Here is a 72,089-nt window from a genome sequence, read left to right as displayed (position 1 = left end):
CAATAACAGGTCCTCATGGTAGTCCTTATGAAGGGGGAATCTTTCTCTTATATTTACAAATTCCACAAAGGTGAGTATATGAATTCTGAGTTAGTTTTTCATCTTAGGATATCAGAGTTATCTCCCTTTGTTTACACTGCTGTAGATTGCAGCTACTGAATGGATTTGACGCATGAAAAAACATATCAACACCATTATTTATAATCAAAGTCAGTGTCAACAAACTCAAGGATAGATTGAGAGTACACAAAATTAAGGACAGATTGTCAGTAAACGAACTCAAGGACAGATTTTTTTTTCTTTTTCAATCAAGCTTTATACAAATGATAATTACAGAAACCGTTGCTGAAAACTTTCTTCAAAATAATCAAAGATTTTGAATCTATCTTGAAGCAATCTTTCTTTCCATTTCAGTTATCCAATGAGACCACCAAAAGTTCGTTTTATAACTAAAATATTTCATCCAAATATTAGTCGTCATGGAGATGTAGGTCTTGATTCTATTCATCACAATTGGAGTTTAGCATTAACAATATCTAAAGTTTTGATAAGTATTCAATCATTACTTACTGACCCTTTTGTTAGTGTTTGTATGGAACCAACTATTGGTAGACTTTACTTGTCAAATACATTAGAATTTGATCGCATAGCTCGAAGATGGACCTGGAAATACGCTATGCACGATTTTATGATGCCATGTTTTGTGGATTTAGAAGGTGTTTGATCTTATATGTTCATGTTCCTTATTGATATTCGTGAAGACCAGACATGAATGTGTGAATAAACCTATTGTGGAAAACAGTAGAATGACAGTGGTCTTTACTGGATGCTGAAAGAATACTGCAATTTAAGAGGGTAAAGATGTAGTGACTAATTGAAGTCATCTTCACTATGTCAAGCTATTGTCACTTTGTCTTATACATTGACTGCAATTGCCACTTTTCTTGTATCACAGAATGCAGTGATTTGATTGGATTGTATGCCAGCAAATACAGTCAATAATAGCCATCGACAGACAGACTGTAAACATAATGGCTTAGTTTTTACAGACTTTCTGCCTAGGACTTTGTTTGGCTGTACAATATAACCAAAAAAGTGTATTGAAAAAGGAGGGTATTGCAGTCAAGGTATTAGACAAGTTTATCATAGCTTGACATTGTCAAGATGACTTGAAGCGGGAACTAAGTGAGTGAATATGAATGAAGTGATATATCAAATTAAATATTGATCTCTTAATGTGAAAGAATATCATGCATGAGCTCAATTACAAAGACGTGTGAGAAATATAAAGAAAGTGAAACATTATATTATATTAAATATTAATGTTCCTATCTATGATATCATGAGCTTCATTATGAATAATTGACAACCAATGTATTGTACTTAAAATAATGTGCTGTGAATCAATTTCATTTTGATTCAATTTCCTATTATTGTGGAAAGTGTTCTTTTATTACCTTAGCTTTTCTATGTCAATTGTTTGAGTATGTAGATGACACTTTTGAAGAATTTTCCAAATCTCAAAAGTTCTGCTTTTCCTTTTCTAATTTGCTACCATTCTCTAAAAATATGCAAATTTCTTACGCCCCAACCAATGCTTTTGATAGTAAATATGTTTCATTGAAAGCTCTTTCACTATATGTCAATTATCAGATTCTATATGGTGGACAATTTTTTGAGTAAAAACTTCATACTGATAGAATAAGAGTTATTAAGTATGAGTCAATTAAGAATAATAGTGATATTTGTAAGTAAATTGTATATACAATCTTATTGTTATTGTTAATGCTGAAATAAATCATGTATATAATTGGATGTATTGTTCTGTTTGCTTCTACTCAAAATAAAACAATTTACAGTACCAAGTCCTCCTCGAGATTACTGCAAATTCTGTCAAGTGGTCAAGATGGGATTAAAAACCCAGGTAAACCATATTCTGAACCTCTGTCTTCCATGGTAGGATATAACTGGACTATAACTGGACAGTTGGAAATGGATGAAGAGAAAGCTAATGTTGTGTTCAGACACAAGACCCCTCATTGCATACAGCATGGCATTGTCATTCTACATTAGTTTAAGGTGAATAGTGGAACCTGCTTTTCCATTTTCCATTAGTTTTCACACTGTCTAAACTTTGTTAACTTGCAAGGCACCATGTTTCCTACCATTAACAATGACTCTAAAGAATTATATTGGTAACTATAGCTACATGTATTTTAACATCAGACTACACCACCCACGCTTAGGTCCAACTAACATTGCATTATACCCATGGAAACTTAACTGGAGGTGTAATTAAAAAGCTATTGCTCGCCTGGATAAAGAGCTGGCAGACGACAAAGCCTGGTAATGGTTGTTGGCAAACCGGAAGTTTTATTAACAGATCTCAGCTCTGCACAATTAGTAATAGTCTACTAGACGACCGATTGTGTCTTAGAAATCTATATTTTAAATTAGTCTCTTTACTGAATGTTTCCTTTTATAACAAAACATTTGAATAGGTTATGGTCGAATATCATAGAAATAAATGTAAAAAAATACGAAAACCATCATTGATTTATTATGTAAGGATTTTTTTAAAGCGTTATTTAACAAAAGACTTGAACAATGCACTGAATACAGTTATTTGAAAATTGTAGGTCTATTGATCTTATCTTGAAATATCCACTGTTCAACCAAACACGGGGCGATTTCTGATTAGAACTCATTGACTGGTATTTGATAGTAAAATGCTGTCTGTCATCAGCTGTCTTGTAGAAACTTTGGTCTTTATTTATGCTGCTCGGAATCTGCATCTATCTGTCCAAATATCCAGGACTCTCCAACTTGAAAACCCGAAGACTCAATCCAATATTTTGGGTTATTAGCTTAATGATTTCGTATATTATATTTCTGATAAAATGTTCCTAAGATGTCAGATTTGGAGTCAACAATTTTTTGAAAAAACATTATAGCTGACACTTTTACAACTTCCACAAACAAGAGTGAGTTGAGAACATTTTGGCGATATTGTTCAAAGGATACTTAGAATGGATATATAATTTAAAGTTTAAAACTTGATCAACAAGTGTTTATATTCATCAGTTGGACTAACAACATCTCTATATAAGACAATGTATCCATTAAACTACGTTATTATTAAATCTTCTAAGTATGTTTAAAAATTACTTAGTTAAATGAATTATTACTTAGTTTTATAGATTTATTGTATTTTAGAGGGTTTATTTAACATAGTTATGACGCCAGGTATGTTCACTGATGAACAAATACTCATTTTAACCAAGTTTACCTTTAAGTTCTGTTTGGATCTGTTTGTTTTTTGGCATTTGACACTCACCAATGAATGAGTCGTTTGCATGATATATCGATATTGTCTTAATGATTCTTCGATTGTACTTCTTGATCGGTTATTCTCATGATTATTTATAAGAAATACAAAGGAATCATTGTCCTCCAAGCCCTTTCTATTTTTTCCTTTTTGTTTCTAATTTCAATAGCAGGCTAATGAACTTTCTATACAGAATTATAAAAATATAAAAAAAAGTTTCGTAAGGAAAAGCCATCAGCAAATAATAAAAAAAATGTCTAATTCTACAGCAGAATGTTAAGTGTCTCTAACAAAACACCTTTTGATTTCCTGCTTTTGATTAAATTGTAGAAATCTAAACTATGTTGAAAATACAATCGTTGTACGGCCTACGTCCCACTTTTTTTTATCCCCGATAGTGCTAATAATACTGCTAGAGCGTAAAACAATTTTGCATGACGTTGACACAATTCACCAGCCAACTCTATAGCAACTCTTCTCTGTCGCTTGTATACTTGTTTGCCCTATATGTCTTAGACAACCATGGACCGACACCCTTTCAAAACACCCCCCCCCCCCCCCCTTTTAAGATTTGAGATAGTAAAAGACAAATTTGTGTCTATAATTAAAAAGAGACTTGACACGTGCCTTATCAAAATGTTACGAAGCTCATTAGTGCGTTTTAATTCATATTTTATTTAAATTAAGATGTAGACGGTCTGACTATCAATATAGGGTTAAATCTTTTAATTACAATCTCTATCTTAAATTTCACCAATTTATCTTGCTTTCATGTACGCATATTTATCTCTACTAGGTTTCTTTGATATGTGTTGAAGTGCATCTTCTCAAAAATTCCCATTAAAATTCTGCTTACTGCACGAAAATGAGACTTAAAATCATTTTGGGAATATATATCATTTGCGCTACCGGTTCCTGCTATTCTGAGAAGATCACAGACAACAATGTTCCAGCAGTTGACACAAAGGTATTGTTTTCGTTTATCAATAACCCTATATAATAAATTTCATTTCAGAAAGCTGGAAATCCAAACTGAGCCGACTAATAATGCCACTGCATTCCTGGAAAATTTCCGTTCTTGCATGTTGCGTGACGTTGTACGTCTTCATTAGCCAATCACGTATAGGGCCTACAAAAAAAATTTTTTTCAGTATATCGTCTCCAGTCATGACACAAAGCCTTTGGTGGATTTATTTCAAGGTTAAAGGGATTATAAAGATGTTTTCTAAAGGGCACTGATTGCATCAATTTGCACCATTACAATTTTTAGTCAGACGTACCCCCGTATATTACCTGGCAAACACACAAGAACGCAATATTTACCCGATCCATCACTGTAACACTATTTCAATTTTCAGGATTATGATTACGGCGAAGAAGAACAAGGTCAAGAATCTTTTAAAGTCCCAATGGTTTTCTGGCCAGAAGACAATCCTAATGGTAAGCCTATATATATACTGTTTTAATAAAAACCAATTGCTTTTATTCTAAAAATCAATAAAGTTTTCATTATTAACTTATAAACTACACAATGCCTAATTAGTATTACCTAATAATAATAGTTCACACTACAAGATTATACAAAATCTAATACATCATACATTATACATAATCTAATACATTTACTATCACGAGTGTCAAGACGCGGTTATAATTCTTTATATATCAAACAACATATTGCTAAGATGACAACCCTTTCTACTACATATACAAGATAATAGAAGTTTTGAAGATAATGAAGAACACAATATATTATAGTTGATACTGTAGAAGATAATATAACAATTGAAGATAATGATGTAAATAATATATCACAATGTCAAGATAACAACCGTTTCTACTTTATATTATAGTTAATACTATAGAAGATAATAGAATTATTGAAGATAATGATATAAATAATATATCACAATGTCCAGATAACAACCCCTGTGAACATTATTGTAGTTATTATTATCAACAAAAACCGTTATGTTGGTGTTATCCTGGTTATAAGATAAAAACAGATAATATTTCGTGTGAAGGTATGATCCATTTTTCAATTTATGACCACTGAATTTTGTTTTGGAAGATACTAAATGACATGCGATGTCGAAGAGCGATCTGAAAATACCAGATCATTTGGTCTCAATTATCCCAATAATTTGGCATCATTAAGCCAAAAACATATATATGCACTTTCTTTGCCCACAAAAGACGATGTTATTTTTATAATTTTCAGATAGAAATGAATGTGAAGAAGGACTGTGTTTAAATGATGGAATTTGTACCAATACACTGGGGTCATTTGTCTGTAATTGTAAACCTGGATTCTACTTAGATCCGTCTGGTCGCTGTGTTGGTAAGTTATTACTATGCATACGAAAAATAATAACGAAACGAAATCGTAATCTAATTTTAATTAGATTGCGCATAGCATAGGTCTTTCATTTTGATTTTCTATAAGTCCACAGCCTATTCACTGGCTGTAAGGCTACTAATTTTGTAAGTCACCATAGGCCTACGGAGTGGCATAAACGTTGCTAAACGTCTTACTAGTCCGTGAATCAAATATATTTAGAGGTCAGCAAGTTTCGGACTACCATTTTTTCAAGTGAACATTGATAGTTTATGGTCGTCTGTATTAGTCCTTTTCTCAGCACCAATGTGCGTTTTGTTTCTATATAGATATACCGGACTGTTTAGATGAACATATTTGTGGAGATGAAGCAGCCCGATGTGAGGAGGTACCAGGATCTTATAAATGTATCTGTAATCCAGGATTCAAGTACCGGGACGGCGTTTGTCAAGGTATTGTATATCGTTATCGTTAGTGAACGTTTTCATCCGGGGTCGGATCACTATCCTATGCCCTTGGGTTTGTGCACTTGATGAATTTCAGGATGCATGATGATTTGATGAAATGCGCTCTGAAACGAAAGGTATAAGCAACTTATGTTCATGTTCATAAATTGTAGATTTAAACGAGTGTTCAGTGGTAAATTGTGAAGAAAAGAAAGTTTGTGTGAACACTAGAGGAAGTTATAAATGTCAGTGTGCTCCTGGTTATAAAGATGTTTATGGAACTTGTCAAGGTAAGCTACTCATAAATATTACTGGTATCAATCTTAAAGATACAGCATAGAAACTTCACTCTTGCAACGATAAACCTATATAAGTTGACAAATTTGACAAATTTATGATACCCGATTGATACTGATGGTGCTAAAAATAACAAATCTCGTAATGAAATATGAAATACGTGTCCAGCTATCTATACCCCATTTCGCTACAGCCACTCTTAATGTAAAACTCCAAGTAAATAAAATTGTTACTTTTGTTACAGATATCAATGAATGTAGAATGGGAGGTAAGGCCTGCCCTGATGAAATGTTGTGTAAAAATACAGATGGGTCATATATATGTACATGCCCTTTAGGATTCCGCAAACATGCAAACCAATGTACAGGTAACTATCTTTTATTGATCTTTTTCCCAATCGGTTCGGTTTTCTGAAGCGAATTCATTCTGGGACAACAGAGTACAAAACCTGAGGCTCAGTTGGTGGTGTGTTGCCCAGAAACCTGCTGCTGACAGCATAGACCTTAACCGCTTGTGAAATTAACAGTCTGGATGCCACTATATCACGTCTGAGGAACTGTTGTGGCTAAATTTCTCGAATAAGGCTGTATTCTTTTATGAAATGGGCATTGTAAATTTCGTGTGTTCTTAATTTCAGATATAGACGAGTGTGCCGAGAATATACATACATGTCATCATTATGCTTATTGTGGTAACGTTCCCGGATCCTTTTTCTGTCAGTGCGGAAAAGGATTCTCCGGTGATGGACGAAATTGTTTTGGTACTTATATATTGTTTTTTATTTCAGTTTATAAAATTTCGCATCATAAATAAAGTCAAAGGATACCAGTTGCAATCTTGCTCTACTATTTCTATTATGATGTACCATCTTTACCACGCAATTGTTTTATCGTTTCATTTTAATAATTTGACATTTCAGATGTCAATGAATGTGAAAGAAATAACGGCGAATGTTCACATATCTGTATAAATTATCCTGGACATTACAGATGTTTATGTGAACAAGGGTTCAGATTAGAAAATGATGGTATAACATGTACAGGTAATAATCACACAGCTCAACAATCACTGGTTGAGTTTATTGACGGGAGAAAAACCTCGAAACGTTCCATAAAATATTAACCAGTGATAGTTGTTTGCGCAGGTCGTAGGTCATCCAGATCCTCAAGTGATGATCATTACACCCCATTTCCGTAACACTGAGTTATTCTATATCCACATTTGATATTATTCTGGCGCTATGATATCCTAGATACAGTGTTTGAAGTTAAAGCCCTAGTCCTATCGCTAAGATCGTTTCATAAATACACCGCCAGTGTATCATCTCATTACTATGTTTTAGATATAGACGAATGTGAGAAGAATAACGGTAATTGTCACCAACTGTGTGAAAATACAGAAGGATCTTTTACATGTAGTTGTAGAGATGGTTATACTCTTCATATTGATGGCAAAACATGTGTAGGTATGTACAGTACCTTTTTGAAATTCAAACAGCATCAACAGACAATTCCGCGATCGAGTCCTTGGCAGATCAAAGTCCCATCGTTACTATCGACAGTTTGGAGCTACAATGTATACCGCTTGAAACGTTCTCACTAGAAGTCAGAAAACGGCTTATTTCTCCGCGGAAACATGATATTTTTCGATGATTCATCGTTGATCTTGTCCAAGTCAACTTCATTGCTTTGTCGATTTTCGGACATGTATACTGACATTTGGGAAGGTTATGCCTTTATATTTCCATTTTCCAGATATTAATGAATGTTTGATTGATAATGGTGGGTGTTCTCAAATCTGTACAAATACTAATGGAAGTTTTATTTGCTCGTGTCCTTCACATCAAGTTTTAGATGATCAATCCCAATGCAGACGTAAATATTACTTATTTATACGTCACTCACCTATCTGTATATCATGAGTTTACTGAAGCAATTTTCGTGCATTGCAGATGGAATATCTGCGTATGACTCGATGTAATCGTTAGTGACTTAATAATTCAGTAGACTTGCGTGATAATATCCATTATCATAATTATCATGCATGAAAATTTTCATTTTTCGGTTTGAAGTATATATATTTATCATTCATGGTTATTTTATAAGTCTTGATCTATTTTCAGTTCTTTTGCTTGCATGATAATTTCCATTCATTGTTATATCAAGGCATGATAAGGCATTGCGAACAATACCTTGACTACAATATCCACCTTTCTTTCATCACGAAACTTTGAAATGCAACAATGATGGTCAGATCATACGTAAGCTAATACAGCTAACCAGGGCCCTCGACAGAAACTCTGTAACTTATTTACCACTATGATTACAGTCGACTGACATACAAGAATGGTAAAGGTGGCTTTTGCATTCAAGGTATAAGACGAAATTCACAATAGCTTCACAATGTGAAGATGTCTTCTAATACACCTAATTTGATAATTACCAATTTTCTTCACGTGCTCAAAAACGTGATCTGGAAAATATTAACATGTCGTATGTTCACAAACTGATGAGAATAACTCTGTAAGTAACACGGATACAAATTGATTGTTGGTGAAAATGCATTTATCAGAGACACAACGGAAGGTTTAAGTAAAGAGAAATCATTTAACTAACTATTGTCATCTCATAGAAGCCTTTTATTGTATAAAATTAGAAGTTATTTCTTGATGTGTTTGAAGAAATTACCATGAAAATCGATGTTGAAATATGGTTTATGTATAAACTCCTTGACCCAAATTCTTGAAATTTATTTTTGTAGTTTCCTGTTTGCGTAGTAACCAAAACAATGTCAGTAAAGTTAAACTAACCTGCCCCTAAGGCAAATTCATTAAGACAGATAGTCAAATTCCTATTGTTTCCAGATAAATGCTGTTTTATATTTCAACCACTGGAAGTATAGTTACAACCTCTCTCTGTCTCTCTTCTGAATATGCCATTACAAGTACTATGACATTTTCATATAAAAAAAAACGAATTCTGTCGACTAACGTAATACAATACAATCATCTGGTATAATGCAAGAAAATTGTCAGTTTAGGTTAATGATGTTTCAAGCACAAGCATCATTTGGTATCAGAATTCCAACCACCAGATCAACGTCCACCACATCCAAATTCATAGTGCCTCAACCATCAAATTAAAGGTCATTTGTGTTTTAACTCCAAAGTCAAAACACATGGTGTTCATGCAGTATATAATGTATATTCCGCCATTGTTCAGAAACATAGCAATTATACATTTATTCTTGGCGTTTATCATACCCACGGTTAAAAGTATTGAATTTTTACAAATTTAAACGCCTGATGATGTCAACTTAAAGAAGCACTAGACCATGTATCTTGTATCATTTCAGCTATAATGAGTTGTGCGGATAAAAATGGAGGGTGTGGTCAGAAGTGTCAAGATTTATCTGATGGCAGTATGTTATGTAGTTGTATTGATGGATTTTATTTACATGATGACTACAAACAATGCATTGGTAATATTTTCTATAACACCAGTTCAATTTTTGCATCATTGGCATATTACTGTTCGCTTTGGTAAAGTTCCGTGGAGGTCATCGTATCGTATACTACGGGTTTTGAGACATTGTCTTATTGAATGGGGCGTGGTTTGGACACGATGCTTGGAGGTTTTCTTGTCCATTGCGCCATTAGTGATGCCAGCGAACGTGGACTCTTTCTAACAATTTAAACACGGCTTCATGATCTGTCTGATTTGACCACATAATTGAAATAGGCAATCGAAATTCGCAGAAAGTTATTTTACGGCAAATTTGGATGCGAAAGATTTTCAACCAGGCTAAGCTTCTGGACGTTGAAAATGCTCTTCAATTGATTACATTTCAGATTACCTTGGTTTGTGAACACGACTGCGACCACAGTCTCAGATTTTGATGATACATTCTATGCTTATTCTTCATAAAGTCTGAATCACTTCCTGTATACTTTCGTTCCTTGCAGCTGTGGTATCAGTTGTGGGCAACCGCTTTTTGCCTTTTACATTGCACGGCATTTGGTACAATGTCGAAATTTGTCCCGTTGGCATTAATTAATCGTGAACATTTGCTTCGGACCCTCAAATTCATGAAGACTATATCACGTTTATCCGACATTTAATCATTAACACAGTAATAATTTGATATTTGAAGCTGTGGTATCAGTTGTGGGCAACCGCTTATTGCCCTTTTACATTGCACGACATTTGGTCGCTATTTGTCCGAGTATCGTTTACATTTATCAATCGTGAACTTCACATCCGATATTTTACCTTCAACACTATTATAATTGGGTTCCATGCAGCTGTGGTATCAGTTGTGGGTAACCACATGTGCACCTTTTTGGTACAATATCGCTATTTATCGTTATCCATGTGTCTCTCAACATATAATTTTATTTTCTACCCTAATTATAAACAGATATAGATGAATGTAAAGTAATGAATGGTGGCTGTGAACAGCAATGTATCAATACACCTGGTAGTTTCCAATGTTCCTGTTATTCTGGTTACAAACTTCTTATTCATAGAGATAATGTCCACAAATGTGAAGGTTTGTTATTTATAATGAGTTCAAATCTGTCCATTTTATGCCCTGAGTTGCTATTTCCCCCAAAACAAATTTGGATATATGTCCACAATTTGCAATTTGTGGCGTGGAAAAGTCTCCCGATATGTCCAAAAGTCAAAACTTGACTTCACCAACTCGAAATTGTATTCATAATCATAACAAATGGACATAACTAATAGACTGTAATTCAGTCAGGACTTTCATGGAAATCGTACTTATGACGTCTCTCACACAACTGAGCGACCAAAAAGAGCATTTAGGCTATTATCTCATCACCTGAATAAAAAGAAACTCTGCGTAAAAATTATCCATTTTTGCCCATTTAGATACGAGTAATTCCGAACAAACAGTGACTCATAGGTTTAGAATGTGCCGACTGATTGGACTAATTATCACCAATCAGTGTCAATCAGGTTGAATATTTACTCAGCAGTTAAAAACTAAAAGGTGTTTGGTAATGCGTTTTACGTCTTCACACATCGACACGTCAGAATTTCTTGGGATGACACATGACCTGGTAAGTCCGGGTAAGTTTTGATGTAGACGATGTCACAATCACCGTTGATCATCGAGATCTTATTAACAACTGTGTTCATTGATCGAATTTCAAATAGGGTTATAATCTTACGTTTTTGAAATTTTCAGCCATCTGTGAACCTAAGTGCATGAATAACGGTAAATGTATTTCACCAAATCAGTGTCTCTGTCCCGTTGGCTATCCTGGTCCAAGATGTACAGGTATTTATTTCTTACTAAAAAAAGTTAACTTCAGCCTATTGGATAAAGTTTTTAGCCCTTTAAAACTACAAATATTATAAAAATGGATCTTGCCCTCCCAGTAATTATCGAACTCCATTCAAAGAAGCCCGATCTACCAAGACCGGTTGTTGCAATTGTAGGACCTTTAGATGTTGCAAGTTCTCATATACATTGATATATTTTATTATATTTTCAGCAAGATGTAATCCACCTTGTGCTCATGGTGGAGCCTGTCACCGACATAATCAATGTATATGTTCCCCTGGTTGGACAGGTCATGGCTGTATCACAGGTTTGTAACTCTGATGACTGATTGTGTACTCCATTCAATAGGGTCAAGATACAATTAGAGAGGCTACTGTTTTGATCGAATTGCCATTCGGAACAAATCCTAACTTCATGAGACCAATCTTTTTTCTACTTACATTGTCGTAACCCGTCGTTCTATGATTTACTTCCAGCTGTATGTAGTCCCGGATGTCAGAATGGAGGAAAATGTATTGCTCCAAACCAATGTCAATGTAAAACTGGATATTCTGGATCAAAGTGTCAAACCCGTACGTATAGCTTTGAGGGACAATCATCCTTGACGCTATTTTAATAAATCATTGAAAACTAATCAAGTTTAAACTTATAGTCATTGAACTGGTTCAAATCAATCTTTGCTGTACAATTTTCCATATTGGTCGACACAAATTCTTCTTTCAAAAATGCAATACATGTATCGTTGAAATTGTTTCCAAACTGTTGTCTATTCATCTCCAACTTCTTCAAAAGCTACTCTACAATGCCGTAAGCAAAACGAAGAACAAATTATTTCGATGAAAGCTTAACAGTTGATATAAGGAGCAAGTAAATATTGGCAATGTTGTCACAGATGACAATAGGCATACGATGATACACTATTTTCTGTGTTTGTTGATACCCTTATGGAATACTAGTAGTCCAGGTTAAGAACAAGGAAACCGCTAAGAAATGATAATTTACACCCTTAGCAACTGAAAACTATAAACTCTATTGTTTTACTTCATTGTCAATTGATTTTCACCATCTTTGTTAAATAGATTTAATAATGTGTTTAATAATAAACATACATTGTTGTTATTATGGCAAAGGATATTATTCTTTTCTAAGTAATTATTGTGTGGTTATTCACTTAATTCAATTAATTGATTGATTCTCTTACAGCTATTTGTATTCCATCGTGTAAAAATGGCGGACTTTGCCGTCAGCCAAACGTTTGTTCATGTCAACAAGGATTTAGCGGAGTAAGATGTACTCAATGTAATTATTATTTGAATATCTTAAAAAACTTCCTATCATTCAATTTAAAAACCATTAGTTTTAATTGTGGAAACTTAAAGAAACCCTAACATGCTCATAGTGTTAAGAGAAGAAATATCACCAGAAACATCACCAGAAACATTGCCTTTCATTCTATCACACACACCACTGTAAAATTGAATTGAAAGCCCGTCCGATTCGCCTGCAATGAAATAAAATTTAACGCAATTCAAACATGAAAGCTTTAACCGATCTGCGACTTCTTCCCTTCTTTCGATATCATTTTTTACATCATTATATTTTAGCTGCCCCAACCTGTTCACCTAAATGCCAAAATAATGGAAGATGTATTGGCATCAATAGATGTAGATGTCCAAGAGGTTTTAGTGGAAGTCGATGCCAAAATGGTAAGCATGAGTCATTTTAGATAGATCATTACTTCATTGGTTTGGGGGATTTTGGAATTTAATTCGTCGGCTTTTTGAAATTTGATGTGTGGGCTTTTGGAATTTGATTTGTCGGCTTTTGAAATTTGATTTGTGGATTGTAATTTTATATGGTAAATCACATTGGTTCTCAACTTATGTTCACGTATTACTAAATGACACCCAGTGGCAGTACGAAATCTACTATTTTCAGCATTTAGAAGAGGACCAAGCTGTCGACCAGTCTGTAAAAATGGTGGTAAATGTCTGCGTGGTAATCAATGTGAATGTCTTGAAGGTACTTCCGGTTTTAGATGCCAAACAAGGTACATGCTTCTGAAAGTATTTCATATCTATAAATGAAATTGGCAAATAATTGTGATGCTTTCTGTTCTAATTTAGCGAGTATGGTAAAATATAGCCACCTATTTCGACAGACATCCATCGATATAACAATGTTTAATGGCAACACTATTCTCAAAAAAACGCCGAATGTCCAAAATCAATTTCAACTTCATCAAATCTGTTTAAATCTGTATAATTGTTTTCTGTATATTTCAGCAACTGTAGGATCGTGACGTATAAGGAGTCCATCAAAAGAGGGATTAGAATTCCCGTACGGGAAAGTTTCACTGTAAAATGTGGACGATTTGGTTGGAAACAATGTACAGCTTATAGGTAAGTTGAATATGTCTCTGGTTTTATAACACGGACAATGCGTCTAGCCGGTTTGATGGAACAATAACCCGAAGCCCAATGAAAATCCAAAAAGAGATAGGCTTATGCCACAAACCTGTCCAAATCCCCATCTGGAACACAATGATTTCTTTTACCACCCTATTTCTAACCGGGAACAGAAAATTAGGACATTTAAAATTTTCTTTTCAGAATGGTTCAGAAACATGTGTTTAAGACAACATACAAGGTGGCATACAGAAGAAAATGTCCATTAAACTGAAAAACCTGTGGATGGTAGCTCGTACAGTTCAGTCTCAATTGTTTAAGATTTCGTTTTATTTAGGATCATATTTAGCAATCAGTAAGGAATAATAAAAATATTAAAATCGGTCCAAAAATTTTTTCTAGCCTAGGTATGTGTAGGCTAATTATGACATCAAATGGACAAATCCCATTTGAGCAACGCAATTTTAAAAAAACATTTACGTCATAAATTGCTCAAGTTTTCTGGAATAAAGGGAACTTCATTGGTTGGGTTATCAGAATGGTTGGATATAGAAGCTATAAGTGCTCCTGATACAGGCATACACAGGCTAGAAAACTGTTTTGTATCCATTCAATGAAAGTATTGAGGTATATTGATGATCTATGTTTACTGTTAATTATAATCTTGGGATTCAAAGCCATTATATCGTGTCTATTAAACCTGGTTTTCAATAACAGGTAAACACCAGTAATGCTCTAGTTAGGATTTAAATATTGTTCAGAGAACATGTTATTGTAAAATCATTGCTACTTTCACTTTAATAATTTGTACCCTATTAATATAATGTATATTACAATATAGTCTTTTATTACTATGTAGGCTACAATACAATCATACGAAGTAGGGAACACTCATTTAAAGGTATAAGGTATTTTAATCAATGATTTCACCAGCCGATACATCTTGATATCGGCTACCCATAGGTCTACCCTTTTTTCAGACTAAAAAATCTTAAACTCCAGATCGTCTATATACGGTTGAGATTATTAATTGCTTCAATCGACGGAAGTGACATTCTTAAGCCGCGAATAGAAGAGATACGGTGCGGTGTACGATACAATAAAACGAGGCCATTTCTGCTATTACAGACTGTTCACGTTAAAGATCCATGGGCTCCAATGTCCAAGATATATCTGAGCGTAGCAAACTATTAGGGCAAATCTTGGGCCATAAAAATAAACATTCTATGTTTGGAATCAATGGAGGCAAGAAATTAAATAAAAATCTCATGAATTGGTTTAGTGGCAGTTTTTGTTGGTGATGGTACTAACAGAATTTTCTTAGTCGGCGAAGGAAGCGTTTCATTTCCAGTCTAAATTGGTGATTATTAAACACATAGATTAGCGGATTCCACACAACTAGTGAGTATACAATCCACATTGCCATCACTTCCACCCACTCCGCTGTAACAATATGACCTGGACATGCAAACAATACAGCGTATGGACCCCAACATAAGAAATATGCCAAAATCAACATTGCACCTGAAATGATGAAAATAAACAGATAAGTTTTGATTAGGTCGTTTCAATATAGTAAAACATAATAGTTTAATTCAGTTGACTCGAAGCCTATAATTTTCAGATTCAAAATCGTTGCAAAAACTTCTTAGTTTGCAAATTTCAAAGCACTATCAATAATTTTCATTAAACAAGAACAGATACATATCTCTAGACTATTACATGTCTCATGTATATATTCAATTCAGATAAAAGAAAAATGGAAAACAATATGTTGTGATTTCTAAGATTTTATCCAACGTCTATTCCTGCCATAAAAATGGAAAAACGTTGGAGAATGTTTAATATTCTAATATTAAAAAGTAAAATTCTTAGCCTAAAATGGAGAAAATCTGAAAAATTCAGAAAACAAACCTCGCTTTGCTATTTGTACTTGTGGTCTTCTCGTTAAGTTATGCGTCACTTTTCTAAATTTAGTTTTTCCCACATCCTGAATGTCACAATGATGGTTAATGTTAGAATTGCTTTCCATTCCAAAGGAATCGCCGTGTTTCATCGGAATTTGGTTCTCAATCACTGCAACTTTTGGTAGTCTGATTGACGTAGTGCCAAATACTTTACGTTTCTGGTTCCGAAGTATCCTGTAAATCTGGACGTAGCAGACTGTCATGATAGGAAGAGGTATACCATAACCCATTACCGTACAGTACCAATAATACCAACAATGTGTACGGAAGGACGGTGAACAGTGTTTGGTGCCATCATGATAGTAATACAGTGCTGGCTTGCTCGGTAAAATTGGTGGCATAGCTGTTAACATTGACCATAGCCAACAAAACCCCAGTATAACTAAAATGATATGATCAGAAAGAATCAGCGCTGTGACCAATAACATCATTTCATTAATCTTGGGCAAGATGGATGCCTTGATATGATTATAATCTTTTCGTATTGATGAAAAATTGAATGCAAGGCCTACCATCTTTCTGTTTTTGTTTTCTGATATTTTTCGCCTCCATAGTAGGCCTTAATCCAACAAGTTTTTTCAGTCTCGTTCTAATGACGCTATTTTTTTTACAAATCATATAACGTATGTCAGCGAATTGTGAGTAAAATATCAGAAAAGATATAGCATACTGGACTATAATTCTTTGAAAATGGTAGAAAATCATGAGAAAAAAACTTACCTATGCAATGTTTTTGTTGAATTTTTGTTGAATATGAGAGGGGATAAAGAGCAGCGCTATATCTGTCTATAGCTATACATGCTAATGTTAAACTGGAAGTTGTACAAACAGTAACAGACAGGAAGCCCGTCAACTAAAAATAAAACATTATAAAACTGTTATAAATATATCATAGACCTTACAATAATAATAATAATAATAATAATAATAATAATAATATTTTTTTACGTGTCACGTATAACATTCAGTATATACTAACAAAAACAATTACAATTACAATTACAATAGAATGACTAGAACTGTTAGCCACGAGTTGCGAAACGCCACGAAGTCCGTTTTCCCGTACCTGTTGCCGTTTCCGAGAAAACCGGCCTGCGCTGGACGAAAAAAAAAAATCAATACGAAAACAAAGCAGGGCGTTCGCTTACGAACGCCCTGCAATGAATAATACCAAGCGGTAATCGGCTTATGAGACACGGTCTAAAACATTATAATACTTAGACGATAAGATACAACAGAACAAGTGAACGACTCTATTAAAACGAATCATAGATAAAAAAATAAACACATGTCAAGAAAGCTATAAATATATAAATAACATCTCGTTTAAACTATGAAAAATTTTACAACTATTAAAATAAATCAAGGACTTGTTACATGACTAAATAAAACTATGCACACACATACATATCCACACAAAATAATAATCAGTCAGATAAAATAACAATTTAACTTCAAACGTAAATGCGTCTAGTTTTAAGCATGTTTAAAATACAATTAGCGATAGCAGGGATATTTTCAGAAGACATCATGATGTTTAAAAACTTCTTCATATCATCAGAATTAATAAAATTATCAGTATTAAAGGTATTAAAAAGTTTCTGTCGAATATCATCTAAAACTATACAGTCAATCAAAAAATAAACTCGTTTTCAACATCCTTATTACAAAAGGGACAAAGACGATCTTTCAGGGGGGCAGGGGGCTTACTGTAACGGCCAGTTTCAATGGCAAGAGGTAGGACACCACATCTGAGAGAGGGGGCGAGGCTGTATGCATACCCTCTTTCCCCAATGATAAGCTTTCTGTACATGAATTCCCTGAAATATAAAGGTCCTATGGATGATGAAATCCTGGACAAAACTTGCTCAAATTATGCTTCATATTGCCTACTACCTGAATTTATCCGCTTTCTGTCTCTTAGAGACAAAAAAGAATGATGTAAAATTCAATTCCACCGTAAATTCCGTATCATTTATGGTGTTTTGCTCATTATATTTAAAATTCTCACTAAACGACATGACATTGCCATGAATTCATATGCGAAACATAAGGCGCGAATGCACAAGACAATCTTTTGTCCGTTACTTACCTGGCAAACTGTACCATACATCACCTGTTCGGCTATATCTGAATCTGGAAACGTTATTGATATAAATGACATTGGAATGACGATAAATAGAAAGATCAGATCACATATTATGAGATTAAATACTCCTAAATTATTTTTGACATGTCTAACATTTTTACTAAAAACATAGATCACTAATACAACCAGGTTTAACAATAATCCAAATAGAAAAATAAGCACTATACAACATATTTCAAAAATTTGTAACGTATCGTAATTATTTTCAGAAACTGTCTGATTTTGAAGTTGGTTAAAATCCATTGCCTATAGGTTTGAGAAAATATTAACTGTGTATACTATCGAATGTAGATATCTTTTCCCTACCATCCGTGTATTGATTCACAAAGAAATATCCAGTGGTTAACTATTGGCTGTACTATGTATAGGCTACAGGTTAACAGTATAAACTTGTCATTAAAACTTTGATGTCCCCGTAAGTAGAATTGAAAATATTCTATTGAAACGTGGGCCTATTGACTCTTGTTTTAACTGAGTGTATCATGTATTAAGCGCATTTGACCGAAGTTTTTTTCTAGTGATTATGTTACACCATTCGATTTTTTAATTGTACTTTCACCATAAATTAAGTATAATGAGTGTTCTTTTGGGTTCTTAAATTTCTGTTTTAAATAATGCTTTCGTAGCTTTGCTTTCTGTGAAGGGCGACACTAAGTGGGTTAACGTATACATTTTTTTTTATCGTATGGTAAATTTTTATTATTAAAAGTGTGCAGTGAAAGTCATAGGTTAAACATTCTCATATTATGGTAATATCTGCATAATAGGCAACAATCTAAACTACAAAGCTATCAAAGTATTTCTTTATTGCGATGCAAGAAGAATTTTATATAATGGAAAGTGATATTGAAATCAAATATTAATTTATGTTCCTTTAACCGCACAATCCTCGCTATACATGATGTTCAATGAAGCTCGTATTCAATGTTAATGTGGGTACGTTCTCGTTAAACTGGTTACATTGGCTATTTCCGGTTTCATGATACTGACAGGAGAAGGATTGAAGCACTTTTCGGAAAAGTATTTTTTACTTTTCGTTTGAGCATATTTGTTTCTGAAATATGTCATTCATTGCACTAGGATCTAGAACAACTCTAGATAATGTTTGCAGAAGACGGCTTCTGTACCAAGCAAGATGTCGGATTGTTTTGAACCAGACAGCTAGTTTGACCTCTCTCAAAACTATGGAAATTCAAGGAAAAACACCACTTGGAGAAAAGCCCTGGCCATATAAAAAGCTTAACTACAACTGGTTTTATCAGTTTTTTGACAGAACTACAAAAAGAATGGATGAGAACAGTAAAGTGGTCGTCATTGATGGACCGCTTGGGGTTGGTAAAACAGCTCTTGCTAATAAATTGGCCCAGGAATTTGATCTGAAATACATCCCTGATGTCACTGATAAAGAGGTTTTTATTTCTTTGTCTGGATATGATACCAAACCTTTGGATGAATATATGCCAGTTTCATCAAGGCGATGTAGTTTTGAAGAATTTTACACACAGAGTGTCCCTGAAAAACAACTATCACGAATTGCCATGACACAGCGAGATCTTTTTATACACAGATTTTACCGGTATTGTGAGGGTTTGTGTCATCTGTTCAATACTGGACAAGGAGTTGTGATGGACCGGGGTGTCCACTCTGATATTATATTTGCCAAAACCTTAGCTAAATTCAACTATATCAATAGATCTGAATTGAGGTTTTTTCATAATGCCCGTAGAGATGCCTTGTGTGAATTACACCGACCACATCTCTATATTTATATTGATGCTAGCGTTAAGTATATGCAAGAAGCTATTAAGAAAAGAAATATACCTTGGGAAGTCAGTAGTCCAGTTTTAACAGAGAAGTTCCTGTCGGAGTTTAGAGACAATTATAGGGATTTCCTCCACAAAAAACAAGAGGGAAGTCAAAGTGAGGTCTTGGTTTATGATGCAGCTAATTTTCCAGATGTGGAAATGATTATAGAAGACATAGAAAAACTAGATTTGGATTTCCATGATAGCCTCCTGGATGGTTTTTCAGATAAGTTTGAAGATTGGGGTGCGATGATAGAAGAGGATGACTGGAATGAATACAGAATGAAGATGAGAAATCCCTACTACAATTTTGAAGAAATATTTCATAATTTACAGTCTTCATTGGATGCTAAAGGATTATATTTTGATGGAGATGAAATTATACCTTATCAAACAGTCGTTTCGGACCATCCTAAGGTTTGACTTCAAATAAATGGACAACCTGATAAATTATTTGTTAATTCTATATAGTGAACAGTAAATTTTTCCAGTGCTTATTCCTTTAGTTGTTTTATATCCCTACATAAGTGTGTTTATTACATGTTTTTTAGTTCTCATTGTGGATGTATTCTGTTGGCAGCCATTTAATGTGTATCAGGGACACTGATAGCATCAATTTGCTCCGTTCCAATTTTCAATCAGACATTTGTGGTTCCTGCAACTCCACAAAAACTAAGTGTTTGATGATATTGCGACACTTAATTGCTAAGTCTTTATGTGATTATGCACATTTCCCACATAGAAATTTAGAAAACATCTTTACAATCCCTTTTATTTTTCATAAATCAGTATGTTCGATGCTATTCGATAAATCTACTGCTGCAACCTGTAGGAGATCACATTCAAAATGTATCAAGATATTTAGTTTCCATGGTTCAATCCAAGCATAGGTAGAGTTGTCATTGATGCAGGTAAGAGGGGCTGACATGGAAAAATGCTAGCTGTTTAGAAGGCCCCATGTGCTACAGACTGTGCATGTTAAAGATCCCTTGAAAGTTGGAAAGTAGTAAACATGCCAGATTTCTTCATTAATGGCAGTTATGAATAACATTTGATTAGGTCCAGTCCAGTATAGAATTTGTCATCATGCCTTTCCAAATCACTTTTAAAGGGACAGGTGGACCATTTTCTTGACCAATCACGTTTTGTCTCAAAAACTGGAATTTTTTCACAGCCCACCATCGAAATTTGAGCTTTCGAAAACATGCTTCCATAATTATCTGCATTTGTATTCAAGACTAAAAGAACCCAAAACATTCAGCACCTGTCTGTTTAACTTAAGAAACAGAAAAAAAGGAGATAGCTAGATCTGAAAACAATTTGAAATAGGTCACAAAGGGCTTTAAAATGAGGTTCGAAGGTCCTGCTTTTCTTGGTCTCAGTTTAAAAAGTCAGACGGCTCTGTAGAAAGTGTTAAAAATCAAATGTTGTCTGAAGCATTATTAGTTGTTTCCCCGCATATTCATCGCCCAGTCTTAAATTAAGTAACACATGTATGGCAGTCTGGACAATGTTTCTATAAAAAAGGAATCTTTACAGTTAGAGGTAGGAAAGTGAAATTTTGCGGGTAATTATAAGAGAAGACCAAAAGTCATCATGATTTTATGATATGACAAGCATGAAATCAAAAAGGTATTGTTTTTGTTTTTCTTTCAGTCGAATTGTCTCTGATATCTTGGATTTTAATCTGGGTTGGCATGCGAAAGTCTGATGACAAGTTGAATAAGTTATCTTCGAGTTCAATTATATAATTCCAGCTGTAAATAATGGGTTAGGTAAGGCTTGAACTTTTTGGACCCAGGAATTTGAGATTATTTTTGAAATAAAGAAGGAAATTTCATAAGAAAGTTCTGAAAAAGTGCTTTTATTCCAAAAGTAAAATTAATAAACCATTTATTATAATGAAATCAAAGACATTCTAAACAGATGTCTCAAATGACATGTCATTGAACTTTTTTTTTTGAATGTTTGAATATTTCTCTACTCACTAAGTAGTAAGAAGAGAGTAAGTTTCTAGAGTCAACACTGCTACTGTTGGAATAGAAAGTAGAGTCAGCAATCTCTTTCTCTCTTGCCATAGTCTTCATAGTCTACTGAGAAATACTAAAGTGAAGAGAACATAGTGTTACTGTGTTTACAAAAATTCATTTCTTGCATATGCAGTGCCTCAAAATTGATAATTTAAAGTAAGCTTAAAAAAAGGAAAAAGGAACTGGAGGACATTTTAACATTCAAGCACAGATATTTCTAGACACACATGGATTTGAAGGCTCAAATTTCGATGGTGAGCTATGAACACTAATACTGATTGTCTCAGCTGAAAAATTCTTGTTTTTCAGACTAAAGTACGATTGGTAAAAAAAAATTGTGCACCAGTCCTTTAATCAAGCAAATGATGTCATGTCAAGTTTCCAATGCTTTAACTTACTATGCTCCATAAACAGATTTATCAAGATACAAGGCACTTTTTGTGTAGATGAGAAGATTCACTTGGACTAAGGGTTAGGGGCCATCTTTTTGTACATCCTTTGTTAAATCAAAATGAAAGGTATGAGACCATCAACTTTATTAATTTGGTTTTGTTTTTTTCAGATTATGTCCATGTTCTAATATGTGTCTGACAGAATCGTCATGCTAGTTTTATGTAATGGCAGATTTTATCCAAATAAAGAAAGATTTGAAATCTTGGGAAACTGAATTTTTCAAAGAAAATAACAGGAAACCAGACAAGGTATAGTGTAATTTTTTTTCCTTCAAAATGTTAACAATTGAATTTGCGTATTACTTTATAAGATAATGTGAAATCTGGGCTAATTGTTTAGAAATTTTCATAATAGCTTATTTTATCCAATTTATGGCCTAATGTCACCATGATTGTAATGAACATTGCACTAAGGTGAGTTTATTTTAAGGGAAATTGTACTGTTAGCTTTTATATTTTTTGAAGCCACTCTAATTAGGGTCTATAGATGCTTCACTTGAACATTCATCTGTTTGGTGTCACTGCCAGCCAATCAAATTTCTACCTTTTCCAGCACTAGGACCCTAACAGAAGTGACTAAGTAAAAATTAAATTCTGATGGAAAATGGAAAAAGCTCAAAACTGCAGAAAATCAAAATAATTTTTGAATAATTTTGGATTTCAATGGATTATGAGTAGCACTTACAGTATTGGGGGAATGAAATTTTAGTTACAACAAGAAATGGAAGAATGATTATCATCATGGCTTTCTATTTATATTTTAGAATGATATTCAAAGTGCATCAAATGAAATTAAAGGTAGGTAAGATCTTTCCAGGTGTGTATTTGTTATGAATTTTACAGCAACAAGCCATGACATTGAAGCCTGAAATCATTTGCATATGAAAATTAAACAAAGAGGGGATTCTCTTCAAACTCGGTATTTTCTTGTTCTAAAAATCCAAGAAGTGATCAGCAATATATTAGATATTGAAACCAGATTTCCCTCCATAGGATGATTCCATAGACTTAGATACGACTTGGAGCTGTATGCACAGGCTTCTGTTTCTATCAATAGTCGATTCTCTCTATAATAATCTATATAAACTATTAAAAAGAGAGTTGACTATTGATAGAAACAGAAGCTGTATGTGATGTGCTATAAGAATGTTTTTTAAAATCTTTAATTCTTCAATCTATTTAACTAATATTTGTCTTTCAGAATTATATTCAAAATATTCTAAACTGAAAAAATTGGGAAATGCATCAATTAACGAAGGAAACAATAGCAAGGTTTGTCATCTTCTCCGTCCGTTTACAAAAACTTGGTCAAGTTCAATATTGACCAAATGGTGTTTAGTAGCAGTAATGGAATTGGTCGGTTGTCAGAATTTTTTCATGGGGCCCCCTGTAGCTATTGGCCTAAATATTTTAGATTCAGATTGCACACCTGAATTCACAAGCAGCCATTTCAATAAACAAACCATAAAAAATATACATGGTAACATTGGGCCACTCTGTACTTTTTTTTTAGAATCAAAGATCAAAAGGTTTACTTTTTTTTAGAATGAAAATGTTCAGACAGAAGTTTGGGGATGTGAGTTTAATAGAAGTAATGAATCTTCATCTAATATTACATCAGTTGAAGCAGTTAGATCAGGTTTTCTTGATAAAATGGCGGACAAAATGTTCCAGAACTCTAAAATGATCAAACCTCAGAAGACAAAGGTACTGTTATGGTGATTTTCTATTGCAGAGTTTTCATTTAACCTTACAAATCTGACATATTAAGTATCCTATGTGTTGGCCGATAAACTCTATCCAGTTCCTCAGTACGAATGTTATATGGAGGGTAGATCGTCACTGATTGAATAGTTCTTATTCACGCATCAGACATATTGAATCCAGAACATGGCTCATAACACACACATATAAATGGTAAAGCTGTGTCACTGCGTAAAATCATCATCAGAATTGATTAAGCTATTTGTGATACTTTCAGATGAAGTTTGCCATCATATTTCTGAGAAAGGCCAGTTTAAAGCTCCTTTTCTCACTGTTGATCAGGTGTTCAGTGACTTCACATTAGCTTTTCCTTCAAATGACTTTGTCGTCTTTTCAAAAGATGGTGTAAGTCCAAACGAGGTGTGAATAAGTCTATTTGGGATCTGAAAAACAAAATGAAAGTAATTTTATGTGCATTTTTTTTCAGAAATTAGTAAAGAGCTTTACTGGGTGTAAATTTTTTTTTATCTACAATGATTATTTTTAAGACTCATCTTACGATGATTTTTATACTTTCAGAAAAATGTTTTATCCAAGAACATTTTTTGTGAAAAATCTAATAATGAAACCAGACTTGTCGAAGAAAACATAATTGAAAATAACGAAGAACCTTTTAAAGATGAAACTAATATGCAAGAGGGCAGAACCTCATACGGCACTGTACATGATGATGCTGAATTGGCTATTCAGTCTTTTGGTGCCTTGAAAAATAAATCATTTTCAAATATTCGTAATTTCAAACATGCTGTGGCTAAACCTTCAACTTTTAATGAAGCATCAGACATCCCCATACAATTTTGTTTACCTTCTAAACCACGTTTTACTGTGCAATCTATGGAAGAGTCAAGAAAGAAAGCAAATCATTTTGTAGCAGAAATGAACAATACTGAAGGGGGAGATAACTCGTTTGAAATGGAATGTACTTTTACTGGTTCTTCTCTCCCTTTAAATACTCTTACGGATAATTCTTCCACTCCATCATTTAAAGTGCCATCTAGAAATAATGAATACGTGGATACACCTAGACCAAATTTTGTGAAACGAAAATCATCCTTACAAGAAAAACTAGAAAAGCAATTGGCAGTAAAACAGCCTAGCAACAGTGTACAGGACAGTGAAAAGTGCTATGATTATAATTCAGACAGTGATACAGAAGAAAGTCCGGTCAAAAGTAAACCTAAGAAACGGAAAGCTTCTGGTGGTAAAACAACCACTAAAAAGCAGAAAACAAGTGAAACCACAGTCATTTCTAAAACAGTTTCTACTGACGCCTTAGTAAGTAGTTTTATACTTATATTGACATTCAAATAAAACTCTGAACTTTAACTATCCATAGCACAGTTGGAAACTTTGCGTTACGTTATTTGCTTGGTGGTTGTGGGTTTGGATTTCAGTCACTTCCTCATTATTCAAGTCGACCCATCTCCAAATCTAGTCCAGATCAATGTGAAGACGTTTGGCTAACTGGTAAACAGGATCCCTGTGAACCTGAGTTGTTAACATTGTAACAAAATTTGTTGTTGTTTTTTTAAAACATTTTTCAGAATGGAAATGTCACATTCAGTTCATGTACAATTAAATATCTAAACTGCACAAGCCAGTCACAGATGCAGATATGATTAATTAAATAATGATGCACGAGAATGGAGAACTATTTTTTAATTGTAGATCAATAGTTGTGTAGAAGAAGAAGAAGAAAAAGAGGCTAATGAACCTGTACCTGTAAGGTTAGTTGAATATATATACCAATTAAACTATATTAGTCATGTGGACTCTCTGAAAGAGATGCTGAGTTTACAAACCCAGTTATAGAGTGGTGCACAGGTGTTTCAAAAAGTGAAACCTGCCACAATATTTAATTTAGTGGAGCTCATAATTAAGCTGAAAGCTAGATCTAAATGTGTAGTAGACTTGTGTAGAATTTCGATGGTTGGAATTCTTGTAGGTTACATTATTTGGTCCTTAGAGTGACTATACAGACATCATTCTTAATAGTCAAGAAATCTAATAGCAAGTGCAGGAGAACCACAACATATAATATGAAATGTTGCCTTAGATAAATGATTTATTCGGAATGTGTTTGATTTTCATTAGATGATAAGAAAAACTTGACAGCACTTTTTTTTTATGTATTCAAGATGTGAAAGTTGTAGAAAATATCTGCATGAGGTATTAAAAGATTGTATTTTTCAGGAGAGCAGCACCTGTCTCTAAACGTGGACTGAATGACAATTTTGTTAGATTAAATATGAAGGCAAAGAAATATAAAAGAAAGGGGGGTGGAATGACAGGAGAGAAATATAAACGTAGTCAATGGAAATCTAAAATGGCAGCTAAAAGTAAAACAAGCGGAAAATGTTTTACATGTGGTTTACCAGGTCATTGGTCTAATAAGTGTCCAGGTAGGTTTTTTACACACTTTTTATAGAAATTGCTTAAAATTCTTTATGACCTATGGAATTTACCCAAAAAAAAGATTTAAATATTCATTTTATGAATTTTTTTCATCTTCATTGTAATCTAACAAGTTTTCTACCACAATCACATTCTTGTGTTTTTTTAACCTATCAATGTGTGTCGTTAAGAATCTCTTTCTTGGTTTCGCAATGAATTGTCGGATAGCATAACCCAAAGTAGAGCATCACTACACCCACTTTCAGTTCAAGAAACAGCTTTGTTTGCTTAATGACATTGTCATAAGAATGGGACTGATTTAGAAAACTTGTTAGATTACAATGGAGACGAGACAAAAGATATCAGAAAAAATATGAATGCTTTTGAATCTTACACAGCCAGTGTCAGAGTTTCAGGAAATGTTCTAAAGAATGAATATGCCTAGCCTTTCCTGGAAGTTTTTAATCATTCGGTTAGCTAATGCAATTTGAAATACAATACATGTGTTTCTAAATGCCTAAAGGCTTTTCTAATTAGGTTCATTAACTTGTTTGATAAATATAGGTGGTGATACTATGATATTGACTGGCTGTATACCTTGTTTCAGAAAAAGGAAAGGGTAATAATAAAAAGACCATGAAAGCTGATAATGTTCCTGTTAATGAAGATGACTTTTTGTCATTAAAAGAAGCAGCATTGTTAGCCCGAGGTGTCAAGGTTGTTGATAGAAAAGAACCTCTCAAAATACAAGGTAAATTTAAAGGGACAGCTTGGCCATTTTCGGGGATTAATTTGTAAATATATGTAAATAGTTAACAGAACTACAAGAACAGCACGAAAATCAGAAAATCCCTTCAAATATACCTCAAACTAGGAATTTCACTTTCTATTTCTATATATATCCTTTCTATATCTCAAGGAAAGACTGGGTCATCATTTAAACTTTCGAAAGTTGATGATTCTACACACACATGGTTCGACAGAGAGCGGTGAACACTATTAGTGATTACCTTAGCTAAAAAATGCCATTTCTGAGACTAACATATGATTGGAGAAATGGATGGCGAAGTTGTCTCTTTAATAACTTAGTTTTTTTCTAACCTTGCTTTTCACGTTCTTAATGATTGACTTCATTCGTGCCAATGCTGAGACAAGTGTGGCATTTGAAGACATGCCTCGGCAATAGTAGATTAAGTCAATAAATACGTACTTAAACATCAGAATTACTTTCTTTCTTATCAGATTTCAAAATTAAATTAGAACTGAAAATGATATCTGATTAGGGGCAATATTCATCAGCATTACAATTAAAGATTTGTTTCTACATTAAAGGGATTATGAATTTTTTAATGTATTGGGGACACGATTCAAATTTCATTCAGTCGTCTGTGTTTCTTGCAATTCCACTTAAACTTAGGAAAACGGGTCAAAATTTGTTCGTTAACACAATAGAGACTACATTTTTCATCCAATTTAAATAAAATTTGGTGTGATTATGTATAATGATGATATCTTGGTCGAGTTGAAAATTAAAGATTTTTCGATAAACGGGTTTTGAGTTATTGCCCTTGACTCAAGTTTGAAGTTTGAGTATCTTGCTAGGCAACCACTTGTTACAGCTTAAAAAAGCCAATCAAATTCAACATCTTCCCTAAGAAAGTGACTTTTTATGAGTGGGCTGTGGAAATTTGACATGATATATATGATTGTTCTTATCTTACGAAATTGTAACTTGTTAAGGTTAAATAGAAAAATTTGAAATTGAGAGAAGTAGCGGTAAAAACTTGATACTATGATCATATTAAACAAACATTATTGAAACTTCTATTTTGCCTACTATTCCAGTCAGACTACACTGTCTTTTACTTGGGGAATATGATTCTTGGTCATATTAAACAAACATTATTGAAACTTCTATTTTGCCTACTATTCCAGTCAGACTACACTGTCTTTTACTTGGGGAATATGATTCTTGGTCATATTAAACAAACATTATTGAAACTTCTATTTTGCCTACTATTCCAGTCAGACTACACTGTCTTTTACTTGGGAAATATGATTCTTGATCATATTAAACAAACTTTATTGAAACTTCTATTTTGCCTACTATTCCAGTCAGACTACACTGTCTTTTACTTGGGGAATATGATTCTTGGTCATATTAAACAAACATTATTGAAACTTCTATTTTGCCTACTATTCCAGTCAGACTACACTGTCTTTTACTTGGGGAATATGATTCTTGATCATATTAAACAAACATTATTGCTTCAGGATGTTTTATCACAATAGAATTATAACTGTCAAGGATATGGTACTAGATAATTTACTCTAAGGTATATAAGATAGTTGTTGTGTCTGGTACCTTTGTGAAAATCAGATTATGAAATCATGAATCGCTTTTAGTGTAATAAGTCTTTAAATGACATTTAGCTTTTGTAAGTGCGATATAAAGACACAGCTCTATGGAACAACATTCACTGGTTAAAGTTTTAGGCACAGGTACCTAGGACTGGGTAAAATAATGGAAATAATCGATTATCGTCGCTACTAATTTATAATTTCGATTATCAAATTTCATTATAGATTGATTATATTATTTCAAAGTTATTTTCTCCACTGTCCTTATTAGCAAGTAGTAATTTCTTCCACATAGTTTCCCTTCAGCACATAACTTACCCACAATAAGACCAAAGCAAAAATATACATCTATGACACAAAAATAACCAATGGAATTAAAAATTTGGCATGTTTTTAATTTAGTATTTACAAGGTTTCTATATTGAAATATTCGAGCAATAATCAATCATTGAACGGTAGCAAGCTGTCGATAATCGATCTCAATTTGGTAATCGATACCCAGCCCTACAGATACCTGAGAATCGTTGCATAAAACTTTAACCATTGATAGCTGTGTCTATATAATTATAGACTAGGTTTAAGTTTTTTTAATTTTAAATAGAACAAAATCACCCCTTGTCTGGCAAGCTATCTTTATTAATATTGTGAAATGAATTTTCTAGGTAAATGGCAAGAGGCATTAATCCTTTTTTAAAACTATTTTTAAAATCAGTCTGATGTGTTAAAAAATTTCACAATTACACAATCTACAATTATTAAAGAGGTTTTTTAAGTACATGGAATTTTTTTTGCTCAAATTCACAAAACTAAAGACCAAAATCTATAGAAGTCCTTTTACTTTTTAAGTTTTAACTGACAGTAACTCTTGCTGTTAATTTTAGAACTCCAAAACTTACGAATGAATCCTAGCAGAAAAGCTGTAAATTATGGAGATAATTGTCTTACTTATCCTGAAGGTTTCCAAATTTATTAAGTCAAACACCAAAACTTGGTCAAACTTCTTATTTGACAAATAGTATACCCTGTTTTTTTCAATTAATTATATAAATATAAATTCAGTTTGATGAACAAGAAGATAAATAGATATAAATGACATATTTTAGAAATCTTTTCGCATATAAATTACAATGATTTGGAATAATAGAAATTTTGAATACTGTCCTTTGAACTGAGTATCCACAGGAATACAATTAGTAGCCCTTTGAAAACTGCATGTTGTTTTATCAAGTGTAAGAGAAATTTTGTGAACATTCTAGATGAGCATGATGTTATAGAAACTGCTGTTAAAGAAGATGAAGAAGATGCTATAGAATCAGAAATTGTACGTGGTCCAGTAGATAAACCATCAGCACCTTTATCATTTACTGCTCTATATACGTCTGATGTTTTCAAACAAACTGGTATGTAATCAACATTTACTTGAATTCGAATTTCAAAGCTTTATTAAATTTAGGCACAGAAACAATGAAATTGCTGCATTGTTGCATCTCCAATAACAGCATGTACATTGATGTTTCTTGTGGGGGCCAAAAGGGGCTATAGCCTGTGTGTGCCCCCTTAGTTTTAATAGTGGAATTGCAGGAACAACAGACGTCTGATTGAAAATTGATGCGATCAGTAGCAATTTGTAAAGAGGTACCAATGGATTGTTTGGGCGTTGGGCCTAAATAAATTGACATTGGTTAAACTTTTTCGGATATGTTTTTCAGATACTCCAAAGGAAATGAAGCAAGCTCTGAAACAATTTGGTTTCCAAAGTTTTAGACCAGGACAGGAGAATGCCATGAAAAGAATTCTATGTGGTAAGATAATGTGTTTTCTTTCAATAAATTGCTAATATTCAACTTGATGCAGTGAACCTTTGATAGTAGAACTAAAAACCACACCATACCTGTGTTTAACTGAACAGCTTTCCATCATTAATGCCCCTAAGCACAATTTTTGAACATATGTTCCCAACTTGAAATATAGACATGAGAATAATTTCTAATTGGTCAACTATAGTAGGGAAGCAGACTGAAAATAGGTCATTAATCTGAAGATCGCATAGCATGAAACTCATGGTAACAACAACATGGTGTTTAGGTTCTGTTTTAATATTTCTATATTACTGTACAATTGCATTGAGCACTACAAATATTTTATTATTGTAATTAAAATTATATTACAATTTCATATTTATTTTGTTTCTGATGTTTTGAAATTGTAATTTAATTTAATTAGATTGCCATGAAATAGCCTCTTCAAATATTTGGAAATATAAGTTCAGAAATGTGGGTGGTTTTATAGATCTTTAAAATGTCAATATACTAGAAAAAAAGTTTGAAACCATGTGGGACCAAAATCAATATCTGAGGAAGTGGAACCACAAAAACTATGTTTACTGCAATGGAATCTCAGCCAAAAACAAGATTCAGTTGGCAAGTAGTGATGATATCATATTGGTTTTCATTAGAATTCCAATAACTTAATGTAATAAAGTATACCTAACATGGCCATAACTAAATTAACACAAATGCCTCATGTCCAATTTGACAAAAAGGAAACTTTGTTTAGAAATTTAAAAATATAAATATGATATCGGATGAATAATATTGCTCTTATTATGTCAACAATAAACGTGGTTACTCTTTGAATTCTACCAAAAGCGTTGATATTTAAGACATTACCGTCTTCAAAGACAACAGAATTTTTGCCTTCTTAGAAAAAAGACCTTACCCAAGAGACCTTTAGCATTATGTTGTGGATTGATTGATTTGCAAAAAATCTTAGTTTGTTGCTAAGCTAACTCGATTTGTTCAGATCTATTTCATATGAAAAAAGAAATAATGTGTAATTGAAATGGAGCTAATAGTACTTTTGCTTTCATAATGGGCTTTTACAGAGGATTAAATATACCCTATTATTTGTGAATTTACAAAAAAAAGTCTAGTTAACAAACGCTTCATCAACATTATTAGCCTACTGACCAAATATGTCAACTGGCAAGAATCTCAATCATACCCTCAAGATTTAAGTAATATTAATCAGATGTTAAGTTGTTAAAGACAATAAATAAGCTTATTCCATTGTTAATTGATTTTACCAGCTGAACATATTTTAGCCTTTACATAATTACAATTCCGATAAATTCAGTGAATTGTTATAAATGAGATTCACTGCTAATAGATTGTGACAATGGCCCAATTGGGGTTTCAGAACAAATCACACCTCTTAAAGGACTGTTGACTGCTGAAGAGGTAAAATTGAATTCAGTCGGAAACATCTGCCTCTATACCAGTCTTTGATAGTTATGTTGACAGTTGTAAGCTTGAGTAGAGTTCGATTTATAGTTTTTCAATAAAACAATTGAATATTGATATTGCAAAATGTCTACAAGACTATGCATGTGTGTAAACTTCAAATTTGTCGATTACTTAATTTGTCCAATGTTATTTAAGGTTTGGAATTTGTTTCATAATAATTGCATTGTTTTGTGTAAGAATATATGTCCTTATGTTGTTTATTTTTGTTCTCTAATGCTTTAAATACAGCTTGTGAATTTGACTAAGGGGTGACAATTTGAAAAGGTATATCTGTAACCTCCTTGTGATGATAGTCTATTATCCTTATCATTGGCTTGGTAATGTTCTCTACCATATTGAGCTAATGATGATGATTGTGTGTAAAGTTATTAAGCTAATGATGATGTTCAGCAATTTTTCATCACAAGGAGGTAGCTGACATATATCTATTCTCATAGACAAAAAAACACATTGGAGTGAAAACTTCATCAGATAGTGTCAGATAAACATGACACCAAAAATGATAGTGAAATTTAGATAGATTGCTACTTAAATTATTTTAATGTATTCATGTTATGTTGTAGGTCTATCAACGCTTGTAGTCTTATCTACAGGAGAGGGGAAAAGTTTATGTTATCAACTACCAGCTTATGTTTATGGTGAAAATTCATCATGTTTAACACTTGTTGTATCACCATTAGTGTCTTTAATGGAAGATCAGGTTAGATGATGAACATTGTACAATATGGATACCAAGTATAAGACATGCATTTTGAATACATGAATCAATGGTGTTTCAATGAATCAGTAGGGGAGGACGTCTGTTAGGTGCCACTGAATTTTCACACAAAGCTCACTGCAGTCACTTTGTTGAATATTGTAAAGGGTTCCAAAGGAGGTTTTTATACGCCCACACGTAAGATGGGCGTATATTGTAATCACCCCGTCGGTCCGTCCGTCTGTTGGTCCGCCCGTCCGTCCGTTCACATTTGGCTCGTGCTCACTCTACAGGCTACAGTTCTTTATGGATTCTTTTGATTTTGATTTCGTATGTCAATGTTGTTATGAAGATGATCCCTATTGATTTTTGTGATGATCGGATAATTTTTCACCGAAATATCGTGCCTGACTTGACGTTTTTCTCTATTAGCTATATTGTGCAACTCGTGCTCACTCTACAGGCTACAATTTTTTACAGATTCTTTTGATTTTTATTTTGTGTGTCAATGTCATTATGAAGATGATCCCTATTGATTTTCATGATGATCTATTGATTTTTGTGATGATCGGATAATTTTTCACCAAAATATCCTGTCTGACTTGAAATTTTACTCTATTAGCTATATTGTGCAACTCGTGCTCACTCTACAGGCTACAATTCTTTACAGATTCTTTTGATTTTTATTTTGTGTGTCAATGTCATTATGAAGATGATCCCTATTGATTTTCATGATGATCTATTGATTTTTGTGATGATCGGATAATTTTTCACCAAAATATCCTGTCTGACTTGAAATTTTACTCTATTAGCTATATTGTGCAACTCGTGCTCACTCTACAAGCTACAATTCTTTACAGATTCTTTTGATTTTTATTTTGTGTGTCAATGTCATTATGAAGATGGTAAATATATCGAATTACATAATACTTACAATCAAAGCTATCTGTGGGCGTATGTTACCTTGCCTGGCAAGCTATATTCTAGATTTTCTGAGCACAATGGGAACACCTATTGAAATATTTACACAAGTGAAAGTGTGCTTTATATTCATACCTAAGCTAGAAATTCCTTTCAATGAACCGTTTCTGCTTTTAAGGTAACTGGTCTGCCACCTGGTGTAAAAGGAGCTTGTTTACATGCCAATATGTCCAAAGTACAGAAAGAAAATGTTTTCAAATCAATATCAGAAGGCAATGTACATTTTTTGCTGGTGTCTCCTGAAGCTGTTGTTGGTGGTGCCTGGTCGACTATTGGTTCTTTTCCTGGTCCAGACAAATTACCTCCGATAGCCTTTGTCTGTATTGATGAAGCTCATTGTCTATCAGAGTGGTCTCATAATTTCAGACCATCATATCTACGTTTATGTAAGGTATGTACACAATTAAGATATAGAGGGCTAGGTAAAATAGTCCATTATTAGTGCTATGAATTTATAAGTTAGATTATCAATAATCAATTTTCATAATCTCTTAAATGTCAGAGTTAGATTTTCTTCAGACTACCTGTTATAAATCCACTCTTCAACAAAGTGTCTTTCACAAAGTTTCCCTTCAATATAACTTACCTTCAATAAATCATAATAACAGATCAAAGCAATAGTATTCTTATTATTATTCTTCATTGACACAAAAATTAAACAAAGAATTAAAACTTTTAACATGCTTTTTATTGAGTATTAAGAATATCTCTCTGTTTAAATATTTCGATTAGTATTCAATCGTTGATCGGTAACAAATTACCGATTGGTAATCGATACCTGGCACTGGATGACATCTGATAACAGTGGTTTAACCCAGACAATTATTACTCAACCATATTCTATTGCAATTTAAAAGAAATTTGAATGACAGGGTATCATAAATGATAATTGAAATTCTACCCCGTGGAGACATGGAACACACATCAACAGCTAAAGATGATGATTAGTCTAAAGAGGTGGTGTGTTAATGACAGTATTCATTTTTCCAGGTCATGTTTTATATTCAAACACATATATTTTCTCTTCTGTGATTTATTTCTCAAGTTCTAATACTGGACAGATTCAAGATAACAGAAGCTGCAAGAGCTATATTCTTCTGAAACTGAAATTAAATCAAGATTTTATGAAATACAGTTATCTTATTGAATCAATTTTGATTTAAAATCAATTTTTTTTGATTGACCAAGAGAATTATAAGTAAAGTTTTGTTGTGAATAAGGCATTATGTTCATTTGCTTATAACTTTGTCAAAACAATCAATATTTTTTCTGAAATTAGTTTCCTATTCTTAGAGAATCAACCTAATTATTGATCCAGTAAATATAGTGACTTATAAGTTTAAATTTTCGTTGACCAATATAATGATTGGCAGATGTCAATCATTTTTTGTATAAACTTAGGTAATGCCAAAGCATGCTCAATGTGTGGTTCTAATATATTTATTTCATTTGATTAGAGTTTTGGCTGAAGTAATTGGCTGCTGTGGAAAACATTGTTATTTTTACACGTCAACATGAAATGTTCAGCATTTACGTTGCTCTGTAGGTCCATAATTGCTGGAAAACACGTCAGAAGGCAACGTTTATTTTGATGATCTTTGGTGAAATTGTGATCTGTATTGAAATAAGTTGCCCTTGTTTTTTGAAACACATTTGATTTTTAGCCTGTAAACATACTATATGAAAATTGTTGAAACTATTAAATATCAATTAAGGCTTAGCCCTCTCAAAATCAATCAAACATGGCCTGGTAATGGTTGCCATTCTACCAAATCTTCTTATTCAAGTAAAACTGTCAATGGGCATACGTTACCTTGTCTGGCAAGCTCTCATTTATCATTGCTGTATGTTTATCCATGTGGCAAATTATTTTCAGTTTAAAGTAGGCGGTGCACAAATTGTGATTCAAAAAAAAAATGCTTTAATTTTCAGATTTTAAAATCGTCTTTGAAGGATAAAAACTTCTTCAACAAGTTAATTGAAGAGCACTTGTAATGTTTGATATTTGCTCCTTGGCATCTAATCTTGTTATGAACTAAAGTCGTCAAGAGAGTTAATATACTTTAAACGATTTCACATGCCTTGAGGTTAAATTGAAATTTGTTCAGAATTCTGTACATTAATCAGCTTACAAGGAAATAATAACTTCTAACTTCTTTTTTCATCTTATATTTTTTCTAGTTGCCGATTTTTGTTACCTTTAAAATTACTTTTCAAATTTACTTGTGTTAAATGTAGTGTCAAAAAAAAACAGAAATAGAAAGCTTTCAAGTTTCATTTTTCTTATCTAATATCACTGATATTTCACTTCTTCAATTTTTTCAACATCAATTTTCGATTATTTTTTTGATGGATTTAGTGTTGCTATTAGACAATCTATCCTCTTTATTTTATCATGAAGTGTATGGTCAAGCTTGAAGCACTACTTTAGAATATCATAGGACATTATCTAAATTCTCTCTTCATGTAATGTTTTTATGTGGTAATTTTACTGAATTATATTGTAATTTAATGGAGAAAAACTCTATTAAGGCTGTTTGCAAAAAACAACTAAATTGTTGTCATAAATAGGAATATCGTATTGCATCTGTAAATAAATGAAATGCTGATTTTAAAAATCTGGTAAGAAGCATTTGAATTAGCCACTGACAAATTTAGAAGCATTTGAATTATCCACTGACAAATTTAGAAGCATTTGAATTATCCACTGACAAATTTAGAAGCATTTGAATTATCCACTGACAAATTTAGAAGCATTTGAATTATCCACTGACAAATTTAGAAGCATTTGAATTATCCAATAACAAATTTAGAAGCATTTGAATTATCCACTGACAAATTTAGAAGCATTTGAATTATCCACTGACAAATTTAGAAGCATTTGAATTATCCAATAACAAATTTAGAAGCATTTGAATTATCCACTGACAAATTTAGAAGCATTTGAAGTATCCACTGACAAATTTTTGAATTTTGTGCTGACAAAGTTAGAAGCTTTTGAATATTGCACTGACAAAGTTAAAAGTTTTTGAATTTTGCACTGACAAAGTTAGAAGCTTTTGAATTTTGCACTGACAAAGTTAAAAGTTTTTGAATTTTGCACTGACAAAGTTAGAAGCTTTTGAATTTTGCACCGACAAAGTTAAAAGCATTTGAATTTTGGACTGACAAAGTTAAAAGTTTTTGAATTTTGAGCTGACAAAGTTAAAAGTTTTTGAATTTTTAGCTAACAAATCTAGAAGCATTTGAATTTTGCATCTATAGATAAATGAAATGTAGATTTTAAGAATATGTTTGTCTTTGACAAAGTTTTAAGCATTAAAATGTCATTCAAACAAGCTTTATTTAGCTAATAGATTAAATGATGAATTCGATGATAAAATTTTTGCATCCATGTGGTATTTTAATTTTAGATATAAAAGTTGTTAAAGATAGAGTCTTTCATTTTTGTTTCTAATCCATTGTTGTGTGTCAAACATTTATATAAATCGATTGGACGGTTATCCTAACGACTTCCGAGTACAAGAGTTAATCTGTGGGGTCCCTAATTAACTCGTAATTAGCTAATTACCGGGGGAATCCCCGTGTTTACATTTCCAATAGTCCCGATTTCCAATGTTTAATTTGATTGGCTATTATTTTTAAAAGAATGCGTGCATGCACATCAGAAAAGTCCATCATAACAAAGAAAATTTGGTCACTTACAACAATGGCAGCAAGAAGAATACACCGTTGGGAAATGATAAAGACTTCAGAATCGAAGAAATATGTTTCCATTTGTTCAAGATGAATAATTGTAATCATTTTAAGTATATTCTTACTTACCATATTGCTTTTCTCCTCTGCTGGACTAAATATTTCGAATTATGAAAATGTGGATAACTCTTCAATCTAAATCAGAAATTATCATGTTACGTGATCTCTATCTATGATGCCATTACCTCATTCCTGAACGTAAATAGACCAAGGGCTTCCCCGAGCTTGGCGAAGCGTTTGCGTGGTTGATTGGATTAACCACTAGAAAGGCCCATTAATCTATGGTTAAGCTCTTTTAATCTCTTTTGGACTACTTTTAATCAAGAAAACCCATCTTTAAGATTAACGTGTCAATCATTAGTTTTATTTCTTTGTCTGTTGTGTTTCTCAATTTCTGTCAGATTTGTCAGAATGATGATAATACAAGAAATGGGAAATGAAAACAAAAGAACTTGATCTATTCTCAGTTTATGCTTCCAATTACATTTTATATTAGAATAAAATATGTGACATATACCTACATTGAATATGATAATAGATATTATAAAAAGTATATGGTAGGGAATTTAACCTTTTGTAGATATTAAAAGGGCAATGTGCAAAGTTTTATTATTAAAAAATTTAAATGTGAATTATAATTGAAAATATTTCTAAAATATGCTATTTACATCTATGTATTTACTTGACCAAACGCAATTGGTTTTTAAAGGGTTAATTAAAAACAGAGTGTACAGATTGTTAACTAAACATTTTAAACATGATTTGGTGTTGGGTCTTTCCTTCATTTTAGTTGAAACCTCCAGAAAGGGTAGAATACATATTTCTGTTCCAATTTGACTTTTTCTTTTTACATCTATACATAAGTTTTCCAACACCAACCAATCTAAACCTTTTAAGTAGTTTTGTTAATAAAAATTACATCAGGGTTTATATTTAAGTTAAAACTTTCAGATACGTTAAAGGACATAATCCCTTGATATTAGTGTACAGTTTCCATTAATTATAGCGCCTAAATTTTCCAACCTCCTAAAAAAGCAGACTGCTCCTTTAACAGAACTATATGGTATAAAATGCTTTGTATTACAGATATTAAGAGAAGTATATGGCGTCAAATGTTTCCTGGGTTTAACAGCAACTGCTACTAAATCAACAGCTTTAGATGTAGCTAAGCATCTGGGTATTGAAGATGATGAAGATGCTATCATACGTGGTTCTCCTGTTCCTAAGAATCTTCTGCTGTCAGTTTCTAGAGATAATGATAAAGATGAGGTATGTTTATGTTTGTCTTTATTATTAACTTTCACAGGGTTAAGCAGGGTGGTGTGTGGAAAATTCATGATACATCTCAATATGCGTTCACTTGGTCATATATTATTGTCAGTAATATAAATTTGTCATAGATAAATACAATAACCTAACATGTTTCTGATATAAAATGCTTATCAGGACATTTTGCTAGGAAATTGGAGTTCAAATTCAAATATTAATTCAAAAGTTCAATGAGGAAGGCAAGTAAACTCATTGAACAGGATTAAGATGCCAATTAGAAGATTCTATAGTACAAAGTCTTGTTGCAGATATTGCTGGATTATATTAATATTTGAGCAGAGTTTGGATTCATGAACACAATGATTGTCATATTTGGGCATGCATGATTGGCATAATTTGGATATTTTTTATGAAGTCCCAGAGAGGACATTAAAACAATCTTTACATAAGGACATCTTAAGATTAGGATTGAATTATTATTGTTATTTATATTATACATTGTATCTTTTGTTTGTCGTTTGGTAATGAACCATTTTATGAACCATTTGCTTAACCAGATTAAAAACGAGATATATTTCTCTACAATTTGGCTTTTATTTTGCTGAAATTCTCAATCAAAAATCATAGCAACGGTAAAATTTTAATATAAACCTTTGAATTATTTTTGGCATTTTAGAATTAAAGGTACACATTTCTCTAGATTTTGGTGAATAGTTTTCATAAATTTGATCAAAAGATTTCAACCTACATAAAAAAAAAAATCAGACGGCCACTTTAATATTTTATTGATTATAAAAAAAATAAATAAAAAAATTCTGACAGATATTCATAATATATAGTTCAGTGAATGAGATATTTTGATGCAAATCCACTTTATATGACAGATTGAGGTATTAACAGATTTATATTTGTGTTGGAGATATAGATTTCTAACTAGTCCCTACCAAATCATTTTCTGTTGTGAATTTCTACATGTTTAAGTTAGAAAAACTATCTGGCTCTAATTCTCTAATGTCTCATCCATTTTCTTCTGACATTAGTCTTTTCTTGTTCATTCAAAAAATCACTTACCGACTTTTTAAGGTGTGAAATTCAATGGACTAAATACACGAAGTCAGAGATTTATGAGTTGTTAACCTATTTTAAAAGGTAACTTGATAACTCTTCAGAGCACCATCTTAACAATGTCAAACTATTACAGATTTCGTACTTATACCTTTACTGCAATGGTCACCTATTTTGTATCACGCAATGCAACGACTTGATTGGATTGTACGCTAGCGAATACACAGCCCTTGACAAAAAGGCTATAAACATTATAGCTTGATGTTCTCAGACTTTCTGTCAAGGCCTCTGATAGTTTGAATTCGCTAGCATACAATCCAATCAAATCGCTTCATTTACAAACTTGTATGACACAAGGAAGGTGACCATTGCAGTCAAGGTATAAACTCATGACCTGAACTGAAAAGACTAATGTCAGAAGAAAATGGATGAGACAATAGAGAATTAGAGCCAGATAGTTTTTCTAACTTCTAATGTGAAGATGTCACATGTTTTTATACTTACATTGAATTTATGTGATCTGTGTAAATTCAGAAATACTTTCCTGGCAGTTGCACAGACTTTCTCATTGTTAGAAAAAACTCTTAACCTATGATGGGGCTAAATACTGAACGCTGTTTGACAAGAGGACAATAGTGAAAATAACATACAGGAACGTAGTTCATAATCATTTTGAATCACTTCTTCGATTTAACGTCAAATTTTTCAAAAGGCTACAATTTTCGACAAAGCCTTAAAATCACTTTTAAAGCCATTTCTAAACCCTTAAATGTGATTTGAAGGCTTTGTTGAAATATTGTAGCCTTTATTAAAAATCAAGTGATTCATATTGGTTATGAACAATTTTGTGTGTGTTGTTTCAACATAAGAACCATACAAAGTTTTGTATGCCTTAAACTGAGAAAGATTGTATTCATGAGATGATTTAAAAGGAAGTAAACTGGCACCAGTCCAAGCAGACTAAAACTGAAAACTTCTTATGTGATTTTAAATGAAGGCAATTGGTGGAACGTAGTTGATCTATCAGACCAGTACTTAAAATTATAGATCTCTAAAGAAAAGTTTGAATAATAGGTTTCTCCTTTTATCTTAATATACACTTATTGTTAGTTTAAGCAAAAGAAATGGAAAAATAAAGATGCTGTAATAACAAGTCTTCAAGATAAGTGGACTTGGTTGCTTTCTAAGGTTTCCCAAGGTTTCAACAACTTTCTTTTGAACAAAACTCTTGATTAGTCATCAGTAGTCAACACATTGTCTTAACCTCACCTCAAAGATCTTTTACAAATGTCATATATATTCGATCTAATCATCATGTAAGTCATTATTTTATTGAATCAGTTTTGGCATAATCTTGATTTTTTCCACTGGATAGATGAAATGGCATCAATATTTATTTTAAAAACCAGAAATTCAGCTTTGGAATTCCTGATTTTTGTCTCTGACTTATTCCAAGTTTATTTTTCCTGAAATTAGACACTTTTTGATCTAAGTTTTGATCTTGATAAGGGAAGAAAGGGTCGATTTGATTTGATTGGATCGATTGATATTAAGTGAGGAACATTAAGAAAATATTAAATGCTAATCTTAAGCAGAATTTAAATTGGATTGTGTCTCTCTGGACTCCATTTCAAACTAAAATTGTGTTAAGATTGGGGAATTACCATGAGAGATTTGTTTAGAATAGGGGATCTGGACTGTTCTTCTTGGAAACTTAACTAAGATTAAATCTGAATTTTAAGAAATACAGTTATCTGATTGGATAATGAAATTTAAATATAAAATTGATGTCAGTGATTGACCAATCAAACTCCATTCATTTCATTTTGTAACTTTGGCAGGAAGAAGTTCATGATGATAAAAGCTTTGTGGAATATCTAAAAATTGTAAATCCTTGATAATTTGGAGGCATGTTCTAGTAAAGGTTCAAAACGTTAAAAGTAATTTGCATGCTGTATTATTACCAATTGACAAGGCCGCCACACACAAACAGGAAACAGGAAGTTTTAAAGTAAGATGAATTTTGACTCTGGAGAATAATGGTATGAATTATGAGGGTATCTTACAATAATTCAGACAGTGATGATGAACTTTGGAATTAATTTCCTTCTTGAGTTCAGATTGATGTTTATTGGTAATAAAGGTGTGAAGATATAGTACCAGACAAAATGTGGTCCGATATTGGTCTTAGATAATATTGGAAGCTATAATTACTTTCCAATCATTATCTCATTTCACCCACATTTAATACAGTAGTGGTTATGTATATGACCATATCGGTCAGTATGTCAAATCAATTTTCTAGCTATTCTATGTGTGTCGGTGTCATTTATGGCTTCTGTTTTTGCATCATTCTAATTTTTTTATTTCATCAGATATCACTGGTTCCTGTTATTAAAGAAATGATTTAATGGGATAAGAAACCTTATATGACCTCCCTATCACAATTTAAGCTGCCAATAATGTCTTTGGACCTTTGCAATAGCTTCATCATAAATTGGTTAGTTTTAGTGGAATTGCAAGACCCACAGACGTCTGATTGAAAATTAGAATGTTGCAAATTGATGCTATCATTGTTCCTGTTACCAATAGAATGGTTCAAAAGCCTCTTTTACATTCTCTTAAAATATCAGAAGATAATCACTATAAATTAAGTACCATAAAAGTTAGTAACTTGTTAGTCTTAAATCAATGAATTTAGTACTTATTTAAGGTAAGAAACTATATAAGTAGAACCAAGTAAATATCCATATAATTGTGGTCATAAGACATAAAACTTAAGGATATCAGAAAAAACCCATCATATTTAACCAGTGGCAGCACCAGCCTTCTAATACTTGGGGTACATATGGTGAGAAACAGTCTGTGCACCAATAAGATGACCTAAAACAATTTATTTGTGGTATTTGACAAGCAACAAATAAGTTGTCATATAAGAGGAAATGGTAAAGACAGCTTATCATTGGGAAAAACTCTTCTTTTCTTTAGTTATATAATGAAAGGGATATTACTTAAAATAAAAAAGAAATTGTTTCTTTAAAGATCATCATATTCAAGATAAATATCCATGATTATTTCTTCACACACTGTGAATATGATTAAAGGGATTGTAAAGAGGTTCGCTGGGGACACTGATTTTCATGAATTTGCACCAGTTTGTGGTTCCTGCAATTCACTAAAGAAAAGAATTTGATGATGTCACTAATTACAAAATATGCTATTATATCACATAAGGCCCTTAGTGACGTCATAAAACACATATTTTTAATGGAATTGCAGGAACCACAGATGTCTATAGGAGTATATGTATGATTCTAAGAATTGTGTACAATGTAAATAAAAATTACCAAGAGGATTGATTTTCAACTTTATAGACTAATTCTATTCTAATTAATATTGAATATTTACTTTAAAAAAATTTCTTTATCAAGATTCTGCAGAGAGCTTACAAGTTAATAGCCTTTTCATTTAAAGATAGTTCTAGATTGCAGTTGTCATAATATAATTAGATATTTAAAGGAAAATGATGGATTCTGTTTTTCTGTGACGTTTGATTATACTAAAGAGGTTAAATACAGTATTAATGAACTTGAAAGTTTGGTAAATAGACGTGAACATAAAACAAATATGAAGTTTAGTTCAATATTTTATTGGAGTTACTGACAAAAATGAAATTTTGGAATTTTGGAGTTCTGTTCTTGAAAATCATATTTTAAACTGGTTATGAGTTTGGTGAGATTTCTGTGATTCTTAAAGACTTGGGTATTTTTAGACAGCTGAGCTGCTAAAGCCTTAACCCTTTCAACGCAAGCAGAAGCTATAGTGGCCAGACAATGAGGTGTCAATGAAGACCTTGCAGCAGATGACGTCACACAACTGGCACGATACACAAGTTTTTTTATTTGAACTTCTGAGAATATGACTTTCATTCTCTGAAACTTCTGTTCAGAATGTTAAAGGGACAGGTTCCCCATTTTTGGATCTTGAAAATATATGCAAATGGTTTTCAAAATACTGGATATGTACGAAATTGCATCATTCCATCAAAAATATCTCAAACCAGGAATTTCATGTTCTATATACATGTATGTATTTTCTAACTACAAACAGGACTGTTTCAGCCTTCTGGGCCTAATCAGTGCAGTGCTGATACTGGAGTTGAGGTTTGGCTATATAGCTGCCTCATATGATCCCTCATATGTGGTATCATCGTACCATGTCTGAGTGCTCAAACTAGCAAGCTTGCGAGCTACGCATACACACTAATGACAATGGTACACTCCAACAAGGTATGAGCCAAGGAGCATAACTAACTGCAAACAGGACTGTTTAGGCTTTCCGGGCCTCATCAGTATTTCCTATATATATGTCTCCAGAAATGACGATGCATCTTTTTACCTTTAATATAATTCGGAATGGACAGATTTGAAGGCTCCATTTTCTACTTTGATCTATAACACTGTCATTGATAAGCTTGGAGCTAAAAAGTTCCAGTTTTTGAGGCTGAGGTACGATAATGGATAGTATACCTTATCCTTTAAGCAACTAATAATACAGCAAAGAATGATTAATCTTTTGAATGCATATCAATCAAAATATATCAACATCAATGAGCAAAAACAATCCAGAATAAAAATTCAATAAAAATCAAATCAATCAGCAATCTTATTTATTTCTTTATTGAAGTGTGGTAATATTTATTATATCAATTGTCAAGGATTCCTAACTTACTTTCTCATTATTACTCTGATAACCTCTTCACCTTGTCTTTACTAATCAGATAATTATTATTCTGTACTTGATTTCACTTGATTGAACACTCCAAGGAGTCCAAGTTGACAGAAAACTGTTAATAAGTTAGATATTAACACTATCATTTATTATATTTATTGAATCAACTGTTTCATCTTAGACATGTTTGGCATAGCGTTAGATGTCAATATGATCTAGAAAAATGCCATTTATTTGACTTCAATGGCATATTTTCCAGAGTGTACACTTTGTCCTCCCTTTAATGATAATATTTAAAACAATTTACAGCATTGATATAGATATGCAACAAGAATGTTACTTATTTATACCATTTGAAATGTATTATAAATGTGGTAAATGCACTACCAGATAATTATAATACCGTATTAAACAAGAGCTATTAAATTTTGAAAGTGATTTTTTTTCTTCTGATTTCTGGTAAATTGAGGTAGGATGATCCATAAATAAATTGGTCTGGCCTAAACTAACAATTAATCAAGGTTCTCAGCTACAAGCGGCATATAAAGGATTCCTCAACATTTGGAATTTAAATCTTATGATGAGTACATGATGCCCAATCCGTGAAATCATTGACAAACTTGAAGTTTCAGTAAGATTCATTAGGTTGTTTTACGGTTTAAATTCTGGCATGCACACTTAGCTTAAACTTTTAATGCATGCTGAGATTCATTTTCTTTGAACCTTTGATAGTCAAGTTATAGGAATTTTCAAGAAGAGTTTATCTCAATTGGTTCAAGTATTTAGTAAGTAGGTAAATCCATAAAGCACAAGCGATACCCTAAGGAAATGAAGTGCAAAGGTGACCCTATCTTTTTATGACTTTGGAAACATTAAAATCAGGCCTTGTCTCTTCTTGGTGGCTATTGTGAAGACTTGTGGAAAAAAAAAATTAATGGCGATGAAACTCTGCATATTGTGAAATACTGACAGTTTATGTACAGTTGACAGAAAATAAAGCCATCAAATGGCTGCTTTGACACAGTTTTGTGGCACATGACTTCAATTTCTTTGCACTGTTTAAGCAATATATATTCATCTTTTTCTGAATTTTCCAAATCTTTATTAGTTCACTGCAGCATTTTCAAAATTGTTTAACCGTAAGTTATGTAATGACATGACATGACATGATATTTAACTTGGCCATAGATCAACTCATGCAGTTGGAAAAACTTTGAACAACAACTTGATTTGATACTTGGCCGAAGTCTGAATGATGAATTTGATAATTTGAGGGGCAAAACAACAAGTTTTTGCCCAAATAGCTCATTAATTTGTCTCTGATTTGTTCATGCCCAATTCCTTTCATTTTACCAGAAGTTTAGGGAACCATTAACAAATTGTTAAAAATAGTTAAGACATGTATAAAGAAATCGTAACCGCTCTGCTTCTGTTGAGTTTGTCCTAGATAAATATTACAGCTGACTTGGTTTAAATCTGAAAATTTCTGTTATGTAAAAAGAAATAAGAACCATTTTTTTAAATCATTTCAGTCCTTTAATTATCAATTTATTCTGGAAATAAATCAGAAAATAGCTCAACAGCTTCCAGTCATATACAGGTTTAAAAACATAAAAAGTTCATCATAAGTGTGCTGTTAATAATACCTTAAAGAATGTTGATTATAGGCAAGTCCTGTAGCTACTCTCATGTCAATGTTTCCATAGCCTAATGATATATTTTTGTAAATACTTCCCTGTAAATAGTGTTTAGAAAGGAACTTTTAAGTCTTCACTATGATCTGGAAGACCAGTAATTCTATTTGTGTGATCAATTGTACCCTATTCAATCAATAGTTCAGTCAATAGGGAAGTTAATATTTCCTTGTAAATAGTGTAGATAAAGGAACTTTTAAGTCTTCTGTATGCTCTGGAAGAATTCTGCAACGTTTTCAACAAAACATAGCTCAATAGCACCAGTAATTCTATCTGTGCCCACTCACTTCCCTTGAAGACAAATAAATAAACGATAGCCTTGGAGGATATTATATTATTTCTTTACTTGTAAAAAATGTAATAAATGATGAAAAATTGTATAAATTAGTTAATAACAAATACAGACTTAATAAACAAACAGAATAGATTGTGTCAGAGCTTAACAAAAACATTAAATCCCACCATACAAACAAACTAAAACTAAAACAACAGAATACTGAAGATGGATTAGGGAGGCGATGGCCAAACTGAATCTAATTCCTGTTTGATGTCAGCGGACAATCCACTGAGTCATCTTGCTGGCCAATGACTGAGAAAGTCAATGGTACTCAATCCTGTACGCATCAGTAATCTGCGAAATTTGAAAGATAAACAGATCAAAAAATGGCCTATCTGTCCCTTTAAAGTAATGTTTATCTGTGTGATACCCTATTCTCAGAAATGTGATTTTTTTCATCTAAGCTAATCAGTGATAATCTGCACACCTTATTGTCAAAATTTGATCTGAATTTGATTTGATGTATTCATAACTATCTGCATTTGGAAATTAGATTTATGATCCATTCTCTACCATATTGCAGGGCAGTTAAGTTCATTAATAGGTTTTCAAAAATAACTTCAGCTGCCAGTTAGTTGGAGATGAGATGTATATCACATAACATTTTAATTGTAAGACTATTTCTTCTAGAGCATGTGTGCACTATATTTTCTATAGACCTTGGCGACAAGACATACAGTATTCAGAAATTGAAATTTCTAGTTTGAGTTATATTTGAAGGATCCGTGTGAGTTTGGTAAAGTTCTAATACTTCTGAAGACTATATCTACATATATTCAAATACAACATTAACCTCCAAAAGTATCAGTTGTTCCCCTTAAATTGTTCTCAAAGGTTCTTCACCCCCTTCTTATTGATGTCTTTCCTTATTATCTTATAAAAATTGTACAGAGACCACACATTTCAACTGTGCTTAAGGAATAAGGATAAAGGTCGAACTAGTGCACTTATCAACAATTAGATCCAGAGTTATCACCCTTGATACCTATTGACTTAGTAATTTCAGGCTAAGACAATTTGTCACAATTATATAATGTTTCAGTGCCATTTTAAGAACATTTTAATTCCTCCCAAATTCGTTTTGCTTTCAGCTGTGATTTGTTTTTATACTGCAATCCTTTTAGGAAAACCTCCAGACTCTATAAATAACATATGAGCTATGTATTTCTGTTTAATGTAGTGATGCATCTAAACTGGGATTAAAATTCAATCTCTAAAACATATTATAAAATTTACAATTGATCAATGACATGATTATCCACATGAAGTACAGTTTAAATCATTAAAGTTGTTCAAAAAATAGGACATTCTAATGATGCAGTGTTATGCCCTAGGTTTGAAATATAGTTTGCTGAAAGAAGTTGAAGTTTCAGATAGAAACAAAAAGATCAATATCTTTTTCATGTTGAAAAGCTCTTCGTAGATGTTTCTACACATTAGGATTTTTCTTTCTGAGTAAAAATGATGTTACTTAGATTATGAGCAAAGTCGCATACTGCTGATATTCTTGTTCAATAGTTAACCACTTATGGACATATTTCTGAAAATTATGTGTCAAGAAAGACAATCTCTTTGATTTCTCAATGCCCTGAAGCCATTGGTAAACTTTGAACCACAAATTTAATGAACAGACTTCTGTCAAATGATTGCAGACAGTTCTATTACTAGAAAGCTGTCAGTGTATGTTACTTGTCTCAGTGGTTTTCTTTTATGAAAATTAATGACTGAGTTCCATCTGCCTGTTTGAAAAGCCAATGCTTAAAGAGGCAGTCTGATTTTTTTAGTTGATTGAAAAAGTTACTTGCTCAAATTAATGAAGATAATGTGGTCTACAATATCTGAAAGTTTTAACAACAAAAATCCTGCCGTTAGTTTTTTAACACCAAAACTATTTTAACAGTTATGTAAACTCTTTAAGTTAGAAATTTTTGGGGAACAACTGAACAGATTTAAGCAAAATAAAAGCCAAATTGAAAAGAAATGTGTCTCTTGAGGTTTCAACTGAAAATATTGAGGTTTTTTGAGGTCCATGCCAAAACAAGTTTAAACAGCTTACTTAACAATGAGTACATTCTGTTTTATTAACTGTTTAAAAACAAATTTGATCGATCGATATATACAAATACATAACATTTTTAGAAATATTTTCAGGTATAATTACTAATGATGAAAATTATGCATACTAACCCTTTAAAATATCTTTCGTTAAAACTTTAATACCTGTGTTAGCTGTAGAACAACATCAATACTTTAATGTCAACAAGATCAAAGACTGAATTATTTGTTATTTCAGGCTCTAATTAATTTGTTACAAGGTGATCGCTTTTCATCCTGTCAATCTATTATTATATACTGTACTAGAAGAGAACAAGCTAATCGTGTAGCAACCTATATTAGGACCTGTTTACAGAAACCTGAAGACTCTCAACCTTCCAGTAAATGTTGTTTTTGTAATCTATCTCTTGGTAGAGGAATTCTTGTCTTCGCACAGAGTTTATTGAAAATGTGCAATTACATGCTTCACAGAATATATTCAACTAAATAAATGTTTTCATGTTGTAGAAACATTATTGCATATCCAAAAATATACTTAAATATCCAGAAGTCACAAGGTCTAATTGCAATTTTAAGGACAAAGTGCACTTGTTTTTTCGAGCTTTTACAAAACACAAGGAGAAGTATCCCACTTGAGTGTCTTAATATCTGACAACAGTGTCCCAATTTGAGATGATGGTACAAGGAAACGGGTGGTGAGCGGTAGGATTGCATGTGGTTATCAAAACTGTACAGCAAAGGATAACTCTATAAATAAGAATATTTTTTTATTTATTTATAGTAACACCAGGAAAAAAAGGAAAAAAGAAAAGCCCTGTATGGTCAGCAGAATGTTACCATGCTGGGTTAACTGCAGCTCAGAGGAAAAGAGTCCAAAAGAATTTTATGAGTGGTAAATTACGTGTTGTTGTAGCAACTGTAGCCTTTGGTATGGGTTTAGATAAATCTGATGTTCGAGCTGTCATACATTATAATATGCCTAAAAGTTTTGAAAGTTATGTTCAAGAAATTGGAAGAGCAGGTCGAGATCGTCAACTGTCACATTGTCATCTATTTTTAGATCCAGAGGTGAGTTGACCACTTTGAATTAAAAAAATCCCTGAATTGCTTGTTTTATGTATAACCTGGTCTGCCATTCCATCCTTAAGCTTTTCCCTGATTGAATGGATTTAAGATTTGTCACCTTGGCATCAATTGGAAAAATCTTGCAACCCATGATGCACTGGTCTGGAAAAAAGCAAGTTGACTTGAAGCAAACCGAAAGCTGACGGTGGGATTTTGGCCGTACCTGATACCTTGATTCATTCAATACCCAGTGTTTATTTAGTAGCCTTTAACCTAACACAAGTGAGAGCTTCAACCAGGAAACAAAGTGTAACACCAAAGATAACAAAATAAAGTCTGTCTATTGGCTGATTCATTGTCTATCCTCAATAAACCACGGCTTTGTCAACTACAAGTTTTGCATGCTTTATATCCCACAATAATTGAAAATTTAAAAAAATAAGGTCTTTCTGCCCTGACAAAATTATTTTTCTTGCCTCCTGATAATTCAAGAAAAGATGTATGTAAAACTCATTTAGTCTTTGGAAATTTATATTCATTTCTAGTAATTACAAAAACTCTATCGATTTTCAAATTTTCAGCTCTTGTCATGCCTTATATCCGTTTTCTGATGTGGGTGGATAAGAACAATTTTCTAGAAATTTTTCTAAAAGTTAATAAGGTTCCTTAATAATTCAGTCTCCCTTTAATTTGAATTTGAATATAGCATATTGTCAAAGGCTGGAGGATAATTGACTTTTTATAGATATATGGCCTGTAGTGATTGGCTATTAAATATCTAGAGAATAAAAGGTTGGACTTTTTCGTTGGTACAGATGAGACACAATATTCATTATAATTGTGTTGTGATCTCAAATGAGATTAGATGTAAAGAATTATTATGACCTTGTGAAAATTGTAACGAATATATCATTCTTGCATAATACTGTCTTAAAAGAGAGTGCGCGACGGAATCGTCTTTCCCAATGTTCAACAATTTATAGCCTTGGGTTATTATTGAGAAGTCAACTTTGGTTCTTCGAATAACGACTATAGAGGGAGTAATTTTTTGATTTATGGACTTCATTTACTTATACATTTTTTGAAAAATGTCTGATTCTTAAAAGATTTCACAATTTAACCATTTATTTCAAAATATATCCTTTCAATTGGCGCCTAAAGGAACATAATAAAATACAATAATACCTCATAATGAGACTAATTATTATTCTATTTCTGGAATATCAACAGCTTTTACATGTATGGATAACATTCAAAGGAAAACTTAACCTTAAATTAACAGGAAAAAAAAAATTCTTCTTTTGATGAAGACAAGAGTTTGCATGGAACAAAGTTGAGGATGTGTGTTAATGACCTAACTATTTAAATTTTCAAGAAGTAGGCAAATTATTGTTTTTTATGTTTAGCTTTGTGTGTCAACAAACTTATTGCAGTCTGACTGCACTTTAAAATGAGTCATGTTCAGTCTGACTGCTCTTTAAAATGAGTCATGTTCAGTCTGACTGCACTTTAAAATGAGTCATGTTCAGTCTGACTGCACTTTAAAATGAGTCATGTTCAGTCTGACTGCTCTTTAAAATGAGTCATGTTCAGTCTGACTGCACTTTAAAATGAGTCATGTTCAGTCTGACTGCTCTTTAAAATGAGTCATGTTCAGTCTGACTGCACTTTGAAATGAGTCATGTTCAGTCTGACTGCACTTTGAAATGAGTCATGTTCAGCCTGACTGCTCTATAAAATGAGTCATGTTCAGTCTGACTGCTCTTTAAAATGAGTCATGTTCAGTCTAACTGCTCTTTAAAATGAGTCATGTTCAGTCTGACTGCTCTTTAAAATGAGTCATGTTCAGTCTGACTGCACTTTGAAATGAGTCATGTTCAGCCTGACTGCTCTATAAAATGAACCTTGTTAAGTCTGACTGCACTTTGAAATGAGTCATGTTCAGTCTAACAAGGCTTGATTTTTCGATAAATATTCCCAGTACTAAACCTAATTTACTATTTACTGTTCGTATAACTTTGGAATTCCAAAAGGAGCTAAGAAGAACCAATGTTGATATGATGCAATGCTTTTTTTTATCATTACAAAAATATAGTGACAATAACAAATTGTTTTCCAGGAAATAACAGGTATTTTGTAGTTTGACCAGACTGATCTTGAATTGATTTTTTTTTACAGCCTATTTTTAGACAAATTACAGACACTTTACTTTTAGTTTCTTTAAGTTAGAAAAAAAAACCAATGTCATTAAAATTCTTAAAAAAAAAAGATAGCTTTATATTATCAGACTATGTTTTTAAATCTTATTGAACCTTCATCTATCTTAGGAAAGTCTAAACAAAGCTACTATCCTTTATATAGGCTTTTATGAAAGAAAGGTCAATCAACTATTTTTGGTTTTCTTGAATAACTTATATTTTTCTTCAAAGTTTTTGTTAAACTGTTATGACAAGTACATTAAAGGTTATATTATGTTGAGTAAATAGCTGATGATATCTTGACAAGAGAATATAATGGCTTTTCATAAAGACAATACCAAACCTAATTCTATTCTAGTTTGGTCATGCTTCTTTTGTTCAAATATTAGTAGTGGGTGGTCTTGAGCTCAAACCAGAACAAGCTTACTCTTTTTGAAACACTTGATGATACTCTTTGTTTGAAGAGTCCACTACTTTACAATTATTGCACCAAATTTGGTTATGTTTTGGACGAGATTTTTTTTTGCTGGAATTGTTGCATGTACAGATTTTTATCTCTGAAGGGGCAGCAAGAGTTTATGTTTTTTGCAAGGGTCCCAGCAACATCTGTGATAAAAAAAAATTCTTTACCCTTTGCAGACTTATCACCATGCAATATTATAGGATTATCTATTTACCTTCATTATGTCAAGAGTAGGAACCTATCCTACAGAGTGTCCCAATCGGTCTCGCTAAAGCTACACCCCCAGATTAAGTTAGAGACCGGTAGGTGATAGACTCATAAGACAAAATTGGACTTAGACCAATTAATCCCTTTAAAGACATAATGTGATGGTGTCGCTTTCTAATTGTGAGATACAGAGGATCTTGAAACATTATAATAACTTTTATATAAATATTTTTATATGCAAGCTAGACATTAGAATGGAAATGACCAATATTCCATTAGGAAATATGAAGAAACATTTCCTGTCAACAATATTTAGAATACATATAGATTCATATTTCTAGCTTTCAGAGTCTGAATCTCACTTAAAGGGACAGGACACCCAGGTTATAAAAATGTGAAGTCTGAATTTTCATATATCATGATGCTTTTCAAAATATGTAATGTAAGTGTAGTTTGGAGAATTAATATGAGCCTTAAGAATAAAACAAACCTGAATAAGGCAAAAGCGATAGCCAAAATGTCAAAGATTCAAATCTTTGTACTCAAACAATTTATGATGAAACATGATGAAATAATTACTGAAGTCTTAATAAGAGACAAAGAGAATTCGACACATTTCTTGAATTAGAGACAAAGTGGGCATGCCTCTTTAAGTGATGTAGTTAGAAGGCTTAGTTGAAAAAGAGTCTGATTTTCTTAATAGGTCGCTACATTTAAATGTAATTAAGTGTACAGTATACTTGAAGTAATTTGGGGGGTTGTGGAGTCTCAGCTCCGTTCTAAGGGGTCCCTCTTGGCTCCTGGCTAGAGACCCTGTACAGGTGAGACAATTGTAAATTAAATAGGAAAAACAAAATTATCCCTATCGTACTCTGAAATTTCTGAAAAACTTGTGACTAGGTATGTTTCTGTAAATATTCATATGAATAACTATTTCCAATCATGTTTCTTAAAATTATGATGACTGTAAAGTAAAACTTGTTTTGTGCCACACATTTCGAAATCAAATATTTGATCATCTTTAATCAAAAATGGGTCATATGATTGCACAAATGTAAAGTATGATATGACAAGTCTGGTATGTTCAAGACAATATTTGTGATGCTGAAATGCTTTTATTGAAAGCAAAGTTGATTAAATTTTACTTTTTATTTAGATATGTTTGGTTGAATTATAAGTTTTGATACGATTTTAATGTTTGAAATGTTCAGCATTGCAATCTGAAGGTATTTGATATCTAAAAGGTTAATGTATTTTGAATTGATGTCATCAAATATAATAGCAAGAAATGACTGCACAAAAACAATGACTGTCAATAACATGTGCAGTCTAAAATGTGGATTGATGTACTATATCTGAAATTGAATGCTCAACTGTCAGATTTTGTTTACAATAGTTGGAATTATGAAGATTAGGGATGATTCTCTGATCAGAAGATATTGATTAAAAGGCTAGTATGTCACAGCAATGAAACTTGGTATACATTAAATTCAACAATTCCTGATACTAAAGGCATTGTTTCTTTTCAGATCAACTGTTTGAGCGATTCAAGACATTGAAAAGTAGAACCAGAGACACCTGCCTTGCCTTCTTTAGGGGGGTGGGTGGGTGGCTGGGGGAGGGGGCTGACTGCTGAGGAAACCTTCAAGAAAGCTGAATAGATCTGCTTCAAAAAGTGCCACGTTTTCTTTCGACATGACCAGCCTGGTGTTCCAAATTTATCCATAGTGACAAAATGTCTCTGTTCTACTTTCTTAAATCACTCAATCAGCATCAGTTGATCTGAAATGAAACAAATCTGTTAGTATCAGGAAATGTTGAATTTAATATATACCAAATTTCATAGTGACACCATAACTCTTTCTGAATCATCCAATGAACTTTTCAGCCCATAATTCAGAGGTTATTATATAAATTAACAACAACCACTTATTTTTGTTTAAGATTTTTCCAAATCAAGTTATTTATTTCTTAATTTTTATTTGTACCCACATAACTGCAGATTTGATGTATTGCTTTTCCACCTACTCATGTAAATATCTGTCACAAATGATTGTGAATGTGGTACAGGTAAAGGCTACATTTTTGTTGCATCAGACTTAATGTAGCATGAAGAAGAACTGATGGAACTGTAAAATAGGCTACATGTTTGAACGGATTTTGATGAAGCATGGCAGAATGATTGAGAAGATTTGGGTGTGAATGATAATCAAACAAAATTTTTAACATGGTCAGTTACCTAAAATTCATATTCACCTTTTTGTCATGATAAACAGATAAGTTGTTGCCCTTGATTTACTTCATCATATGAAATTTATCTTCACTTGTTGAGGAATTTCAATGTGACCATATCATGTTTGTATATTATGTATTCTGAGGAACTGGTTAGAGACAGATTTACATGGCTAATCAGTGCCATGTATTCTGCATTAATGAAATTAATTACAGTACATCTTCACAATGGTTAAGGTATTATGAACTTTGTTTTATACCTTGACATTAATAGCCACCTTTCTTGTATGACTGAGATTGGTAAATGCAGTGAATTGATTGGATTGTATGCTAGTGAATACAACCAATTAGAGGCCTCGAATATCTGTTAATAATAGCCATAATGTTTACAGTCTTTCTGTCGAGGGCTCTGATTGGGTTTTGATTACCCTAAATCCTATTGCCTTTGCTATGAAAGAAATATTATGATACTCCTCACCAGCTGCCATTAAGCATATATTACCTTGGCTAACAACCTATATTTAAAGAATGGAGAAATAATAACTGTTCCTCTGATAAATTACAGGCTAATGAAAGTCACAACTCATTACCAAGTGATAGATCAGTATATAACGATGATGTTTCCAGTTATTTTCAAAGAATTATTATAGTGTAATGTAAGGTTATTTAAAGAAAGAAGCTTTAAAAGCTCTTAATCAAAAATTTTTCAACTGCAACTAGCTTTTCTTTTTGATATCTGTATTTCTTTTAATACGCCCACATTAATACATCCCTGTCAGTCCGTCGGTCCACAATTGGCTTGTGAACGCAATAGAGACAACAGTTTTTATCAGATTTGAATGAAATTTGGTGTGATGATTTATATTCATGAGATCTTGAGTTTGAAGTTGGCTATCTTTCGATGAAGGTTTTTTTAGTTATTGCCATTGACTTATGAAAAACGCTTCAAAATTTGGTTGTGAATACAGTAGAGACAATTTTCATCCAATTTCAATGGTGTGAATATTTATAATGATGAGACCTTGGTCAAGTTCGAATTTGAATGCTCAACTGTTAGATTTAAATGAAATTTGGTAAGATCATTTATAATGATGAGATCTCAAGATTAAATTTGACAATATTTCGATCAATGGAATTAGAGTTATTGCCCATGATTTAGTAAAAAGGCATCAAAATTTGTTAGCAATAGAGGTGACAGTTTATGTCAGAATTTTATTAAATAATGTGTGTTTGTTTAAATCAACAATATCTTGGATTTTTGATATGATTTGACACAGATAGGTGACTGCCCTTGATATACTGAAAATGTATCAAGAAAGTGGGCGTATCTTGTTAGGCAACCAATTGTTGCTTTTTACATTAATAGTACATGTAGATAAATATTTAGTACTTTTACTTTCATTTTCAGACTTATTTCAGATTTATTGTGAATAGGATACCTTGACATTTCAGCATCGCATTTCAGATGATGTTTTCTGTTAGTTTTTTTGCAAATTTAATTGTTGTCAGCTATATGTATTATGTTATCATTTCATTTATCTTTCATTTTGAACGATGCTACAGGCGCTTGGAATTGACTTCATTAGCTATAATGATGAATAATTAGAGAACTGAGCATTGAAAGATGATTTAATGATTGTGTTCTTGAAATTAGAACAAAGGAACATGAATTTTCCTTTAGGACATCCTTGACCTTGTGTGTATGGCCTGACCAGATTCGTTCAAGGGGCAATTAAGCAAGAGTGAATTCTTGACCTCTATTTATGCTAAACAATGTGGTTCTTTGTCATGTTTCTTTAGATCAGAAATACCTTTTTTATAATATTTTTCATATCTATTTGTATCCTTGAACTCATTGACTTTGGTTGGATTAATAAATGCATCAACAACCAAAAAATGTTGTACGTGGAGTAGGCAGATTTTTTAACTCTCAGATTAAACCTCATTTCCAAATCAGGATTATTGGGAAAAATAATGATAAATCCTATATTTTTTTGTTCTGACCATGTCATGTTCCAGTGGAGATGTGGGCTGGATATTTGTGGTTTGGGTGTTTGTGGTTAAGTCTTATTAGGTTGGATTAATAAATGAATCAATAACAAAAAATGTTGGATCATGTGGACCTAATTTGTAGGTCATGATAATCAGAAAATATATGATATATTTTTGTTCTAACCACGACGTGCTCCTGTAGAGATGTGGGCTGGATATTTGTGGTCTGGGTATCCTGTGTGTATTTTATAGCAATTAAAAAAAGATTATTATTGTGGGTATACCAAACCAGCTGTGTCCTACGTAATATCCATTTATGTTATGTTATATTTAAGTATCTTAAACCGCTTACACCATATAATTATATCCGGATAAATTTAACTTCGCATGCTGTGACTCATGAATAGAATGTTTCATAATTTTTACTTTTATTTTTTAGTTTTAGATGATTTGTCTGGTTACTTTAAGAACACAATGTCACCTTAGATTGTGATCATACAACAATTTTTAAGCGCTCTCATAAAATGTGGAATATATATTGGCACCACACGTTGCTCTGTTTGCCAGTTTGTCCGATCCACAATTGCCCTTAAACACTCTTAAAGGAACAATTCTTGGAAATTTTAGACAAGGTTGATGAAATTTTTTTTTATCACCCTAAGGATAAACTCTATCGAAAGTCTAAAAATGTGAAAATATTTAATACGAGTTTTTGTCTTGTTCTTTGAAACTGTTCCAATACTTTTATCTCTTAAAATATATGGTACAATTCTTGATTTGGACAAAACTTATTTAATTTATTAATTATCACCCAAGCATGAACTCTACCGAATATAAAAAAAATTGAAGATATCTAATAATGAGTTTTTGGTCTAGTTCTGTGAATTGCAAGTGAATTTTAGTTCTGATAGAAACCTATGCAAAAAGGTTGACTATTTTTGCTAGTGGTGGTTGCCATTTTGCCAAATGTTCTAATTAAAATAATCCCCAAGTGAGCATAGGTTACCTTGCCTGGCAAGCTATCTTTTCATACCACTTGGAAATGTTGTGTGGTGGCTCAGTGAGTTAGTAGCTTGCTCCCAAATCTGTAGGTCCAAGATTTGACCCTAGTGATGCAGGTTGGAGGGGCTGACATGAAAAAAGTATTGAGTTGTTCGGATGGGACATTACACGGAGATTTGTGCAGGCTTTGCACGTTGAAGATCCCTTAAAAAAGAGCAAGCTAATGCCGCTGTCCTGGCAAAATTTCCCTCATTGCACACTGTATGGCATTGCCCGTCTTCATTAGCCAAATTAGGTATGATGGTTTCTGTACACCCGCTCAAAGTTTGTAACCTCTGCATGAGGATGTTGTTTTGGTTAAACTGTCTACCCACCTTCATATTGAACTATACAATATAACCATCAGGCATTGACTAAATGGTTTGACTTTGCTATGATGAAATCTAAAAATAAGACATCCCACCTAATGTTTCTTGCAACCAGTGGAAAATGTCAATGTAGTAAATACCTTGATGTAGCTTGAAGCATCAGCAAGGTTTTAAAGGCTATGGTTCACGATTTTGGGGGGGTGATTTGGTTTGAATATATGCAAATGGTCTTTAGAAGTACCAGAAATGTATGAAAATATTTCACTTCCTGTTTCTTCATATATCTTTTCTATATCAAGCGCAAAAAAAGAGGAGTCATCATTTTAACTTTCAAATGCTGACAATTCTGATCACAAATGTATTTCAAGGCTTTAATTTTGACTGTGACCTGTGAACACTATTATTAATTAGCTTAGCTAAATACTTCCTGTTTCTGAGGTATTATTGTTTAAACAAATGGCGAATCTGTCCCTTTAAGAGCCAGGAGCAGACATCTCTTTTCTTAAAAGTAAAATTTCTTTTCAATAAGCCTGCTGATGGTAATTTTCCATGGAGTTGTATTCATTTTTTTTAATTGTCTCCTATAGGTGCCAGTTAGTTAAAAATGGTCGGGACTTTATATGGGATTTGTGAGAGAATGAGTTTGAACTGAATGCATTCATCAATGTTCTCATATTAAAATGTCTGTCTTTAATAATGGTTGAGGTATAATGAGCGCATTAAATTGCGATAGTCTAGAAATTTCAAGATAAAACTGTATTTTTTTGTGTATACAAGTCACCTCTTAAAACATTAGTAAATGAAGGGGGAACTTGATGATGGGGAGAAAGGGGCAAGGTGGTTTACCCTGTCATACTTCATAGCTTGAAACTAAGACAAATGATGCTTTATTCTATTCAGAATTAACGCTTTCGACTCTGGTGGCCGGTAAAGTGCCATTATCAAGACACATCACACAACAGGAACGTCATACATTTCAAGTTATAGTACTTTAAGTTCAAGGTATATGATGTTTTGTTTTTCTCCAAATCTGAATAGATATAGGGATTATAAAGAGGTTGTCTGCACTTTATTTGTATTAAAGGAACACTGTTAGAATCAATTTGCACCATTCCAATTTTCAATCAGTTTCACTGATAAGAAGTTCAGAAAACCTCTTCAGAATCCCTCTAAATGCAGACAATGATATTACATAATGGTTTGAATAGTGTGAGAAGAGATCATGTTTCTTGCATCATCACTCCAGACAAAATGTAATATCGACATTATAAATTTTCATTCATTAATGACTACATTATTATATTGTCTTTATAGGGTTGTAACAGCCAAATTGAATGGATAAAATTTAAACCTATTAATGTTTTGTTGATAAGAAAGCTATTTTTATTATGTCTGGATGAAATAAGGATGTAATGGTTAAAGGTTAACTGTCTTTTGAAATTTGTCAGAAAACCAAAATTTGCTCATTATTTTTAGGAAATTGGCAAATCAGCTTCAAAAGAGTGATGTTAGCCTTAGAATGACTTTGTTGATAAAAATGTCTCTATTCAATCCATTTTAAAGATTGAAAACTGGCATTATGACATACGCAGTTCTTTATAGCCTTGACCATCTCATCTTCACCATATCAAGCTATTATGAACTTCATGTTATACCTGGACTGCAATAGTCACCTTTCTTGTTTCACATAATGCAGCGATTTGAATGGATTGTACGCTAGCTAATACAGTCAATCAGAGCCTTTTAGCCCTAAAGACTGTAAACATTATGGCTTAGTGTTTACAGATTATTTGTCATTGCAGTCAAGGTATAAGACCAAATTCCTAATAGATTAAAATAGTGAAGATGTGACCATCCATGATACTGATAATGTTGGTAGGGGTGGCCTGGACAAAATATAAAATGAAAGTAAACCAGCATTTTACAACATTACCTTGTCCTGTTTTGGGCACATTTTTTTCTTGTCAAAACTGCAATTTACAAAAGCCCACAAGCCGACACAAGCCATCCTGTACCATGACGGAAAGCCAGGTGTCCACAGAGAATATGTGCTCTCTGCCCATAATAATAGTAGAGGCTTCCAGAGGCCAACGATGACTATCAGCTGCAGTTTGAGATCATGACTTTTAAATTCCTTTTCCTCTTCAGCTGAAGATGTATAATCTAGAACAGGGGTTTTCAACCTTTTTCTTTCTATTACCTCTTTCAGGATCCTTGATCGATTGCATTACCCCCCTTACTCCTATAAATATATTATAATAGCCCTTCACCCTATAAATCCTTCCTATCTCGTGATTTTCTAATAAGTTTTCCCTGCAATATTTTTCATATCGGAGAATGACTGAATAAAAGGACTTAAATTATAATGTTGAAAAATTTTATGCTAGACTAAAAAGCACCTCATTACGCCTCTTAAATCTCAAAATTATCCCATAGGGGTAATTACCACCAGGTTGAACACCCCTGATCGTGAAGATGAGCTACTTATACTGATAAATTAGCTGCAGCAACCTTTAAATAGGTCTGAAAAAGCCTCTTATTGAGTAAATAAAAAAAAAACCAAGAACCATGATCAACAATATATTTTTAAAATTTACATGGATCAACAGTGATCCCATACAACTAAATAATAACTGTCTCAATTACCTCTTACAATCTAATTTCAAATAAAATTGAAACAAATCGTAAAACACCATTAAATTGTGTTAAAAAACACTTAAATTCAATTCAAAACAGTTCAAATTTCACATAACTATAAATTGGTTTGAATTGTAAGATTCTAATTTCCCCTTACAGACTTATCAATACACAATATACTTACTCTCTAGTGAGAAGTTCAGAAAGTCAACAGACTGGAACAAACCAATTTAAAGATATGTATAAGTTTTTATTTGAAGTTCTTAAACAGTCTATACATGGATTTGAATTGGGTGACTCTTTATAAATTCTAATTGTCAATTATCTGCTCATCTGTTTCAAAGTGTTTCAATTGGGATGAATTGCTTGAACATGAGACACATTTCAACTCCTATTATTATCATACAATACGAAGAAGGCTGACAACAAACCTTAGACTGATATTGTGTATAGAGTATAATATAACCTCCCTCTGAAGCAGTGTTCAATTTGAGCGGTATCACATCACAGTTTGCGATTCAAAATGTCTCCATAGTTCCTTTGATAAACCAAAATTTGTATAAAAAATTGTTGAAATTTCGTAAGAATTTTGGCCAATTCAAGAAATATTCTGCAACTCTATAACCTTTGGCAAGATCTTTGAAAGTTTACTATTGGATATCATATTTTTCAGTCTAAATTGAACCGTGCTCTGACTGTTGGACACAGTAAACAATTACTATTAGCAGGTCTTGGCATCTTGGATAGCATATCCTGTCTCGTTAACAAGACCTTGAATTATCTTCTAATTAAGGTGATGGTTAATTGTTTGTACTCTTAGGAATTGGGTGCCAAATGATCTTATATCTAACACCAGGGCTGGAAAACAATTCTACCTGCTAACGTTAAGTCTATCATTCTTTCTTCACCTAAAAATGTGACAATGGGTTAAATAATTATGTGTAAACAACGTTTTTCCTTCAGTAAACTTCTGACACACTGTTAAAAAATGGAGCTACTTTATAACACAATGTTATCTTTACTGTAATTAGCTGTTAGATCTTAGTTTGATAATAATGGGTTTTTGTCTGTGAATCTGTATTTTTTTATACCACCAGCAAAATAATGTTCGTAAGGAATTCCTGAATGATTTGTTAATGGCACAATACAAAACAAAATTAGTTGAGAAATTGAGAGCTTGCATGAAATTGGTCACTGATTTAATGATATCAAATCGGTATTTATCACTAATAGATTGAGATGTATAATATAAAGTAAACTTTAATAATTCACTTGGCGACACAAGAATTAAAAATAGAATAACAACAGAAACTAATGTAGCAGTGACACTATTTAAAGCACTATCAGCAGTTCGGCGTTTGGTGGAGCCACGATGAAACTTTGGAGTGGAATTATTGCTTTCATGTGTTATTGATGGATTACGGGCTGGAATTCCTGGCTTTAACGACGATTCTTTACCAATTGTCTTCTTGAATTTAATTTGCCACTTGATATTCCCATTTTCTGCCTTTGCATTCAACATAGTACATTCGTGACCTGTCATTGGCGCCATATCTTGTCGTAATTTTTTTGCTTTATGAATTTTCCAAATAAGACACGTGTTGAAATAGATAAGAGCAACACAGGGAATGAAATCGAATAATATTGCCCAAATAATACGGCGGGCTGCTATCACATCTTTTGTAAAACTTGGTCGCGTTTGAACAGTATAATACATTTCACCACTCGGGCATTCTATCGCATGAATTTCACTTTCTAAAAATATTGGAATTGTGCAGATTGTACAAATTAAAAATATTCCAAGAACACTTATCCTGGTTCGTTTTAAGGAGATAATATTTCGCGCTTTAAAAGGATGACAAACTGCCATATAACGTTCTCCAGCCATAACTACTATTAACCATGTACTAGTAACTATAAATATGGTTATAAATCCACCACCTAACCAATGATAATATAACACTGTATTGCCTTCGCGGTAATTCTTTTCAAGAGGTAGAAGTGTAAACAATAAGGCAAGTAAACAAAACATAAAATCAGAGAAGGCCAAGGCTATTAATCCAATGTGAGCAGAAAATTCCATTTTACTGAGAGTTCGATGTTGTTTTTCACGAGTTAAGACCAGCAGATTTAAAGTATTGCCAACTAATCCAAAAGAACAAACAACAGGTATGGCTATCTCCATAAAGATATAACGAATCATTTCAGCATGTTCTTTTTCTGGTGAAACAGTTGTGTTATACGGTGAACTTGATTCATCTGTACTGTTGAGATTTGGACAAACCATGTTGACCTGAAAATAAACATGAACAACAGATTAGATATACACCAACATGGAAATTCCTTGAACAACAAACAATAACATAAATACAACAATAAAAATAATATAATCCCACAGTAAAGTTCTTGGAATGTTAATTGTTTCCAGGGAAAAATTTGTTTGATTTTTGAAAGTATCTGTGACTTTGAATTAATAATTCATGACTGTGTGAATCAGGTGCAAAAAAATAACACATTAAACATCATTTGATTTATATTCACCATATGGATCGTAAATTATGTCTACAACTTTAACATGTTTCATGAGGACTAAATAACTCTCTAAGCAAAATCTTCCTGAATTCATGAAATGTAGAGAGAATATTTGAGTCACCCATGTCCATCCACAATTGCTTCTAAACAGTGTAGAAGGCACAATTCTTGATGGATTTTGACGAACTTGGTGTGAGTGAGTGTTATCACACAAGGATGAACCCCATTAAAAATCAGAAGAATCGTAAAATATTTAGTTTGAGTTATTGCCCTTGTTCTTGAAAACACATTCAATTCTTAGTTTGTAAACAATCTAGAAAGCACAATTCTTGAAAGCTTTTACCAAACTTGAAATTGTTTATGAACCCTATTGAAAATTAAAATATTGCTAAATATTTTAAAATATTTTATATGAATTATTGCCACCTTTTTTGAGAACACATTCAAATTTTAGCTTGTCAAAAACTCTTAGGCATGATTCTTGCCAGATTTTGACAAAACTTGGAATATTTCATACTGGTGTTTGTTACTGTATTGCCAAAATTTTTTATTTAAAATCAAAACTGCCTGGAGAGCTTTCTTTATTTATAAAATGAAATTATTGATTCTCTTTGCAAGATGTTATTACAGTAAAACTTTAATGGAAATGATGTATTTGATGATAAAGTTAGAGAATTACTGGGTATTGTCATGAAAATACATAAAGATCATTTGAGTCATTATATGGGTTTATTTTGATCCATGAAAAGGATTACTAATGTAGTGGAGAAAGAAATGACTTCCTTTAAAATACCCTTTCATAGGTATAGATGGCTCACCTCGATTACTTTTGACATTAATATTATGTTTAGTGCCAAACATACCTACTAAACTACATGTATGGTTCTTACATGGAAGTTTCCCCCTGTCAGTGATGCAGGTACGAGGGGCTGATATGGAAAAAGCGTCTAGTCGTTCGGATGGGACAATAAACCGAGGCCCCGTGTGCTACAGGCTGTGCACGTTAAAGATCCCTCGACAGTTGGAAATCGAAAAAGAGCAGGCTAATGCGACTGTCCTGGCAAAATTTCCCTCATTGCACACTGCATGGCCTTGCCCGTCTTCATTAGCCCACATGGTGCAGAAAAGTAGGACGTAAAACTCAATTCATTTCATTTCATTTCTTACGTGGAAATAACACACACAAACCATTTTGATTCTCTTGATTCTATAATATTTCAACCAAGCCTTCAAAATCACATTTCTAGCCATTTCTAAACCTTTCGATATAATTTGAAGGCTTTGTTGAAATATTCGTCCTTTTTAATAATTTGACTTATTAAGTCGAGGAAGACATTCAAAATGGCTGTAAATTACGTTGGTGTGCGTTATTTCCATGTAAGAACCATACATAGTTGCGTACGGCCAAGCACACAACATCAGTGTGAATCCACACAAGTTCTCCAGAAACAAAAACTACATACGGGGAAACAGGCCATAAATCTTCACTATCCAGTCAGCCTTAATCTGACATGCAATGAAATAATTGGAATAAAACTATCTGAATTATATTGAGTCACATTAAGATAATTAGATATCATGCTATTTCTTGTTGATAGAAAAATGGTCATATCAAATTAACTTGTACACATTTTATATAACATGGAAAAAATCACTTGACAGAATTGAAAACAAATTTCCTATTTCCCTGCTGTTCAACAAAACATCTACTTCTCACTTTCAGGATGTATTTGGTGATATTTTTGCCATTGTAGACATTATCAATGTCCTCGATCATAACTACCTGTAACAACTTTTAAAATGACCTGGAGGTGATGTCCATCAGGCGTTGCAGGAGATCCAGACGTCACAATTTTGATTTTGAAAAGTAATACTACAACTTAATTTGACTTTAATTATACAATATTTGTCAGTGATGCAAGTAAGAGGGCCGATATGGAAAAGCGTCTTCATTGTAGCCCACATAGTGCAGAAAAATAGGACGTAAAATTCCATTCATTTCATTTCATTTGTTGACAGATCAACATGGATTCAAAAGAGTGATTTTACTTCATGATTGTTGTTAATTGCAGACAAATCCTGTGTTAGATTTTCATAATGTAAAGTACTACAAATGGTTAAGATTGATATGCTTACCAAGTGCTAACTCAAATGATTAGATGTTAATTAGTATATCACTGAAATTTCGAAAAAAATCAATGTTTTCTACCTGTTTAGATTTCAGAACTTTTGATTAACAAATATATTAATAAAATCCAGGCTCTTTATTTGATTTTATCAAATGTGTACAGGTTTTATAGTCTCTATGTCATTCACAAGAGCTTTGGGTGTTACCATAAAGGTGTTAAGTAATAAAAGATACAATCTTTTATAAATTAAGTTATGACTTGCATATTTTTACATATCTCTAGTTATGCTTTATCTATTACATATCTGATTTCATTTGAGTTGGGTGAATATGATGTTGATGTAACTTATCAAGTTTACAGTTGGAATGTGGATGTCAATCCCAATGCATTGATTTAGAAAAAATTCAAATTTTCAGCTTGACTTTTGGTACTTGAAAAGATCTTGCTCTTCACCAATTGAAATTAAGAATGAACTTATGAACTTTAACTATAGTGACTTTGAAGTAAGGCTCAAACTGTGAAGTTTATATTGGAGAATGGACAAACATCAGTGGATCAGACTTGTCTTGAGACTTCAGAATGACTTTAGTCAGCATTGTCCATCAGCAAGAATGTTTGTAGAATGACCTTGGTCTGTCTTGTCCATCAGACATGTAGTTTGGAGAATGACCTTGGTCATTGGCTTGTTGGTAAGAATTGAAAAGCACCACCATAAAGATCATAAGCTCATATATTGGATTGCTTTTTGCAAACATCCATCATGAATTAAGGCAATCAATTGTCTGACAATCTATTCTGGTAGCAACTACAGTCAAACTTGTACTAACTGTCACTTGTATTCAGGTCCAATCTCCAATGAACAGCCGCCAAAAATACTCTATAGTACTCTAGACAGTTGCATTATTTCATCAAGTCAAGTACTATTATTATAATTTGATAAATAATTGAATTGTCACTGGACTTTGGCATATCTGGGTGAAGTATTGACCTGTCTTGGTATTAATCGTCTAGCTTTAGATGAATTAATCAATAGTACCTCCTAACAATTCAAAGAAACTCTAAAACAGCATTATAATCCATTGTGGCATATCTATTTTTATAATCTACTATTATCTTCCTAATGTTTTTTTTCTGCCATAATTTTAAAGATTTTAAAAGATTAGTCTCCTACAATAAAGGTTGTAGTTCTGAACTGTGATAGGTTACAGCTAAGTTCCTAACATGAATGTTTTGGTAATTATTGTAATGCATGAAGTTTCTTAATTGTAATAGGTTATAGACAAAAACCTGTCTTGAAAGTTGTAATCCTTAAATGTAACACACAGGTTATATTGCTAAACTGCAAAATATAAAGATTATTATACATGGAGATCATAATCCTTAATTGTAATACAAGAAGGTTACAGGCCTTGAAGGTTATAGTCCTTAATTGTAATACATGGAGGTTATAGTCCTTGATTGTATTACATGAAGGTTATACTCCTTAAATGTAATACATGAAGGTTATAGTCCTCAATCTTAATACATGAAGGTTATAGTCCTTAATTGTAATACATGAATGTTATAGTCCTTAATTGTAATACATACAGGTTATAGTCTTTAATTGTAATACATATAGGTTATAGTCCTTAATTGTAATATATGAAGGTTATAGCCCTTAATCTGAATACATGAAGGTTACAGTCTTTATCTATGACATGAAAGTTTATAGTCTTTAACAGGAAAGGGTAAAACATGGAGGTTGTTGAGTGTGATACATGTAGTTCATAATCATTATCTGAAATAGGTTATATTATTAATTAAGTTATAACTGTAATAGGTTATAAACTCATAGGTTGTTGTGATTTTATAATGAGGTTGACTGTTTAAGGTTCTAATTTCAAATGTGCCAATTTTATATTCCTTTTCTTTTGTATATATTATATGATTGGATAAAATATGAGTTCATCTAACTTGTCATTAGGACTGGTAGCCTGAAGGTCCAGGCCTTACCGGCATAGGTTTAGATGATACATTTGTATTATTCAACTTGGTTTCCCCTTGTCAGTGATGCAAATCAAAAAAAGGAATGTTGAGTCATTTATCATTAATTGGGACAATAAGCAGAGTACTCTTGTACTACAGTCTCTGCACATTAATGATCCATGACAGTTGGAAATCCAAGAGTAGGCTATTGTTGCTGTACTGACAAAATTTGATTCATTGCACACTGTATGACGTTGCCTTGTCATCAGCCCAAACAAGTGCAGAAGAACTAGCAGAACTACAATTATTTCATTTTATTTTCTAAAAGTGTTATGAACGACTAAAACAATGTTGCTTATATTTAATAGCAATAACAGTTAATACAATAGTAGCCTTGAATGGCATCTTCAATAATTGGTTCTCCTTAAGATATCTTGTTTTAATCCATACTTAAGCCTCTTGATTCTTGTTAAATGTCATGGGTGGAGTTTTCCTTTTTCATAGTTGCTTGTATACTATAACAATTTGATTTTGTCTTTGAAACTTAAGGAAATGTTAGATACATGACATGACATACAGTGTTTGCAGTATGCAATTAAGCAAACAACATTTATTGTGTATTGATTTAAAATTCTTTTTGTTAGATGGTGATAAAAACCTGAACTAGCACTGGTCCAGTTTACAAGTTAAAGATATATGATACAAAAAGGGACAACTTGTAGGTTAATTAGATAATGAAAGACTGATCTTTTAGTATCATATTATAGAAATATTATTTTCTAATGTTACGTCTACTTCTAAATGTCATTTAAAGAGTGTATCATGGTGAAATTTCTTCTTCTGGTATGCCAATGATAAATCCTGAAATCATTGAACCAAATGGGGGAGCTTTAAGTGAAATATCTATTGCATTCAAAAATTGTTCTATCTGATGCCATACATTGTGAAAATGTGCAATCAAATTTCCAAAGGATCTTTAGCATAAATAAACTAATTCTTAACCATAAAACGAAACCCGAAATCCAATACAATATATTGGTGGAACATTGGTAGAAGCTTTTCACATGTATAAGTATTTTAATCATGAGTAAGTATTTCATAATGAAAAGTTCTATCAGGTGTCTAAAAGAATAAGCATACCCTGCCTGATGCCACACCCACCATTGCTGTTGAACATGGGATCTATTTCTTTCTAAACAAATGCCAATATATCAACATTGGCCAGGATTGAATAGTATACCATTATGGCTCCAAGAAACAGAAGAGAACATGATTTCCATGGAAGCACCCACTGTGTAATAAGCTTATCATAGAGTGTATAATAAGTTAATTATAGCTATCAAACTAGAGAGGTTCTTCACCAGGTCATATTGCTATCAAAATCAATACCATTTATCTCCAAACTATCTTTAAATCAATACACTGTTTCTTCATGTCTTTATCTAAAACAATTAGATATGTCAGTCATGCATGTATTGGGGCACAGGTTGATCTAAGAAATCTTGAGTGCTTCAGTCAGATTGCTCAATTCAATTAAGTAATTCGTTCAAGTTCACATTAGGAAAAGTGGATCTAAAGCACAGACTGTGGTTAACCACTGCTTCAAAGTATTGCAGAAGGTCTGAAGCAGCTGACTCGAGTTACATACTTTGACTATCTGTCAAGGTTCCACTGCTCAGAAAGTAGAACATTATATATTTCAAACTTCTAAATCCAGCAATTTAATTGGTCCCCAAAATTGATCATATTCACCAGAAATACAATCAGTTGCTGGTATTCATTGGAACTGCCAGTCATAAGGTCTACCTTGAGACTGCTTTTTAAAAACATTTTAGTTTTGCTTTTAGTTACCTATTGATTAGGCTCAATTCAGGAAAGTGACATTAAAAGATTGAGAAATGAAGACAAAAAGACTAATGGTTTGATGTAAGTCTGAAATATAAGAGGTGTTACTGAATACTGAAACTAAGTTTTATCAATGATTAAAGAAAAACTATTAAGAGACTGTAAACTGGGAAATTTTGTCAGAATTTCCATCAGTGCTAAAAATAAGGCTAAAATGAAGCTAATAAGAGTTGCAATTCTGTTAAATGATTTGAAACAAATTAGCATTTTTTCTTTTCTTCTGTCAAATCAAGTCCTTTGTGAATGAAAATTAGACAAATGAAATAGAGTCAGGAAGTCGGTAGAAACTAATTATTTCTATTTTAAGAAGTTATCAGATTGTTAATGGGCTGACAATATCCTGATAACAGAAAATCAATTAAGTTGATCATTGCCTTAACGGATGTTAGTCCAGCAATTTCATAAATTAAGAAAAACTTTTACATTCAGGTACATTCTACACTGTAAAAAGCAACTAAATACATGTCAATGAAATACACACAAGACCTTTCCGTTAATCAAAATATAAAGAAAGAAAAAATATGGATTTTTTTAAAAAAGATACTTGGATTTTTTTAATCCATGGCATTAAATCAACATGTTTTGATTTCTTTTGTAAATGCTCTGAATAAACGGTTGCTACAATTATGGTGAAATCTGAAAACTTTATCTATTTAAGTTATAAGTGATTATATTTTTGTTAATGTTGGCAAAAGAATCGAAAGTTTTATCGGTAGTGTTCTGATACCCTAATTGTTAACTTGGCAATAATTGGAATCTACCAAATGAAAAATGGATCTTAAATGATTGCAGACAATTATACTCAAAGCGCAAGTTTTATATCATCAGAACAAGGGTTGTATTGGCAAATCTCGAGCTTCAATGATCAACAGCACCTTTTCTATCTTAACTATATATCTATGTTTTCTTAACCTATGAACCTATTAGTTCTTAACATGTTTTCAAATATTACTAAACATTAATGCAGTATTTAACATTAAGACAGTATTATTAAGGTATTAAACATTAAGACAGAATTATTAAGGTACTAAACATAAAGATAGTATTAAACATTAAGACAGAATTATTAAGACAGTATTATTAAGGTACTAAACATAAAGACAGTATTAAACATTAAGACAGAATTATTAAGACAGTATTATTAAGGTACTGAACATCAAGACAGATTTATTAAGACAGTATTATTAAGGTACTGAACATTGAGACAGTATTATTAAGGTACTAAACATTAAGACAGTATTAAACATTAAGACAGTATTATTAAGACAGTATTATTAAGGTACGGAACATTAAGACAGTATTATTATGGTACTAAACATAAAGACAGTATTAAACATTAAGACAGAATTATTAAGACAGTATTATTAAGGTACTAAACATAAAGACAGTATTAAACATTAAGACAAAATTATTAAGACAGTATTATTAAGGTATGGAACATTAAGACAGTATTATTAAGGTACTAAACATAAAGACAGTATTAATCATTAAGACAGAATTATTAAGGTACTGAACATTAAGACAGTATTATTAAGACAGTACTAAACATTAAGACAGAATTATTAAGACAGTATTATTAAGGTACTGAACATTAAGACAGTATTATTAAGACAGTACTAAATTTTACTAAAATTACTATTAAGACAATACTACAGTATTAAACATTAAAATACTAAACTTTAAGACAGTACTAAAAATTAAGACAGTATTATTAAGGTACTAAACTTTAAGACAGTACTAAACATTAAGACAGTATTTGATGTTGAAATGTGATATGATAATAGTATAAGGTCAGACAAGTGTAGTTAAATTTCTGGAAAGAAATAATACCATTAATGACACAATTTGCATTTATTTAAGAATATAAATTTGGTTAAATTGTACAAGTTGTCAATTTGATGGATGTAGATCACTGAAACATTACAAAAATATGGAAAGTTTTTTGATCTATGTATGCTTCATTATTTTTGGCTGTAATATCATTTTGGGCAATGACACCTAACCTGGCTAAGTTACAGAATCTGACAAATTGGCATCTTGTGAATAGAAGCTATAAATGTCTTCAAAACACTCCAACTCAAAAATCTCTCGAAAATCCTTTAACATAGTATCATAAACTTTAATACAAAGTTTCACTATCCAGTAGTATTCTTTTATAAAATGATGATATATTCATGAGGCCAGACCAATTTATTTTCTTATTTTACTGATTCCTCCCACCTCAATATTCCAGAAATGACAAAAAACTCAAAACCCAAAACAGCTCTGATGAAGAAATACAGAAACTTCAATTATTAATAAAATAAATGATTTTTGATTCATTCAATACTAGGAAAGTAAGAAAATCCGGGTGAGTCCTGTCCTTCACACAAATTTGATCTTTTTCCCTCCTGCTTTACAACTTAACAAGAAAAATCTGTGAAACAAGAAAATATATCTGGCTGTTTTAAAT

General features: G+C 32.4%; 6 protein-coding genes across 6 annotated transcripts in view; 4 read left to right on the top strand and 2 right to left on the bottom strand.

Moving 5' to 3' along the window:
• The window catches only part of LOTGIDRAFT_124502 (hypothetical protein), a gene marked incomplete at both ends in the record, with an annotated part of 2,333 nt that extends 1,609 nt beyond the window's left edge, over positions 1-724 (top strand). Inside the window, 2 exons of the mRNA XM_009061292.1 lie at positions 1-70; positions 415-724. The exon at positions 1-70 is cut by the window's left edge and continues 133 nt beyond it. Of these exons, the coding sequence (XP_009059540.1) occupies positions 1-70; positions 415-724 (380 nt within the window). The remainder of the gene's footprint in view (positions 71-414) is intronic.
• A 3,408-nt stretch (positions 725-4,132) lies between these two features.
• On the top strand, positions 4,133-14,966 carry LOTGIDRAFT_218536 (hypothetical protein). The gene is made up of 21 exons (XM_009061291.1): positions 4,133-4,295; positions 4,687-4,768; positions 5,182-5,352; positions 5,550-5,669; positions 5,996-6,118; positions 6,286-6,402; positions 6,654-6,776; positions 7,047-7,169; positions 7,329-7,451; positions 7,752-7,874; positions 8,164-8,283; positions 9,764-9,889; positions 10,829-10,960; positions 11,624-11,716; positions 11,934-12,029; positions 12,199-12,294; positions 12,926-13,021; positions 13,327-13,428; positions 13,661-13,772; positions 14,008-14,124; positions 14,335-14,966. Exons 1-21 carry the CDS (start codon positions 4,194-4,196, stop codon positions 14,402-14,404), a joined length of 2,367 nt encoding a protein of 788 aa, XP_009059539.1. The 5' UTR covers positions 4,133-4,193; the 3' UTR covers positions 14,405-14,966.
• Positions 14,967-15,436: 470 nt separating this feature from the next.
• LOTGIDRAFT_164768 (hypothetical protein) lies at positions 15,437-18,261 on the bottom strand (the record flags this gene model as incomplete). The annotated part of the gene is made up of 5 exons (XM_009061290.1): positions 15,437-15,654; positions 16,045-16,479; positions 16,818-16,950; positions 17,879-17,917; positions 18,190-18,261. The coding sequence occupies 5 exons, from the start codon at positions 18,259-18,261 to the stop codon at positions 15,437-15,439; spliced, it is 897 nt and encodes a 298-aa protein (XP_009059538.1).
• A 1,202-nt stretch (positions 18,262-19,463) lies between these two features.
• On the top strand, positions 19,464-20,348 carry LOTGIDRAFT_95085 (hypothetical protein; the record flags this gene model as incomplete). Its single annotated transcript, XM_009061289.1, has 1 exon — positions 19,464-20,348. A coding segment is annotated over one exon (885 nt), but the record flags the coding sequence as incomplete, so codon positions are not given.
• A 10,412-nt stretch (positions 20,349-30,760) lies between these two features.
• On the top strand, positions 30,761-50,019 carry LOTGIDRAFT_124475 (hypothetical protein; the record flags this gene model as incomplete). The annotated part of the gene is made up of 6 exons (XM_009061288.1): positions 30,761-30,854; positions 32,921-33,057; positions 34,154-34,426; positions 38,878-39,064; positions 49,203-49,322; positions 49,724-50,019. Coding segments are annotated over 6 exons (1,107 nt in total), but the record flags the coding sequence as incomplete, so codon positions are not given.
• Positions 50,020-62,133: 12,114 nt separating this feature from the next.
• Positions 62,134-64,889, bottom strand: LOTGIDRAFT_164765 (hypothetical protein; the record flags this gene model as incomplete). Its single annotated transcript, XM_009061287.1, has 2 exons — positions 62,134-63,399; positions 64,806-64,889. 2 exons carry the CDS (start codon positions 64,887-64,889, stop codon positions 62,134-62,136), a joined length of 1,350 nt encoding a protein of 449 aa, XP_009059535.1.
• Between the last annotated feature and the right edge of the window lie 7,200 nt (positions 64,890-72,089).

This window comes from Lottia gigantea (assembly GCF_000327385.1).
Source record: "Lottia gigantea unplaced genomic scaffold LOTGIsca_47, whole genome shotgun sequence".
Taxonomy (NCBI): domain Eukaryota; kingdom Metazoa; phylum Mollusca; class Gastropoda; family Lottiidae; genus Lottia; species Lottia gigantea.
The sequence above is the reverse complement of the archived record's forward strand: the minus strand, read 5'-3'. Positions and strand labels throughout refer to the sequence as shown.

What these genes read in the sequence shown, in the direction of transcription:
- LOTGIDRAFT_218536 (XM_009061291.1), top strand. Translation starts at nt 4,194, where the DNA reads ATGAGACTTAAAATCATTTTGGGAATATATATCATTTGCGCTACCGGT. An exon ending in TCCGTCTGGTCGCTGTGTTG is followed by an intron (nt 5,670 to 5,995) that starts GTAAGTTATTAC and finishes GTTTCTATATAG; the next exon opens with ATATACCGGACTGTTTAGAT. An exon ending in TCCTGGTCCAAGATGTACAG is followed by an intron (nt 11,717 to 11,933) that starts GTATTTATTTCT and finishes TTATATTTTCAG; the next exon opens with CAAGATGTAATCCACCTTGT.